The sequence below is a fragment of the Pelophylax lessonae genome, assembly GCF_965119305.1.
Source record: "Pelophylax lessonae genome assembly, chromosome: 10".
NCBI lineage: Eukaryota > Metazoa > Chordata > Amphibia > Anura > Ranidae > Pelophylax > Pelophylax lessonae.
In genome coordinates, this window is record NC_138777.1 from 80568980 (window position 1) to 80641068 (window position 72089).

Genomic DNA, 72089 nt, shown 5'->3' on the forward strand with positions numbered 1-72089 from the left:
AAATGTTTAGGCAAAGTTCTGACAGGCATATGACAGTGAATGAAAAATTATTTTTAAAATAAAGTTTTCCAGTATTTCTTACTATTATAACCTACTGCAAAAGTAACCCAAAATACATTCTTCTGCTCCTGGGGATCCCAGCAATACTACATATGTGTATTTTATTTGTTGTTTGTACCTGTAGTAAGGCCCAGAAAAAATTGAGAACAAAATGAGGCAGGGGGGGGGGGGGTTCAGCAGGGTTCCCTACTGACAGCTAAATGTAAAAAAAAAAAAAGATTGCACCCATTAAAATAAATTGAGACAAAAGTGGCGCGGGGTTCCCCCTCAATGCATACCAGGCCCTTCGGGTCTGATATGAATTTTGAGGGGAACCCTATGCCAATTTTTTTTAAATGGCATAGGGTCCCCCCCAAAATCCATACCAGATCCTTATCCAAGCATGCAGCCCAGCATGTCAGAAATGGGAGGGGACGAGCGAGTGCCCCCCCCAAACCATACCAGACTACATATGTCTTCAACATGTGGGGGTGATTTGGGGCCGGGGGTTCTGCCCCCTACCAAAGCACCTTGTTCCCATGTTGATGGGGACAAAGACGTCTTCCCCACAACCCTGGCCAGTGGTTGTGTGGGTCTGCGGGCTGGGGGCTTATTAGAATCTAGAAGCCCCCTTTAACAAGAGGGCACCCAGATTCTGCCCCCCATATTAATGAGTATGGCATACATGGCACCCCTAATCATTCAGCCAAAAAAAAGTGTGTAAAAAATGAGAGTAGGCAGTTTTTGACAATTCCTTTAGGATGAAAAGACCATTTAATGAATAAGATATAAGATTGCACTTACAAGATTCCGTATTAAAATCAGCACAGAATCAATCCGAACATGTGAAGAAAAAGTTTGCGGCGTTTCTCCGGGCTTTCCTCCAGGCACAAGTATACATTAACCATTCAGAGATGGATCATGTGATTGTTGGAGATACAACAACTTTAAAGCTCTTACCCTTTTACCTGCTGCAGTTCACAAATAGGACACTAGATGTCGATAATGCTCAGTGATATGCTATGCATTTTCTATGATGTGTTGTAATTTCCTGTACACTGTACTGTACTTGTTGGTTATCGCTTCCTGTCTGTGTTTTCTCACCATGAGAAGGTGACATCTTTGCTGTCTGTGGCTATTTTCCAATAAAGAAGCCAGTTCCTGTTACTCCACAATGTCTGATCTGAATAGACTTCGCTGCACCCAGTGATCGCACTCTGCAACAGTGATGACGTCAACATCATAGGCCCCACCCGTCATCACATGATCCATCTCTGATTGATTTTTTGGTATTATAATGAGTTGTGATGAATTTTCATGCTTTTAAGGGGTGCCTATTACCAATATTTGACACATTTTTTAATAAATTGTACGATAAAATTTACTTTTTAAATTTATGATTGTGTATAGAGAATTATTCTTAGAGGAGGTTTCAGCACTTGTAAAGTCCCAACTCTTTTTCTATTTTTGTATGTCTATATCTTGGGGAAGTGGTGCTGACTTTTTTAACTTCTTTAAGCTCATGTCTTTGTTCATAATCAATATAGGATAGTGTTACCCTAATTATCTGTTACAATAGTGCTGCACTTCTTTTTGTATTGTTTGTTTGGAGTGTGTATCTTGACTCTCAGTACGGGCAGCTCTTCTTTTGCTCAAGCGCAGTGTTTTTATATATTGTTTTGTTGTACGCTAATTGTTTTTTTTTTTTTAAAGACAACGGTTAAAATCACTTACAGTATTACAGAGTAAACAGGGTCATCAATTTCTTAAATCCTTTGGAAATGGTCTTCCTTGTCACTGTGGTGGATCGCAGCCACAGAAACCGAGGGTCTGGAGGAGCAAGATGGCTGCTGCACCTCCTGAAACCATGTGAAGCGTGTGATAATCAGTGCAACCCCGTCAGTGCCCCATCAGTGCAGCTTATTCATTTCCATCAGTACCGCCTATCAGTGCAGCTCCATCAGTGCCTCCTCATCAGTGCAAATTAGCAGTGCCCATCAATGCAGCCTCATCAGTCCCCGTCAGTGCAGCCTCATCAGTGCCCATCAGTAAAGCCTTATCAGATCAGTGCAGCCTAATAAGTGCCTATCAGTGAAGAAGAAAAATTACTTATTTGCAAAATTATATAACAGAAATTAACCTCCCTGGTGGTCTGATTATGTCAGAATTTATGTGCTGAAAGCGGTACATTGTTTTGAATGGAAATCTGTTGTTTTATATTTTAGGCCTGTAATTCTTAGGAATAACCCACTTAAATCTGCCCAAACGAGTCTAGTAGACATTCCAGGTATAATAAAGTTTGAAACATGAAATCATAAAATTATAATATAATAATACATTTTATTCAATTATATAATCAAACCAAAAACACTGAAATATGTACAAACAAGGAGTACGATATTACTAGTCACTGTAATAAAGGTTCAGTAAACATCTCGGGTATGAAATATTTTGAAACATGGGACTGCACAATGTCCGACGTCACAATCGGGACAATAGTATCTGATTTCTTTTCTTATTTTCCTTCCACTGTCATCTCTTTTCGAGCAACAAACCACGCACATTCTTGTAGGTGCCGACTTTTTCTCAGTTTGTGGAATGTAGTCCATGAAGTGACGACCAGTCAGGCATTCCCGGTTCACAACGCCAACAGCACGACGTCCAGATCTGTTTACAGCCATTGATGGTGTTTGGTGACTCCAAAAGATTTGTTCGGCAACTTTCCAAATAAAGTCCACATGAATCAAAGGCTTGTCACTCTTTTTTTTTAGCAGAATGTATGTATTCCACAAGCATTGCTCAAGAAGACGTCTGAAGATCTTTTTATAGTATTTTTTTTGCTGCTTCCTCATAGCTGGGTAGAATGTCATTGCTTGGTTGGCTCTGTCGACACCTCCCATGGTGTTGTTGTTTATCTATCACTACTTGTGGCTTCATGAATTCTTTCCCCCCTTTCATGCGTACCATAACAGTGGAGGTGTTAGGCACTGTACTCATCAGGCACACATCTTTCTTGTCCTTCCATCGCAGTGCCATCATTTTGCCTTTCTGCCAGGCAACCATTTCTCCTGTCTTCAGTTTCTTTTTGCCAAACATTGGCGGCATGTCGCGCCGTTTAGCCCTTATGGTTCCATAGGCATCAGTTTTGTTGTGCAGTAGAGCCTCATAAAGTCCAGGGGACGTATAAAAGTTGTCATTTGTTACACAATAGCCCTGATTGAGCAATGGCTCAATCAGTGAAAGAACAGAACATGTTGCCATTCCATAATTACTGTATATTTCATAAAATTTTGTTCATTTTCCAGTGTATATCACTGAATTCCAAATGTAGCCAGTTGATGATTCGCACAGCATGTAGGATTTTACGCCAAATTGTGCCCTCTTTGATGCAATGTATTGCACCCAGCTGAGCCTTCTCTTGTAGGCCATTAGACTTTCACCTATGCTGATGTCTCTTTCTGGCACATAGCTCCGTTGGAAATTCTGAATAATCATTTGATATACTTCCCACGTTTTTTTTAGTTTTGGTAGTTTCATCAAAATCTTCATTATTTTCAAAGTGCAGATATTTCATTATGAGGGAAAATTGGTATTCTGACATGACTGTGCCAAAGAATGGAGTGGCAAGTAAAGTATTGGTTGTCCAATACCACTTCTGCAGGGGTTTCCCCACCACTCCCTGAAGAATTATTAGGCCCAGAAATTTACAAAGGTCATCTTTGGTCACTGGTTCCCACTTTCTGCATCTTGCAAACCTCTGATGCGTAGCGCATTGTTGTTCTTTGTACCGGTTGGTCTCTGTAACAATTTTTTCAATAACCTCATCGGTCAAAAATAATTGGAGGTATGCCAAGGGGTTGTCATAGTCAACATCAACTTTTATACCTGGTGTTCCTTTAAATGGGAATCTTGGGGGTGCTGCCTGATCTGTACCGTAGTCATAGAGCACCAAGTCCACACATTTCTAAGCTCCGTCGCAGAATTGTTGCTGTCGTTGTCACTTTCCGTACCTGATGACGAATTTGCCCACGAATCGCTATCGCTCAATTCTTCAATTAACTCCATTTCACTGTTTTCCAGTTTGTCTAAAAGCACTTTTTGGACTCCATGGTCATTCTCAATTGTAAAGGCACAAAAACTGGAAAAGCACAGGCAGGGCACTGGGAAAGTCAGTAGGTGAATTTCTGTGGTAAATGACTTGATACAATGTAATCCGTTAGGATAACAACTTTGTATCAAGTCATTTATTTTATTTACTTTTTGAAATTGCCGCCGGTTCCACCCCTCTGCATCGCAACGCTCGCAGGGAAGGGAACCAGAAGACAGGTACCAGCATTTGCGGAGCACACAGCGGGGAGAGAGTGTGAGGATGGCTGGAGGATGGCGGGGGATCGCAGGGAAGGTGAGTAAGATTCTGGGGTAATCCCGAGTGTGACTCGGGGTTACTGCTATTGGTACACTGTATTAACCCCGAGCCACACTCGGGAATACCGCTAGGGAGGTTAACCACTTCCATACCGCGTCATGTAAAATGACGTCGGCAAAGTGGTTGTGAGGATCCGGGCCGCCGTGACGTCGCCCGGATCTCCCCTCTACTGCGCGCCCCCGGGGGCGCGCAGCGCGGCGATCGGGGGTGAGGCTCGTCCCTCGGACATAGCCCATCCCTGATCAAGGTAAACAGCCAATAGAAATTGGCTGTTTACCACGTGATCAGCTGTGTCAATCACAGCCGATCACATGAGCGGCTCCAGCACAAGCCGCTCATTCTCTCTGCAATGCGCGCCCCCTGGGGCGCGCAGAGCAGCGATCGGGGACGAGGCTCGTCCCTCGGACAGAGTCGATCCCCGATCTAGGTAAAGAGCCAATGAAATTGGCTCTTTACCACGTGACCGGCTGTGTCCAATCACAGCCGGTCACAAATGTCAACAGAGAACACGGTAACTAGCTGTCACCGTGTTCTCCTCCTCACACACTGATCCTGTGTGAGGAAGAGATTGTGGTAACAGCTAGTTACCAAGTACAGTGCACCCCAAACACACTGATTGCCCCCCCCAATAAAGAGCACCTGTCACTAGCCCATCAAAGTACCCGAGTACCTGTCACCAGCCCATCAGGTACTCAGATGACAGGTACTCGGGTACTCTGATGGGCTGGTGACAGGTATTCGGGTACTCTGATGACAGGTACTCGGGTACTCTGATGACAGGTACTCGGGTACTCTGATGACGGGTACTCGGGTACTCTGATGACAGGTACTCGGGTACTCTGATGACAGGTACTCGGGTACTCTGATGACGGGTACGCAGGTACTCTGATGACGGGTACTCGGGTACTCTGATGATGGGTACTCGGGTACTCTGATGACGGGTACTCGGGTACTCTGATGACGGGTACTCGGGTACTCTGATGACAGGTACTCGGGTACTCTGATGACGGGTACTCGGGCACTCTGATGACAGGTACTCGGGTACTCTGATGATGGGTACTCGGGTACTCTGATGACAGGTACTCGGGTACTCTGATGACAGGTACTCGGGTACTTTGAGTACCTGTCAACGGAGTACCCGTCATCAGAGTACCTGAGTACCTGTCACCTACCCATCAGAGTACCCGAGTACCTTCCACCTGCTCATCAGAGTACCTGACGCCTGAAGTACCCAAGTACTTGCCGCCTGCTCATCAGTACCCATCACTACTCATCAGTACTCATCAGTACCTATCACGTATCAGTACTGATCATCAGTACCCATCAGTACAGTATCACCTATCAGTATCAGTACTACTCATCAGTACTTATCACCTGCCTGTCACCTGCCCATCAGAGTATCCGAGTACCTGTCACCTGCCTATCGGAGTACTCGAGTACCTGCCACTTGCTCATCAGTACCAGAGTACCTGTCACCTGCCCAACAAAGTACCCGAGTACCTATCACCCTTCATACAGCCACCATGTCCAAGTCCAAAAAGGTTTATATACGTCCTCCATTTAAACCTAAATACCGGTGTTATGGCAGCAGATAGCTGCCATAACCCTGGTATTTTTTTAAACGGTGGACGGTTGGCTTTCCGATAAGGGTGGTCCCAGTGGCAGATTCGCCGTGGGATCACCCTTCCGGGATGGCGGAAGAGGCGCCCCCCCCCTCCCGCCACGTTCCGGTCCTTTTCCCCGCTTACCGGACCCGCCGACAGCGGGGAAAACGATCCGGTCCCAGATCCTCACAGACAGGATGTCGAGTGAGGGCAAGCTTGCCCTCACTTGACTCTATGGTCTTGGAGGACCGGAGCTACGGAAAATGTCGTTGCCTAGCAACCGGTTTAAAGGTCCTTTTTTTTTTTTTTCATTTTATATAATAATTTTTTTTTTTTTTCTATCTTTTAGTGTACTTGTGAGATCTGAGGACTTTTTGACCCCAGATCTCACAAAAAAGAGGTCCTGTCATGCCTATTTATATTACGAGGAATGTTTACATTCCTTTTAATAGAAATAAAAATGATCAATTTTTTAAACTGTGTAAAAATAAAAAATAATAAATAAAATAAGTAGTAAAAAAAGAAATAAAAAATTAAAGCGCCCTGTCCCTGTGAGCTCGCGCGCAGAAGCGAACGCATACAGAAACCCCGCCCACATATGTAAACGGTGTTCAAACCACACGTGAGGTATCGCCGCGATCGTTAGAGCAAGGGGAATAATTTGAGCCATAGACCTCCTCTGTAACTCAAAGATGGCAACCTGTAGAAATTTTTAAATTGTCGCCTATGGGGATTTTTAAGTACCAAAGTTTGTCGCCATTCCGTGAGCGTGCGCAATTTTGAAACATGACATGTTGGGTATCTATTTACTCGGCGTAACATTATCTTTCACATTATGGAAAAAAATTGGGCTAACTTTACTAGTTTCTTATTTTTTAATTAAAAAAAGTGAATTTTTTCCAAAAAAAATTGCGATTGGAAGACCGCTGCGCAAATACGGTGTGATAAAAAATATTGCAATAATCTCCATTTTATTCTCTAGGGTCTCTGCTAAAAAAAATATATAATGTTTGGGGGTTCTAAGCAGTTTTCTAGCAAAACAACTGATTTTAGCTTGTAAACACCAAATGTCAAAAATAGGCCTAGGCAAGTGGCTAGGATGCATGATGGTGCACCTTGGATGTTGGGCCCTTCTATATGGCTAGGCTGTGAAAAAGTCTCACACATGTGGTATTGCCATACTCAGGAGGAGTGGCAGAATGTATTTTGGGGTGTCATTTTTGCTGTGTACATGCTATGTGTTAGGAATATCCTATGAATTGACAACTTTGTGTAAAAAAAAAAAAGTTTTCATTTTTTTCCCACATTTTCCAAAAACCTGTGGAAAAAAATGATATGTTCAAACGACCCATAATGCCTCATAGAATATACGTTGGGGTGTTTGCTTTCTGAAATGGGGTCATTTTCTGGACTTTTCCATTGTATTGGTGCTCTAGGGCCTTGAAAAGTGTGATAGGTAGTAAAAAAGTTTTATGTGTATTTATGCTCCTAGAACGCCTGAAGGTGCTTCTTGGATGTGGAGTCTCTTTTTGTGGCCAGGCTGTGTAAAAGTCTCACACATGTGGTATCGCCATACTCGGAAGGAGTAGCAGAATGTATTTTTGGGTGTAATTTTTGCTGTGTACATGCTATGTGTTAGAAATAGCTTATAAATTGACAACTTTGTGGGAAAAAAAAGAAAAAAAAATTTTTTCTTCATTTTCCCAAGAATTGTGGGAAAAAATTACAACTTCAAAAAACCCACCATGCCTCTTACTAAATACCTTGGACTGTCTACTTTACAAAAAGGGGTCATTTGGGCGGTATTTGTACTGTCCTGACATTTCAGGGCCTCAAGAAAGGAGATAGGCCGTCAATACATCTGGTGTGATCAATTTTCAGTAATTTGTACCATAGCTTCTAGACTCAATAACTTTCACACAGACTAAATAATATACACTAATTTGGGTTAATTTTACCAGAGACATGTAGCAGTATACATTTTGGCCCAAATGTATGAAGAAAAAATAATTTTTTGCAAAATTTTATAATTGAAACTAAAAAAAGTGTTTTTTTTTCAAAATTTTTGCTCTTTTTTTGCATATATCACGAAAAAAAAACCCCAGTTGTGATCAAATACCACCAAAAGAAAGCTCTATTTGTGTGAAAAAAATGATAAAAATTTTGTTTGGTTACAGTGTAGCATGACTGAGCAATTGTCATTCAAAGTGTGAGAGTGCTGAAAGCTGAAAATTGGTCTGGGCAGGAAGGGTGTCTAACTGCTCTGTATGGAAGTGGTTAAGAAAAAACTTTTTTTTTTTTTTTTTTAAATTGTTGGCTTTTTCATTTATTAAGCAAAAAATTAAATCCAGTAGTGATTAAATACCACCAAAAAAAAGGTATATCTGAAAAAATATATATGTACAGTGTTGCATGACTGTGCAATTGTCATTTAAAGTGTGACAGTGCTGAAAGCTGAAAATTGGCCTGGGCAGGAAGGGGGTGAAAGTGCCCGTCATTGAAGTAGCTCATTTTTATTCACTTCGATTTTCATGCGCATGACTGGGTATGTTATAAACAATATAGCTTTATCCCATCCACTAGACACTCTGCAAAGCTAAAATGTTGCAATTTTACATTGAGTAACATTATTCTGAAATTGTTGCACTGTTCCAACTTTTTGGAGATGTGTTGCTATTTTTTTTTATTAAAATATAACATTTTTTCAGTTTAAACATTTGATATATTTTCTATTTTTATTGTGAATACATAATGGAGTTGATTTACTAAGAGCCGTTTCACATACAGGCGACCCAACTTGCCGGGGCGACCTGTGAAGTCGCGGAGCACAGCGCGCACCGCGACCTCGGAGCGACATGCACGGACTTCATATCATTCAAGTTAATGCAGGTCGCTCCAGGTCGCCCCAAAGTAGTACAGGACCCTTTTTCTAAGTCGGAGCGACTTGTGTCGCTCCTATTAGAACGGGTCCTGTGCTAATCTATGGCAGGCGACCCACGGCGACTTGTCAGGCGATCAAGTCGCCTGACAAGTCGCCCCAGTGTGAACTGGTTTTAAAACTAGGGAGTGCGAAACCTGGTGCAACTGTGTATGGTAGCCAATAAGCTTCTAACTCCAGCTTGTTCAGTTAACCTCTTAACGCCGGCGCCTCCCGGCTCTTTGGGTATATGAGACTTGCAAATCATTGCATTCTGTTTTATGTAGATTTTACACAGCGTCACAATTTTTGAAATTGGGGTCGTATTTCTTTAGTGAATCTATTCTAGTATATATATATATGGAGCTTGATATCTCATTACAGCTGTGCTTTATCGTGATGTATTTCAATACATATACACCTTACTACAACCACATTATCAGTGTATTTATTTTTGTTCCTGGAAAGTGTGAAGAGTTCTGATGAGATCTTTACTTTTTGGGCGTATTTGTGGATTGAGTAAAGAGGACTTGGAAAAATATGTGTGAATCAGTGCTGTAATTTACATCTGTAAAACATTTACCGATTACATAGAGGTGTGTCACCTTCCATTAAAATATAAAAGAAGGTGCAAATGTCAAGTCCTTACTGATTACTTTTGTTGTTAGAGATAAGAAAAACATATTGACAGACCAAATAAGAGGTCACGAAAAGTATACCCTGTATAGATGCCCATCAACATCTGAAGGTGGTTGGACTGCTCATAGATAACCACACTTATGCACAGCTCTCGGCTGCCCAGTGCACACACATTACAGTTGGGAACAGGAAAGTGAGACTAACAGATGCTTCCAGCACAACTAATAACTAATATCCAAGTACAAACACTTATTTACTGTGTACAGATAGATGAAGGTGGAATTGTATTGGTGGTAGTCAGACAGTGAACACACATTCCTTCCCCTTCCTGACCAAATTTTATTGAGGAAGTCAGAGAAGCATTCTGAGTGGCATAGGGCAGTGGTCCTCAACCCTGGCCTACAGGGCCCACTAGCAGGCCTAGCAGGCCAGATTTTAGGTATTACCTTGGGGAGATGCAGACTAGAGTACTGCAATCACTGAGCAGCAAATTATATCACCTGGGATGTAGTTCAGTTATCTTGCAAATCTGGCCTGTAAGTGGGCCCTGTAGGCCAGGGTTGAGGACCACTGGATAGGGTAGCCATATATGGATCGAAATTCAACCAATTCAGCAGGGATCAGATGAACTTTGATCCATGTATGGGCAGGCTGGGTTGTACACAAGTTGACCTATTGATCATGCCTATTAGACTTGGTGCTGTCCTTATAAATCATAGAGGTTATACAAAATACTAGATGTAGTTTTTGTTGTGGAGTGTATTCATTTTTGCATTAACTAATTTGAGTAAAACTGAAGATTTTGTATTCTAAGTTATATTAATAACTTTACTTTCATGTAATGAGCTAAACAAATGTTCTATAAAACGAAGTTTTGTCAAAATGTTGGAAATTGTTCTTGTGTTTATATTGCTTAAAACTTTACTTTTCAATATGGATGTACTCATTTATTCTGAGCACTGATATGTGCATCAAAGAATACCATATATATATATCACATCTTTTGATAGAGTCCTATACACATTCTGATTTCACTGTGAGACCAATCTAAATAAGAAATCGTGGAAGGTGCATCAGTATGAACATAAGTCTTCAGTCCAGTAATTAGGAACCATATACACTTCTATTATAATGTTTAAAAGAAAAAATTCAGCGCTGAACAGATAGATGTGCAAATAACGGACCAGCAGCTAGCACTCAAGGGCAATCCAAAACACCTTTGACAAATATATTAAACAATAGTGCAGCGCAATCCTATATATATCACCAATAAGGTATTGGAAACAAAATTGTCATAAAATCACAATGTAAATATAAATAGAAGTAAAATAGTCCCAAATGCAGAGTCATATACGTAATTGTGGAGGAGAGAAAGTCCTTTGTTGTAGATTATGGAAAAAAGAGCCCAAAACAGACTGGTGAACATTCAATACAGTGTGCCTTCTTAGTGCTCAAAGATCCCACCACCAGGCATTCTCTGCCTCTCACCTTTCCAGTTTAGGACCGGAGGATTTTCCTGCTTTACATCCAGGCCACTTTTTGCAACTTGGCACTGTGCGACTTTAACTGACAATTGCGCGGTCGTGCAATGCCGTACCCAAACAAAATTTACGTCCTTTTTTTCCCACAAACAGAGCTTTCTTTTGGTGGTATTTTATCACCTCTGCGCTTTTCATTTTTTGCAATATTAATAAAAAAAGAGCGACAATTTTGAAAAAATAACAATATTTTTCTACTTTGACAGTTAAAAAATATCCAATGTATTCAATTTTTGTCATATATTTAGGCCAAAATGTATTTAGCTACATGTCGTTGACAAAAAAATTCTCAATGAGCGTATTTTTAACCGCTTTAAGACCGGAAGATTTTACCCCATTCCTGACCAGGCCATATTTTGCGATTCGGCACTGCATTATTTTAACGGACAATTGCGCGGTCATATGACATTATACTCAAATTAAATTTATGTCCTCTTTTTCTCCCACAAATAGAGCTTTCTTTTGGTGGTATTTGATCACCTGTGCGATTTTTTACTTTTTGTGCTATAAACAAAAAAAGAGCGACAATTTTGAAAAAATAACAATATTTTTCACATTTTTTTTATATGAAATGCCCCCCCAAAAAAATGTAAAAATCAAAATTTTTTTAACATTTTAGGCCAATTTGTTTTCTGCTACATATGTTTGGTAAAAAAATTGCAATAAGCGTATTTTGATTGGTTTGCGCAAAAGTTATCGCAGCTACTAACTACGGGAAAGATTTACGTAATTTATGTCATTTTTATTTATTTTTTTTTAACGAGTAATGGTGGCGATCTGCAATTTTTTTTGTGAGACAGCGACATTGCGGCGGACAGATCGGACCATTGACTGACATTTTTGACACTTTTGGGGAGACCAGTGACATTACTACAGTAATCAGTGCTATAAATATGCACTGTTACTGTAATAATGACACTGGCAGGGAAGGGGTTAACTTTATTGGTGATCAAGGTGTTAAATATATGCCTGGTGCTTACTGACGTGTGTGGGGGGAGGGGACTGTATGACACAGGCACAGATCGCAGGTTCAGCTATGCTGAATCCTGTAATCTGTCCCTGCCTGTCACATAGGAGATCCGCCCGCTTTGTTTACACAAGCGGGCAGATTTCCTCACTCGATCCCTGACGATCGGGGAAGAGCGACGGTGATCACCGCCTCTCCTCCCCTGGCCCGACTCCCGCTGTGTCTGAATACAGCGGTAACGAGCCTCCGGCAGTGCACGCGCGCCGCCCACAAGGGGAGGAGTCCAGCGACATAGGTCTACGTCGCTGGATGGAATCGAGCCACTTTGCCGCAGTACGCTCCATGTGAGCGGTCGGCAAGTGGTTAATGAAAAGACCCTACAGAGTCAAAAAGCTTAACTCATCAGCTCTCAGGGTACACAGCTTTCCAGAGAAATCGGTATGCAAGCAAGGCAAAGCAAGATGTCACAACTTTTCTGTATACCATCTCAGGAACACCTGCTCAGCTCTGCTCCCCCCGGCTGCCATTTTCTCCCCCCTCACAATCTTTCATCCGACCTCCTCACATCCACATGACTGATAAGGCCCGTACACACGTACCGATCGTCAGCGAACGATCGGCCGTCTTTTGTCCCTGGGCTGTCGGTGTCTGTTGAAAAGTGCAAAGACAGCACAAGAATTTTGTCCGCCGACTACAGCCGACTGCAGAAGTGATGTCATGTAATGGTTAACTTTCCCTGTGTTTTTTCTTTTCTGAGCATGCCCAGTCTTGCAAATCTGCGGTCTGTCGTCCGAATTCTGTACTGACTGGCGAACAATCGGCCGCTCTGGTGTCAGCATACAAAAATTTTAATGCTTGCAAGACAGACTCTTGTCGGCAGAATGTGCGCTGACGGCTGTCGGAGGCACCATACTAACAAGCGTACAATCGGCAGATCTTTCGTCCGCCGACGTTTGTATGCCGACGATCGGTACGTGTGTACGGGCCTTTAGAAAAACACTGTATTGAATGTTCACCAGTCTGTTTTGGGCTCTTTTTTTCCATAATCTACAACAAAGGACTTTCTCTCCTCAACAATTATATGACTCTGCATTTGGAACTATTTTACTTCTATTTATATTTACATTGTGATTTTATGACAATTTTGTTTCCAATGCCTTATTTGTGATATATAAAGGATTGTGCTGCACTATTGTTTAATACACTTCTATTATAGTTTGATTCAGATCAAAATCTTCTCATATTTCAGAAACTCTTCAGCAAAAATCAAAACCACCCGCTTACCCACTACCGGAAACCCCTATGGGTCTATTCTCACCTGATCCTATGGACCCCACTATAAAAAAGGAGGTTTCAAGCTCTTCTGTTACATAATGGTGTCAGACAGCCTACTGGTATTTTAAACGCTTCCTCCACTCTCCAAGGGGTATTCACATGTGAAAGCACAAAAGAGACCCTAACAGTGTAGACCGCTAAAAGGTATTTACTGCATTTTTTAATTGTATTTTTAATCCAGAAAAAAATTATTGAACATAAACAAAACTTAGCACTTACAAATAGTATGCACAGAAAGAAGTATGTTCCAGAGCACGCCTCCCAACATAGAGTATACAAAGATCTGAGAAATATCAAATACACTTTTGAGTATTCATTCTGAACTACACAAATCAGCTTAAACAAACAAAACATAGAGGAATTAGGGTCATTTCGGTGAAGCCACCCAGCACACAGTGTTCAGTTGTAGCAAAGATTCCGTTGAGGGAAGTCAGTCTTCTGGGTGTCTTGAATGATTTGTACACCGTGTTCCTGCCCGGGCCCTGATCCGCATATTAATGTTTTATGCTAGAAAAGTTATTTTTTTGCATTGGAAAAGTGTGAACCGCCCACGGTACAGCAGTTCTATGTTATTGTACGAGGGGATGTACCACTGTATAAATTGATCTATAAGAGTAGAGGATGTCCTGGCAAATTCACTAAACTTTGGCAGCCCTGGCTTGATATTGAAGATTTGTTCTGGGCGGACACCCCTCTGCCTTCAAGTTGTCAGCTGAGTGAGACCGTGGTGATCCCCTGAGAGTCAGGGTCTATAGGGCCTGATTATGGTAGTCTCTAATTGGTGAACCATAGACACATGAATAAAAATGATATAAATATATAAAATTCTTCTTAAATCTTCTAAAATAGTATAAATATGTGTATAAAGTGCAACCGTGATCAATTAAGTGCTCATTATGTTGAATAAATATCAATGATAAAATTCCTATTTGGGTAATATAAAAAGTGCTCCCATGTTGAATAAATATTGATGCTGAAGGTGGAAGCTCTTATTTAAATAATAAAACAAGTGATGAGTAACAGGGAAAGGTGAAAAAAGAGAGAAAAGTGAAAATTGAGTTGGTGCCCTATGAAGAGTGAACCCCTACAACCAATAGGTTGCACAGTGGGTATATAAGATGAGGTAATAAAGAGGAGAGGAAGCTGCTAAGCTATGGTATTGCCTTTTACACTAGAAGATCGAGACTCAAAAGAAACTGCATGTGATCAGCACAGGGCCAATCAGCACTGTCCAGACAGAGGGTCAGGGGAGCATGAAAACTCCTCCTACAAGCTTTACTAGCAACTGATACAAGTCACAAGACTGCTATATACTGCTGATGAGAAAAGTATCCCAGGAATTATACAGCTATTTCCACATATCGGAGGTATTATAGAAGAAAACCACCTTATCCATCCAGTGCATCCATACATTTGAGGAGTACGACCGATTGGAAACTGATCTAGAGGGTCTGCAGATTGACCTTATATACCTGAAATGCTCATTTGAGTGTTAATGGAGGTGAGCGGCCATTACACTTAATTGTGGATTCCTAGCTCACCAAAGTCCGCACTGGGTTGTCACCGGAAGTGTCCTGTGTCACTACACTTTTATGAACTTTTAATAGAAAATAATATTTTTTGTCACTTTTTTAGCAATTTTTTCTGTGCACTATTTGCACTCCACTTCTTTTTTCTGTTGTGGGACTTTCTCATTGGATATTCATTTGTTGTTCACGGTGTTTTGTATTCACCGAGTATTTTGGAGATCAACTTATTGTCATTTGTTTGTTTTTTTCTTTGGCACATTTCTTTATTACCTCAACTTATATACCCACTGTGCAACCTATTGGTTGTAGGGGTTCACTCTTCATAGGGCACCAACTCAATTTTCGCTTTTCTCCTCTTTTTTCACCTTTCCCTGTTACCCATCACTTGTTTTATTATTTAAATAAGAGCTTCCACCTTTTAGGGCCGGTTCACACTTGTGCGATGCGGGAAGGCTGCGAATACGCAGCCTGTTCCCGCATCGCATCCGCACAAGAGGCAGTTCACACTGCCATATGCGATACGCAGGGGGTGTCAATTAAATGTTAACGACACCCCCAGTTTGATCGCATATCGCAGTGCGATCTGACAGTTCGCACAGGATCGGATCGCACAAGTGTGAACCACTGTGCGATCCGATCCTGATGCGGCTGAAAAAAAGGGTCATGTGCGTGTTTGGTGCGGATACAGTGCGAATTCAGCCATACAAAGTGTATGGCTGAATTCGCATCTGCACAGGAGATCGCATGTAATGAAGGAGCAGTGCGCTCTGAATTACATGCGATCTCCGCAGTGGCACATATGTGAACCGGCACTTAGCGTCAATATTTATTCAACATAGGAGCACTTTTTATATTACCCAAATAGGAATTTTATCATTGATATTTATTCAACACAATGAGCACTTAATTGATCATGGTTGCACTTTATACACATATTTATACTATTTTAGAAGATGTAAGAAGAATTTTATATATTTATATCAGTTTTATTCATGTATCTATGGTTCACATTAGAGACATCTTGCGCTGATTTTTCCTTTGAATACTTTGTATGTGGTGACACTACGGAATTAGCCGCAGAGTCCTGGTGCTCCATTATATCATTTAGCCTCCTCCTTATTTCCGTTTCCCTTATTTCTATTGGTAGTGCATAGGTTTATCTCTTTATATATCTCTTTTCTGATTATGGTAGTGTCCGTTCCCCCTCTAGAGCTGGAATATGGAGGGTAGGGGAAGGTGTGTGTGTTTAGGTATGTGTGGGAATGAGTGTGTGTTCATCTTTGTTAGTGTCAGCTGTACCCGACTGGCTGTCTTCCCTGTTTACTTTCAAGTTGGGACCACTTTTGATGCCCTGCTAGGCTTGTCCTGCGGCTGCCGTTACTGGCTCCTACGAAACCCTGTCATTGTGGTCCCCTCGTCCCTCCCTTCCCCCGTTGGCCACGTTGGCCTGATGTTGAACTTATTACGCTGCAATGTTTTCTATTGATTCGCTGTATATAACCTGATATGTTTTAGCCCCCGTTCACACTGGGGCGACCTGTGAGGCGACCTGGTCGCCTCACAGGTCGCCGCAGGTCGCCTCCCATAGGGAAGCTGCGGACCCGTTCTGATAGGAGCGACACAAGTCGCTCCGACTCAGAAAAAGGGTCCGGAGCTTCTTTGGGGCGACCAGGAGGCGACCGCCATAGACTTCAATGTTACGAAGGAGGTCGCGGTGTGAAGTAGCGTCGCCCCAGTGTGAATGGGGGCTTATTGACATTGCTTTGAGTCTTTGTTCTGTATTGTTATTGAAAATTTCTAAATAAACACCTTTCAAAAAAAAAAAAAAGATTCCGTGGAGCGAGAAGCACCAAGAGTCAACGTGGAATTCTGTCCATGACAAGGTCAATAGGAGACAGGCCAGAAATTGCCAACCAATCTCCCCATAGTTTATCAAATTTACCCTGACAGCCCCTGTGCTGAAAAATAATCTTTTTCAATCTGAGAGTATCTCACATATGGTTAATCCATTCTTTGTGTGTGGGAGCATTATCATCGCCATAAATCACCATAAATTAAATTTCAAATAATAAAAAAAAAAATGCCACTCACAAAAAGAGAAAATAAAAGCTCTTTTAGTTAATCATCTTCTGAGTACAATTTGTTTTATTATTTAAAAATAATTTTAGCTACACTATTAGTTTCTGTTGGTGGGCACACTGGTGGTCTTGATTTTTGTTGAAGAATTTCTGAAATTTGAGAAGATTTGGATCTGTTCAAACTATTCAAACATATATTTGTTATATGTGGTAACGTGCGGTAAAATATCACAACAGGAGTTAATACACTGGCATATTTAGATTACACTGCAGTGTAATCCCACATATACAGCACATGGCGCAATGCACATACAGTACACTATAGCACACTGTTGTTAAAAGAGAAGTAAGGCCAAAGCTTTTTTGGTCATACTTCTCACATGGATCACAGGGGGGCATTTGCTTTTGCACTCTTGGGACCCAGTTCTTGTGACCTAACAAAGTCCTTTGCTGGCTGATGTCACAGAGCTGATCCAGACTCTGAGAGGATCCCGACAACAATGTTGAAATTCACCCAGATGCCTGACCAGCAGCTGGCTCAGCCTCTGAGAGCCTAAGCTAGCCACTTCCACCCCCTCTCCTGGCTGGCGCTCTAATGAGTGCTGGAGAGGCAGTGCACAGAGCGATGACTGACAGTTGCCGCTCTCGCTTATAGCAGAACTGAGAGATAAGTAGTTGTGTGATCGCTCCGTTCTCGAGCTTAGAGGCGGCAGGAGACAGCTGCAGCATCGGACTGATACTGCAGGAATATAGGAGTGTATGTGCGTTTGTTTTTTTCACTTCCTGCACATTTCCTTTTATATTTAAGGCACCGTAGTTAGCTTTATTAATAAAAATTTGCGCAGGTGTTTTTTTTTTTTTTCACTCTCTCAAGTGTATTGACAGTTAATTTAAAATGTATGGGCTGCCTGGAAGCATACAGTATCTAAACATATTGCAGCGTGCTAGTTCCTGACGAAGGTAGCTGTTTTATTTTTATTTCTTTGTTTCCTATTTTAACCTGTAATCTTATGAATAGCGCACTTCCTTTCCAAAAAAAGCTACGCTCACTCCTCCACTGTATCTATGGATGGAACAACGATTGCCACCCAGGCTGAACTTTAAACATGTCTGCATTTGTTAATCTCCATTTTATGGGATTACAGAAGGAAAAGCACTTTCAGCTCACACAAAGGGCACTGCATTTCTGGCAAGTATACAAGTTTTTTTCTGTATCCACTGAAAATGTTCTTATATATTTTATTACACACACATATACAGTATGTACTGTATGTGTAAATATGTGTAAAAAATGCTTTTGTTCCTGGGTTTAGTCATACTCTAAAGTAAAGCATCTCAGTGCATGGAAGCATCTGTTTAAGTGGAACTTCACTCTCTCAATCTACATTGTAGGGTTGCACCAATACCGATAACGGTATCCGTGCCAATACTAAGCATTTGTACAAGTTTCAGTACTCGTGCAAATGCACCAATACCTAAAACTGATACTTTCAGGCTCGGTTCTTTCAGCTGTCAATAGGATTCCCCCACTAACAGCTGAAATGTAAAAAAAAAAAAAACGCTGGCAATTATCGGTTGTTAAGGAGTGTGGCTACCGCGTCCTTAACAACTGATGACCAATTCAGTGGGGTTCCCCTGTTGATAGCTGAAGTGATAAAGAAGTCCTGGCAATTGGAGCTGTCAAAAAAAAAAAAAAAAAAAACAGTCGAGCAATGTTTATCAACAACATTGCTCAGCTGCTAAAACACTAAGATAAAAAAAAAACATTGTTTCTTTTTGTATTTTTCTGTTTCTTCATCTACAAATCAAAGGGATGAGCTTCAATCTGCAGATGAAGCCAGTTTAAAGCAGCCTGTCAAGTAAACAACCTTTTTTTGTTGTGTTTTTTATTAAATGTTCCTCTGGTGGAGTAGTGCAAAAAAAGTACTCGTAAAAAAAAAAGTGCATCCCTACTACATTGACTATTTTTAATCCTCATGCTACTAGATAGGAAAGTATATCATATTAAACTTTTTTATTTTTATTTTTTTACATTTCTTCAGTTACTTCCTGGTTGCCAGACCTAGGCAAATTATGTCATACATCCCAGATGCCTTCAGGAGGGGAGGAGAGGTTTTCTCGGCTAAGCACACTCTCCTGGCTGCATGGCTTAGCTAGCGGCAGATGGACTCCAGGTAGTAAATGCTGCATGAATCATTTGCCCTTACTCACAATGGCCATGGCCAGAAATGCTAGGGGGTGTTTTTCAAAGCGATTTCTTAGCAACATTAAGCATGGATGCATAAATGAATGGATAAGTTTGCTTTGAATATTATAAATGATCTAAATTTTGGTTTGTGGTGGTCAGATATAGTGTAGTTCTGCTTTAACATGAGTGCATTAGCCTTACACTAGTGTTTATCGACCCTAAGTGTTGCAAGTGTGTTGCCTATATGTAAAATCACCATTATTAAAATAACCACAGTTAAAGTGGTTGTGACCCTAAAAAAAGAAATAAAAAATAGATCCTGTTCCCTCATAGCAGGTTAAACAACACAGTGCTTTTGCTGTCTAACCTGTCCCTCTTTAAGCTGTAAAAAACCTGGCTGATCCTGCCTGGTTCTGCCCTCCCCTCTGTAAACTGACCAAGGTTTATCATGGCTGCTGGGCCCTGACACCCTGGTCAGTTTAGGTTCCTCCGTCATCCGCTGTGTCTCCTCTCACCCCCTCACTCCCTGCCTGTCAGTTTCTGTATCTGTGTGAGCCATCTCTACCCACTCTCCCCCTCCTGCCGCTATTGGTCTTAAAAAAAAACTTTTAAAAATGTCACTGCCTGTCACTGTTTTATGCAGTGATAACACATAGTGTAAGTGTTTGTTTAAAATGAAGCCTCTAAATCTTTTTCAGAGATCTTTAGTCTGGCCATGTGACTCCCGGCTGCTCTCCTACTCTGATCCATGGGCTACAGCGGAAGTGGCTCAGCAGCCAGCACAGCGGTCATGTGGCATCCCTGGCAGACATCAGAGGGAGATCTCGGCCCCTCCCGCTGTAGCCCTGGATCAGAGTAGGAGATCGGTCAGGAGTCATGTGACTGAAGATCTCTGAAAAAAGGTATGTAGAGGCATAGATTTCAATAAAACCTATGCAGTATGTTATCGCTAGATGAAGGAGATGGGGCTGGAAGTGACATTATATGTTAAGGTTACAACCACTAAGGAATGAAGTTCTGGCATCAGTTTTTACAGAGAAAAAAACAAAAACAAGAAAATACTGATAAGATTTGGTCTCAACACCCATACCACTCATGGATATTAAATAATGAGCATGATGCCAATGAGTAACTTTAGGTCCGAGCAAACATTCCCATAAAAAAAAAAATTGTAATTCTCCAAGAATATTGTTTTTTTTTTAATATTGAGTTCCCAAAATGATGATGACATAGGAAAAGCCTATATGAAAAAAAACATGCAGACAGTTTTTTAGTATAACAATGCATACATTAAAAAATTGTCCACGCTGCTGCGACTTCAAAGTTGTGCAACTTCCTTGCGACTCTTGTGATTTAACATTGCAGTCTATGGCACTCAAATCATACCAAAGTCACAAAAGTGGCAAAGAAACCTTTTTTTTTTTTTTTTTGTCACTGCGACTTGAGTTGCATTGGTTAAGATGGCACCAATTGAAACAAATGTGTAATATTTTGTCATGCGACTTTGTGTGTTGCAAGCCATATGATAAGTTGCAGCAGTGAGAAACAGGGCTTAGATCATCTTCTGTATAACTACTACGGCTATAGGTGTATAAATAATTTTTTTGACTTAAAAATGTAAACTTGAGTGAACTGTTGCTGTGCCTTGTTACATTACCCCCCCCCCCCCCACCCCACCCCATTTGCTATAGTTCTATTATACTGAGCTTTTTTTGCATGTATTTACCCCAAGATCTTACTTTATATTTTAAAACATGTTCAAATGTGCTTTTCTTGCATCCTATTTTTTACATGCCCTGTGGACAGCTTTAGGCAGTTTTTTGACTGCATGCCTAAAACACATTTCTTTTTATAAATAGAAGTTCATACGGCTCTGCAGGTTCCTTGTTTGCTTAAAGCAAACACAAGAATAAGCCCATTATTGATAGACCTTTATCAAAGCAGAACAATGTCTTATGGACCAAATAATATGGCAAAGGTATGCCCACACATTTTAAGCTAAATAATTCCTTTAGTATGACCACCTAGCTTATCAGTTCAGGTCATAGAAAATTCAAATGCCTGACAGTAACCTTTCTAAATTGTTCAGGTGTAGCTGTTTTTCTTCAGGTATAGTATATTTACTAAATTACCTACTGGGGGTTTTGAAACTATGGCTTTTTCAGTTACCAAAAATAATGTTTTACCAAAGTGTGCAATGCCATCTGGCAGCCATACCTCATCATCCTCACAGGTGGGTGCTGTGCAGTGAAGGTACCAACGTCAGCATTACATAGAAAAGATAGCACACAAATGCACTTTCCTAAAGCCAGCCATAGATGCAGGGCCGTGCAGAGACCTTTGGAGGGGCAGGTGCTCAAAGTATAAAAGGGGTACATGGAACAGGGCTTTAAATAGGGCTGTGCTCAAAATATCAATACAGCAATGTATCATGATGCATTCCTTCCTGATATGCATATTGATACGGATGATTTTATATTGATAGGGCAGAAAAATGCTGTGATGCAGCTTTGAAAAAGAAACAGAACAGAAAAGAATATTTTAAGTTTTTAAGTTGAAAAATATTTTGTGTTCTTAAGTTGTGCCAACCTGAAGACTTTTTCTTCTCTGTTATACAGAATAATAAAGAAGGTACTGCTGGCTGGTACTGCTGGTGGGTACTGCTGGTGGGTATTGCTGGCGGGTATTGCTGGCTGATACTGTTCGTTCTCATTGCTTCGTCCATCCGCCTGTGTGTGAGAGTCTGAGCGCTGAGCATCCCTCCCTGAGTCTGGTTGATGAGCGCTATCAGGAGTGTTGTCCAGCGTCACTTTGAACCCCCGCTCATGTAATATCTGGAGCTGGTAAGAGTACCCATTCTCACTGGTGCCCTCTAGGTTCTATTATATGTCTATCTTCTAGTCCATCTGGTAAGCGGTTTATCTCACTACTTGTTTAAACTTCTTGGTACAGTCAATAAGGGAACCTACCCTCTTCGGTGGTGGCTGTCACTATTCACCAATATTGGATTTTTAGTTACCACTATTTGGGTGTTATCATCGTTTGTTTTATGGTTTTACGCTATGGCGTTTGCCTTTTTTTTCCTCATTTAAACGTATCCCTGGACATCTGCATTACCACGGTACGGGTTGCTGCCTTCTGAGGTCTGCGGATTCGGTTCCCATCATTTTGGCTACAGTATCTGCTACTTCTGGTAAGCGGTACCCGCACAAGTCATAACGCATATTTACCCATTTTGTTACTGGTTTACACTATGGTGTTGTTTTTCTCCTTCTATTCATATACCACTGAGGAGATTCACATTGGAGCCCTATGAAGCTTGCTGTGTTCCATATTTGAAGACTCTGCCTTTAATTTCTTGGCTCTTTAATGATTGGAATCTGGTAAGCGGTACCTGCACAAGGGTCATCATTTTTCCCTTTCATCTATGGACATTCACATGGACTGTTTCAATTGTTAGCGCAGCTTTATTTATATATGATACTGTTGGCTGGTACTGCTGGCGGGTACTGCGGATTGGTACTGCTGGCGGGAAATGCTAGCTCCCCTGAGACACATCAATGCCTGAGTATAAGGAGCAGTGTTGGAGGAAGCATAAAGAGCAGATGCATTTGATATCACTCTGCCTGTAACAGGACAGAGCTGGAACTATACAGAAAGTATCGGCTCCGTTCTGACTCGGGGATACGCTGGCAGCTGACAGCCAGGGAGCCGGAACTTTGTGCGGCACTTGTCAGGGAGCCGCAACCCAAATGCGGGAGACTCCTGCACCTCGCAGAAGACTCGAGATGTCTGCCTTGACAAGAGGCACTTTGGGCATCAAAGGGCAAAGGAGCAGGTGCTCAAATACCCTCGCCCCCCCCCCCCACCTCTGCACGTGCCTGCATAGATTGAGCAATTTCCTGCAACTGCGGGTGGCATGAAAGAAATACCTGAGCCTCATCTCAATCCAGTGATGTGCACGAGAGCCTTGGCTCTCCCGGGTTTCTCCATCCTCTTTGGCTGAGACAGCAGCAGTAGTCATTGGCTCCCACTACTGTCAATAACAGCCAGCCAATGAGGAGAGAGTGGGGGTGGGGCTGAATCATACTCTGTGTGTAAATGGACAAACAGAGCAGGCCCTCAGGAACGAACTTGCTCGGGTGCCTCCATTGCAATCTACTTGCTATGGGCTACAAGGGAGGAAAGGGGTCAGGAATGCCAGCGAGGGACCCAAGAAGAGGATGTTAGGGGCTACTCTGTGCAAAACCACTGCACAGAGAAAGTAAGTATAACATTTTTGTTATTTTCAAACGAAAAAAATCTTCCTTTAATATCACTTCTAGTTTGTTAGCATATCTAAATCTGCTAATATATCTAGCACCCCCCCCCCAGACTGGCAATGCTGCTGTTCAAAGGTGCCAATGTGCTCCTTCATCCAGAGTGGGGGCACTCTAATACAGAAAGTGTGTTACTGGCCAGATCACCAGGTAAAAACATATGGAAGAAAAGCATAAAGAAGGAAAGAAACCAACACAGCCACCATATCTAAGGATTGGTAAACTGCAGTATATCACATTATTGGTTTTGAGTTAGATACAACTTTAAACCCAAAAGCAAACATTTATGATATTGCAGCTTACCAATTCGTATATGAGATGGCTGCCTTTGTTTCTTTTAGGCTTTTTTTCTTTTATTTTCACCTAGCGATCGAGCCAGTAAGTCATTTTTTTTTCAAAGAACAAGCTCAACTGCAGATGTAGCAGTTATAGGGACGAGACAAACCATTTAACACTGACAATGGTGCTTATAATAAACAAGTTTTATTGGATTATGTAAAACCTTTGTCCCAAAAGGAAAAAGATGTTTGCTATAACTGCTTATAAAGTGTTAGCTGGAGTTCAGCTTCAATTTGTTAGTGTATTTAAATCTGCTAGTCCATCTAATACTACCTCCTCCTTGACTGACAATGCTGATGTCCAAAGGTGCCCCTCCATCCAAAGTATAGGCACTCTAATACAGGACATATGTTACTGGCCAGATCACCAAGTGGCAAAGGTGTGCGCAGGGGGTGTGCCAGGTGTCCCTAATCACTATGTGCATTGCCAGTTCCCCCCATTTTTTTCCTCCTGCCCTGCAGTGCTGCTGGCTTCCCTCCTCTGGAGAGCGGGGGGAATGGGCTAGTAAATATTTTTTTTCTAAATAAAGACAGTGAACACACTCACTACTGTGTTCATTCATAACTGAAGCATAGTAAACTGTGTTTACTATGCTTTGATTTGTGAATGAACAGGAAGCCCCTCAGCACAGCGTGCTTCCCATTCATTCACTGTCCCATGCAGCTGGGGCTGCAGAGAAAGGCATGTGTGTTTGAGCTTTGGGGTGTACCCCCTAATGCAATAGGCTGAACACACCTATGCCAGGTGAAAATAGCAGAGAAAAAGCCTAAAACAATTGGGGAAAGGAGATGCCTTCAGAGAACTATTATTATACTGAAGGATTGCTCCCATCCTACGAAAGCCTTGTTCACTGTGTTGCCCTCTGGCAGGCAATTTAGGAGTATTTTCTCTCATACCATCAGGCTGCAGAACCGCTTTTTTCCACAGTCCGTACATTTTTTGAATGCTAGAGGCTTTTTAAGGTTAAACTAAATATGCAGTATGTATTTTTTTACGTAATGTATGAGTTGTTTTTATGAAGATAAGGACCATGTGAGGTATATGATGTCTTTTATGTAAAGAGGCTGCATCTGCACTTCATTAAAATATTATTCTGGTTCTGATTCTGAAAAATATGAAAATTAATACAGCCAAAACATCTAATATATTACATTTTCGATTTTGTGTTTAGTACCACTTAAAAAGCAAACAAAATCTTGAACTACTTTACTTTCAAACAACATTGGAATGCTTGAGAATATTTGTACAAATTTCCATTTGAAATTCTACTAGTGTAAAGCCAGCTTTATTTGACATTAGAAAAAGAAAACAAATACAGCCATGACATATAACCACTCCAGCTCCGTAAGGTTTTACCCCCTTCATGACCAAGCCATTTTCTGCTATTTATCACTGCGCTACATTAACTAGTAATTGCACGGTCATGCAACACTGTACCCAAGCAAAATTGATATAATTTTTTCCAAACAAATAGAACTTTCTTTTTGTGGTATTTGATCACCACTGGGGTTTTTATTTTTTCCGATATAAATTAAAAAAGACTGAATAGTTTGAAAAAACAAAATAAAACCATATCCAATAAAATTGTAAGACGAACAGGGGGACAAAAATTGGGACTTTAAATGAGAATATGACATGGTAGGGTCAATACCTCCATCCCTAAAGTGATTGAATAAATATAAGGGAGTTTGGGACTTTAAATGAAACCGCAGGTGCAATCTGGGGAAATTGTACAAATGTATCTAGACATGTATATACTGGTATAAATTTGTATAAGATCATAGCATAATAAAACATAATATATATGAATTGACAACATTTTATTCACGTAAAGAATATGTGGTAGATAGTACAGTAATAATGGTAAACATGATCAAAACAGCTGATACCATAAAATACATATTAAAAAACATGGTTATACACGGAATAACATGATTGCACATATGAAATTGATACTGACCTAAATAGCTCTCTGATCACACAAAGAGGAAATACATAGTATAAAATTAATAAATAATTATTATTTGTAACTAATTCATAAAGATATAATGGTAATAGACTGTAGGATGGTATGGTGTAGCATCTAGAGTAGCTCTACGCGTTTCGTGAATATGTTCACTCATCAGGAGCAGATGCGAAGTGTACAGATGTATAATAGAGCTACCAAGGTATCCAAAGTAAGCTGTAAAAAGGAGGAAGTTTGAACATGAATGGTGCCTGGGGAACGTCTTTTCCGGGAGCTGTGGTAATAGGGTGCGTGGAAGTAGCCCAACTCTGGCAGCAAAGTGAATCATAGGGTAATGTGGTAGTCCCTTATGTAACATCGTATAAGCCATAGTGTAGGTAGTGCGATATACCAAGACAGTTTAAAACCATGGAATAGTGCAAGGATCCACCGTGGTGAGCTGGCAGTGAAGGAGAAACGACCAACAGACCCCCCAACGTCACGCTAGCATCCATAGGAATGGGGGAGAGACTGAAGGACTCCCATGCCGAACGGCAAATGGCTGTTGGTCGTTTCTCCTTCACTGCCAGCTCACCACGGTGGATCCTTGCACTATTCCCCTGAAGATTTTACACCCTTAATGACCAGGCCATTTTACCTGACAATTGCGCGGTCCTGCAATGTTGTACTTTAAAATTGTAATAAAATTGATGTCCTTTTTTCCCCATAAATAGAGCTTTCTTTTGATGGTATTTAATCACCTCTGCGCTTTTTATTTTTTGCGTTATACACAAAAAAAGAACAATATTTAAAAATAAAATAATAATATTTTTTACTTTCTGCTATAAAACATTTACAAAAATGTAAAAAATCGAATTTCTTTATCAGTTTAGGCCAGTTTGTATTCTGCTACAAATTTTTGGTAAATAAAATCCCAAAAGGCGTATATTAATTGGTTTGCGCAAATTTGATAGTGTTTACAAACTATGGGATAGATTTATGGACTTTTTTTATTTTTTTGTTTTTCTTAGTAATGGTGGCGATCAGAGATTTTTAGCGAGACTGCAACATTGCAGCGGACAAATCTGACACTAAGGAGTTGATTTACTAAAACTGGAGTGTGCAAAATCTGGTGCAGCTCTGTCTAGAAACCAATCAGCTTCAAAGTTTTATTGTCAAAGCTTAATTGAACAAGCTAAAGTTTGAAGCTGATTGGCTACGATTCACAGCTGCACCAGATTTTGCATGCTAAAGTTTTAGTAAATCAACCCCTAAGTGACAGTTTTTGGGGATCAGTGACACTGATAAAGTGATCAGTGCTAAAAAAAATATGCACTGTTACTGTATAAATGACACTGGCAGGGTAGGGGTTAACATCGGGGGCGATCAAGGGGTTAAGTGTGCTCCTAAGGAATGTTTTCCAACTGTGTGGGGGATGGACTGACTGCAGTAGAGAGAGATCAGTGTTCCTGATTACTAGGAACACACAATCTCTCCTTTCCTGTCTAAAAGAACAGCTGTCTGCCTTGTTTACATAGGTAGACGGCCGTTTTGTCAGTCTCCTTGACAAGTGCGGGAGGCCAGCGGCGATCCCGGCCGCCGGGCCCACGGACTAGTTCCCACTGTGCCTAATCACAGTGGGAGCATGGCTCCATTGGCACGTGCGCGCCCCCTAGAACCTTAAAGCAAAATCACATACGCGCCCCCTAGAGCCTTAAAGCAAAATCACGTACCTGTATGCGATTTTGCGCTTAAGGGCCGCCCTGATGCAGTATATGTATGGTGGGTGGTCCTTAAGTGGTTAAGGACTAGTAAGCTGTAATATATTATTTTTTTTTGTTTTTGTTTTTGGGTTTAGATATGCTTTAGGTAAACAGGCGTTATTTTTACAGTGTTGGCGTGATGTCTTCCTCTATGATATAAAGGGGTATGGGGACCATATAAAGGCACTGGCAGGAGCACCTCTACAGTAAATATATTTCTATCTGCAGTAGTCTATGTGGTGCTGATAACTAACAACAGCAACCGAGCCAGTTCGGAGCCAGTTCCACCACTGAAATGAAAATACTAATTTGGATGGTTTTTATTGATAGTAACCAAAGTCTTTTGCTCCAGGAATTTTGGGACAGTTTGTTTTGCTCTGTTTTTGACATCACATCTAACTGAGCAAGTTAATTTTTCTAAACTGAGATCTAACCTTAATAAGGCAAATATGCAAGTCCTTTTTCATATGCCTTGTGCACACCTGATATGAATCATATGACTAATTGGGATTGGATAGGGATCACGGTTTGGAGTGTACACGTGCTAGCCTTATAATTAAATAACTAAGTAAATATTGCGTCAAGGCAGATGGCTGTCATACTTCATGACTTTTCACAGTAAACCACAGTTGTATGTTCCGTCACAGCTAGGTGTGGCTATCTGTTGTACATACAGGATGTAAACTCATTAGTAGAGGGTTGCACAAATCCAGACCCCCACTATACTGACAATACATTTGTTGTTTCACATTGGTGCGGAAGGAAGATGGGCTCATGAGGGATGCTCAAAAAAGGCACCTCAGTCAAAGCAATGGGCACAATGCTGATGACTATCCAGATTTTTTTTTTTTTTCATCTCTAGTAGAGTGAAAAAGTAAATAAGTTGGTTTGGGGTAGCTTAAGAGGCACCCAGATAGTTAACTACATAAAGAACCCTGGGAACAAAGAACACGGAGGAAAAATGGGAGTGCTTCAAGAGCATACTTAACAAGGGAGTGGGCCAGTGCATTCCACAGGGAAATAAATTTAAAAGAGCAAAACTAAACCCTGGGTGGCTAAACTCCAACATTAAAATGTATATTAGAGCTAAAGAAAAGGCCTTCAAAAAATACAAGACTGAGGGGTCATTGGCAGCATTTAAGCACTACAAAGAGTGTAATAAGAAATGTAAAGATGAAATCAGGGCGGCTAAAATAGAACACGAGAGACATATAGCGGAGGAGAGCAAAAAGAACCCCAAGAAGTTCTTTAAGTATATAAACAGTAAGAAAGCCAGGCCAGAGCACATTGGCCCCATAAAAGATGATAAAGGAAAAATGGCCACTGAGGACAGAGAAAAGGCGGAAGTGTTAAATAATTTCTTTTCTTCAGTCTTCACAAAGGAATCGGGGGGCTACACGAAACCCGCTTGTAAGGCCGAACTAAATAATACACCTCAGGAAGTGCCGCCATGGCTAACAGAGGATAGACTTAGAGCTAAACTAGAGAAACTTAACATAAATAAATCCCCGGGACCGGATGGCTTGCACCCGAGGGTTCTTAATGAGCTCAGCCAGGTGATTGCCAGACCATTATTCTTGATCTTTAAGGATAGTTTACAGACGGGTATGGTGCCAGCTGATTGGAAAAAAGCCAACGTGGTACCAATATTTAAAAAGGGGCCGAGATATATCCCGGGTAACTATAGGCCGGTCAGCCTAACATCAGTAGTCTGCAAAATTTTGGAGGGGATGATAAGGGACCACATACAAGACTTTAGTAATGAAAATGGTATTATAAGTAGAAATCAGCATGGATTCATGAAAAATCGTTCGTGCCAAACCAATCTGTTAACCTTCTACGATGAAGTGAGCTGCCACCTAGATAAAGGTAAGCCTGTGGATGTGGTGTATCTGGACTTCGCAAAGGCCTTTGACACCGTTCCTCACAAACGCTTACTGTACAAACTAAGGAAGGTAGGTATGGATCATAAGGTGAGTACCTGGATAGAGACCTGGCTCCAGGGGAGAGTCCAGAGGGTGGTGATTAATGGGGAGTACTCGGATTGGGCGGGTGTGGAAAGTGGGGTCCCCCAGGGTTCTGTCCTGGGACCAATCCTGTTTAATTTATTCATAAATGATCTAGAGGAGGGGATATCTAGTACAATCTCAGTATTTGCAGATGATACTAAATTAGGCATGCCAATATCTTCTATGCAGGATGTGGAAATCTTGCAAGCAGACCTGAACAAAATAACGGGGTGGGCAACCACATGGCAGATGAGGTTTAATGTAGAAAAATGTAAAGTAATGCACTTGGGTGCCAGAAACCAGAAAGCAAGCTATTCACTAGGGGGTGAACCTCTGGGTGAGTCTAGGATGGAAAAGGACTTGGGGGTACTGGTAGACAACAGGCTTGGCAGTGGCATGCAATGCCAAGCCGCCGCAAGCAAAGCCAACAGAATACTGGGATGTATAAAAAGGGGGATTCACTCCAGAAATAAAGAGATTATTCTCCCGCTCTACAAGACTCTGGTCCGGCCACATCTGGAGTATGCTGTCCAGTTCTGGGCACCGGTCCGCAGGAAGGATGTGCTGGAACTGGAGAAAGTCCAGAGGAGGGCAACAAAAATAATTAGGGGAATGGAGGACATCGGCTATGAGGAAAGACTACAAGCACTGAACCTATTCTCTCTGGAGAAGAGACGATTGAGGGGGGATATGATATCAATGTACAAATACTGTACTGGCGACCCTAGCATAAGGAACAAACTATTCAGAGAAAGGGAATACAATAAGACACGTGGCCACTCACTAAAACTTGAGGAAAGGCGGTTTAACCTTAAAGTGCGTAAGGGGTTCTTCACTGTAAGAGCGGTAAGGATGTGGAATTCTCTTCCACAAGCAGTCGTATCAGCGGGGAGCATAGATAGTTTCAAAAAACTATTAGATGTACACCTTAAAGACCACAACATACAGGGGTACACAATGTACGGTTAAAAGCAAACACACACGCATCATGGGTTGAACTGGATGGACTTGTGTCTTTTTTCAACCTCACTAACTATGTAACTATGTAACTATGTAACAATGGGATGAGAACTTACAGTTTACTGTATATAGCTACTGTAGTATTAGTCACATTTAGCTGGATTTGTTACTTAAAAGCAGGGCTTTTTTTCAGTTGGAACTTGGTGGAACTTCACCGCCTCTGGCTCAGACCCTCTGCTCCTTGCTCACCACTATCACTTGAAAAAACAGAAGTCCATCTTCTATGTTTACAAGTGACAGCTTGTCTCCTAATGGCTCCACAATTTTGATCTCCTGAGTGACTCCCACTGGGTGTAGAATGGGGACAAGGGAGATGCAGGTGCCTCAGCTTAATACAGTAACAAAAGTAAGACAAGTAGAAGACGGTGGAGATTTTAAGGAATTGGGGAAAAGAAGGGAAGTGTGTGTGTGTGTGTGTGTGGGGGGGGGGGGGGGGGGTGTTGCATGCAGAGGTCAAAGCTGAGGAGGGGTATCCCGGTTTCCCTACTTAGTAAACACATACCAGGCATCCCTATATCTCTTCTTCACAAGTGGAATGCCCATACCCTGGACTGCTTTTATAATGAGGGCTCCCTGATCACAGCCAGTGATTTCATGCAAATACATGATATACCGCAGTCTTTCTTCTATAATCTCCTCCGAATTATACCCTTCCTGCAGCAGCACCCACTGCAGCACATAACAGTGGATGGCAAAGTGTGGGAACTGTTCACATCACCGACACCACTACCTGCAAAGCTCTCCCAATACTATCATATTCTACTTGACGACACCACGTTCCTTAAAACTGCAAACATGTTTAAGTGGGAGCGAGACCTCACAGAAACCTTCACCATCCTTCAGTGGAAGCAGGCGCTGTCCATAGTGAATAAATATTCACATTGTTTCAACCACTGGGAGATGAAGATGAAGATTACTAATAGATGGTACTACACACCGTATAGACTGGCGGGTTTCTCAACAAGCTATTCCCCTCTATGCTGGAGAGACTATTCACAAACTGGTACACTACTCCATGTACTGTGGACCTGCCCCTCCCTCACTGGTCTCTGGAACCAGGTGTTCCGCTACATAGCCTCACACTGGTTGTATTCTTACCCCTAACCCAGCACTAGCCATTCTCCACCTAGGTATAGGGAACATACCGCAACAATATAGACCCTGGATAACACATTTACTGCTAGCCACTAAAATACTCATCCTATGTAAATGGAAAACCACTACACCTCCTACTATGTCTGAGGTCATATCCCTGCTGAAAACGAATTACCAATTTGAAAGATCATTAGCTATAAACTCCCTAGCATTGAAGAAATGTAGTACCTACTGGGACTTTTGGGTTGCTAAGTGGTGAATCTTCTCCCCGTTTCTGATTGTAATGTGTCTATTATCCCCTTCCTTACATACCTACATATCGCCTTACTTTCTGTTTTCTTATGAGCCAAATTGGTAGTAAGGAGCAAAAAGTTGTTGTTGTTGTTATATTCATGCTCTGTTAGCTCTACTTTGATGTCACTTATTACGAGCTATGCATTTACTGTTATGCTTTGAAAATAATAAAAAATATTAAAAAAAAAAAAAAAACAAGTTGAGGAGGGGTGAAAGGGAAATGAGGATGAGGGGTACAGAGGTAAGCAGCTGTGGAAGAAGGCTGAACTCTGCACTCTGTGTGTAGCGCACCCCTGAAATCTTCAGTCTGTATGCGCTGTCTGTAGACAGCACACCCCCAAACCTTGCACTCTGTGTGTAACCCCCTCCTGAACTCTGCACTCTGTAGGTAATGCACTTCTGGTATTTATTGCCCCTTTAAGACCCTCCCACTATTAGTGAAATTTGACCACAACCACTATTTGAAGCGGTTTGAAGGGTTGAAGGGTGTATGTGTGTGTGTGTGTGTGTGTGTGTGTGTGTATGAGAGGAGGAGTGTGTGCGTGTGGGGGGGGTGGGGGGTCATGGCTGATTTCTTGATCTGTTCCTGTTCCTTGATCTATTTTCTGAGGAAAAGAGCCCTGCTTAAAAGTCTCCTGGATAGGTTAAGAATTGTCTTTAGTATTACAGGACACGTTCAGTTGAATGTAACCAGCCACTACTTACATAACATCTTTTAAGTAATGATAATGATAAGACAATCGCCAGATGTCTCAAAAAAAAAAGTTGGGTTTATTTACTAACATTGGAAAATGCAAAATCTGGAGCAGCTCTGCATAGAAACCAATCAACTTCCAGGTCTTTTTTGTCAAAGCTTGATTGAACAAGCTGAAGTTAGAAGCAAATTGGCAACAATGCAAAGCTGCACCAGATTTTTCACTCTCCAGTTTGAGTAAATCTACTCCAATGTACTGTATAACCATCATTTTTACATATAAAACATATTTTTTTTTTTTTTTTTTTTTAGCAAGGCCCCAATAGCATTTTCTGTACAAGAGAAAAAAAAATCTGAGAGCTCCCAAATAGTCCTAGTAATGCATAATATATGCACATAAATCCTCCAAAAGAAGCTGGCCCTTTTGCACCACTCATCTGAATGACTAATACCCCAGTAAGTAGTGGAGGTCTTTCATCATTTACCAAATACCATTATTCTTGGTGCATATCTGGTTAAGGCAATTTTATCTCAATCATTTATTTTAGCATAGGTAGGTTTTATTACATACACTCTTATCACATCCAAAGAGTAACGGTCACAATCTCCGCCATTGACCTTAACCTAACCCACCATGCATGCAACTTGAAACTTACCCTAGAATTTAACCTTTAAAGCCCAGCAGAACTTTTGCTTAAATCGCCTAATTATATTCTAGGTGCAACAAACAAAAGGTGTGTAAAATCTAACAGTTCATTTAGTAGAAAAGCATGCTCTGTAAGCATGCATAGCGTGCTGCAGTGCAGATTTTCTCAACCTTTTTACCATGGAGGAATCTTTGAAATAACTATCTGGTCTTAGGAAACCCCTTTTGATAATTACTGTTTCTACAACTCACTGTACATTGATGTGATGGTCAATGGGAATAATTCTTACACATGTGGCCATTGGGAAGAATACACCCCATACAGATAGCTTAAATGATCTTTGGTGTCAAATCAAAATTAACTTTTGCACGATTTCCTTACTGCAGAATGCCTTATAATTGGAGTAATCATGCGGAAGTCACAGATACTGTAGGTCTTAAAGTGGAACTTCACTCTCCCAATCAAAATTGATTTTTTTTAGTCCTCATGCTACTAGATGCTACTACTACATTAGTAAATAGATAGGGAAATATATCATATTTACTTGCTTTAAACATTTTTTTTTTTTACATTTCAGTTACTTCCTGGTTTCAGGCCTAGGCAAATGATGTCGTACATCCCAGGAGTCTTCAGGAGAGGAGAAGGGGTTTTCACAGCTCAGTACACTCTCCTCTATTCATACTTGAGCTAAGGGCAGGAAGTAAATGCTACGTAAATCATTTGCCTTTACTCAAGATGGCCATGACCTGAAATTTCAAAGTGATTTCTCACCAGAATAAAGTATAGATACATGAATGGATGGGGGAGTTTGCTTTGAATAATAAAAATAAAATAGTGATTTTGGTTTGTGGTGCTCAGATGCAGTGAAGATCCCCTTTAATCACCTAATGATAAAACACGTTCAGTAAGCAATAGGCCATGCTGATCTGGTGTCTTATTTGCAGGGAAACGTGCTATATTCCCATTGCGCACTGTACTGGGGTACACATTGCTGTGATGACAGACATTTGGCACTGTCAGTAAAACTCAGGGAAGATCCTCCAGTCATATTGGCAACGCATAAAAATAATTCTTACACAATGTAATGCGGTCCCTGCTGATGTTTGACCCTAAGCTATACTTTCTGGGTCTGTTTAAGCCTTCAGGGTTTGATAGATAAGCAGTTACTTTCCTGATGGAAACTGTTTACTGCTATTCGTTACAGGCTTTGGTGCCCACTTTGCACCAGTGGAAAATGGAAATGAATATCCCTCTCCCATATAAGATATTGTATTTAAGAACTTAGGGGATGTCCAGAGAAATATCAAAAAATTTGGGGTTCATGACAGGCTAACCCTGATACTTGCTGTCTTCTTGGAGAAGAGAATCAATCCTATAGATTGCATATTCCTATTTGGGTTGACAATGAACAGACTGTTCTTTTTTCTCATTTTGGGTTTATTCCAGAGGTTTGTTTCTAATTCCCCATGACTGTGCGTATCTTTCACTGCTTACAGAGTGAAGTAGCATGGTGTCATGTTTTGGTTCATTTGTAGGTGCTCTGGTGAAACAGACAAGCCATACAAAGTTTGGAATTCATTGAATGGTTGACAGTAGAAATGTACTATTAAACAATAAAGCATGCAATGTTTCTGAGTCAAACAGCACCACCATTAAAGATGAAGTTTAGCTTTTGATATTTTTGCATAGTTAAATTGGTTCAGCTTGGATCAGTATAAGTGTGTATGTGCCATGCCCAGCTGATACCTGCAGAAGCTGGAGATTACTGTAGTAGGCATCATGACTACATTGACCACCACTAGCTTCGGAGGCCAGTGCAAGGGGCTGCCCTGCTGCTTAGTGAACACAGAAGGTTTCTTGATTGGCATGGGCACCTTCCAGAGAACAAATTGGGGTTGATTTACTAAAACTGGAGAGTGCAACATCTGGTGCAGCTGTGCATAGTAGACGATCACCTTCTAATTTCAGCTTGTCAACGTTAAGCTTTGGCAGAAAAAAAACTGGAAGCTGATTGGTTTCTATGCAGAGCTGCACCAGATTATGCATTCTCCAGTTTTAGTAAATCAACCCCTTTGTATTTTCTCTGTAAATGCAATGTGTTCTCTGATTAGAGGTGATGGGGCAGGCTGGCCATTACTTGTGCAAAGTGCCATTTTTGTGCTAAGTGCATGGCACATTGAACACGGGAACATCTCATCATCCTCTAATCATGGCTTCCTCTGGGGGCACTCGGTGGGGAGGTGGGGGGGGGGAGAAGCCAGGAGCGCCAGTGGTGGACCCCTGAAGAGGAGGACCTGGGCTGCTCTGTACAAAACCATTGCACAGAGCAGGTAGGTAGGACATGTTTGTAATTTAAAAAAACATAAGGCTTCGCATTCACTTTAAACTTGCACAGTGCCTTGCCCTAGAAAATACTATTTTGACAATAGATTCCCTAGTACTGATCTTGTTGCATACCCACTACATATCTTTAAATAACTACTGGAGGTTGAGATGTATGACCTGTTTCCTTCGACATATGGCAAACAAACCCTATTAAGGCTTAACTAATTACATTTCTGGCAGGAATCCTTTGATAAGGAATTAGGTTAGCAAGTGATGAAGAACAAAATAACATGGTTAAGAGCCAAACTAGCAATTAATGAGATTATTGTATTTAGGGGCGTTAGAAGAAACGAAAGAAAAAGTGTGGTTTGTATAAGAGATGTTTTTTTTTGTTTTGTTTTGAAGATAGTGGAAAGGGATTAGAACCTCTGTCAGGTTTTTATTGTTGTGTGTCCCCCCACTAAACAGAATTTTTTATTTCTCTGTATGTTGCCCTGCCCAAGTTTGCCTTCAGCTTGCTAGCAGCATGGCTGACACTGCTTATTCCTTTGAGGCTACATTCACACCTGAGCGTAGCGTTTTTTACCGCGACTTTACCGCGATTTTTGCAGCGTTTTTTACCGCGATTTTTGTGCAGGCGTTTTTAGATTGAATAGAGATCAATGGAAAACGCCTGTAATCTGCCCAAAAAGAAGCTCATGTACTTTTTTGAGCGTTGGGCGTTTTGTATACAGCGCCAAAACGCTCAGATGTGAACAGGGGCCATTGAAATGAATAGGATTTGTCTTGTTGGGCGTTTTGAGAGCTGATCCTAGAGCAGAAAAACGCCCCAAAAACGCCCCAAAACGCCTAGATGTGAACGGAGCCTGAGGGTAGTGGTCAGCCATGCTGTTGGATTAATCACATGTTTTTTTATATGTGTTTAGTGTGTTTATTTGTTTTTGTTCGATGGCTCAATATTATAATTATTTTTAAATATACAAAAAAGAAAATTGTCAGTTGGAAAACCAACTGTACAAAATTAGTGGACTTTAAGGGCACATCATAAAATAGACGTACAACTGTCTTACGTCTATCTTATGATGTGCCCTTAACCTCCCTGGCGGTATGATTATGTCAGGAATTACATACCAAAAGCGGTACAATTGTTTTCATGGAAATTTGGCGTTATGTATTATAGGCCTACAATTCTTAGTAATTACTGACTTAAACCTGACCAAAACAAGAGTCTAGTAGACATCCCAGATGTGATAAATTTGAAACACAAACGCGTGAATTATAATCGAATCAATAATATTATTTTATTATTTAATTTATAATATATATAATAAAATTATATTATTGATTAGATTATAATTCATGCATTATATATTATATATAGATATATGTGTGTGTGTGTGTGTATATATATATATATATATATACATACACACACACATATATTTATATATATATATATATATAATGCATGAATTATAATTGAATCAATAATATAATTTTATATATATGTGTGTGTGTGCATATATATATATATATATATATATGCATATATATATATATATATATATATATATATATATATATATATATATATGCATATATATATATATATATATATATATATATATATATATATATATATATGCATATATATATATGTATATATATATATATATATATATATATATATGCATATATATATATATATATATATATATATATATATATATATATATATATAAGCATATATATATATAATATAAAATGTGTTTTGTGTTTTGTGCAACGTTTTTTTTTTTTTTTTTTTTTAATTTCCCTCCCTAGTTCCACTCCCATGCAGCATTGCTGCTGCAGGGAACGGAACTAGGAAGTGATCACACCGACGGAGGACGGAGGAGTGGCGGGACTCAAGGCTGGCGATCTCAGCAATGAGAGATCATCGCTGGATCGCCAGGAGAAGGTAAGAGAACACTGCTGCGCTCTCTGCACATCCACCCCGAGTCACGCTCGGGATTACCGCCTAGGTGGTTAAAGTCTACTAATTTGGTTTTCCAACTGACAATTTTATTTTCTGTTTGTTCTCCTGGATTATGGCACACTCTTTGTAGCTCACCCTTGTTTTCCTATTTTTTTTTTATATAATTTTAAATTTTATTTTATTATTATTTTTATCATCGTCATTACTTTTTACTATTATATGTATTCTTTTTTATAGCATATCTGGAATCTCTGCGTTTGCTGGAGGGACCCCCTTTTTGACTCGCCTCTCGACCCCACCAAAGTGAGCATGTATCCAATTTAGAAAATTGTGGTTTTTAAACTGTAATCACAGCCCACATCTCTATGTAAGACTTGCTGTCATTTTCCTCATTTTTGAGTGTTGTAAGTAGTTATTTCTATAGCTTGTACCAGTCACCAACTAGAACAGGCACCTGGCTCAGCACTTCTGGCTCCTATGCCTGTGGGCTTAGTATATGTTGCTACTGCAACAAACATATTATAGAACACACATTTGTTACCTCTAATGATAAAGGTAAAACATTTCCCATCAGAGATTTCATTAACGACTTAAGGACCGAAAGGTTTTACCCCCTTAATGACTAGGCCATTTTTTTGCAACTTGCAATGCTGCACCCAAACTAAATGTATGCCCTTTTTTCCCCCCACAAATAGAGCTTTCTTTTGGTGGTATTTGATCACCTCTGCGTTTTTAATTTTTTGAAATATAAACAAAAAAAGACTGGAAATTTTGAGAAAAAAATAACATTTTCTACATTTAAAAAAAAAAATAAAAATATCCAATAAACTAAATTGTTGTCATACATTTAGGCCAAAATGTATTTAGCTACATGTCATTGATAAAAAAATATCAATACATGTATATTTATTGGTTTGCACAAAAGTTGAAGCGTCTACAAAATATGGAATTTACGCAGCTTTTACTTTCTGACTGCCTATCTTATTTTTTGAAGTGCTAAAATGGCAGCGTACTGGTACTGGCACCCCCCCCCCCCCAAGTTAACACTTTTTGGAAAGTAGAAACCCCAAGGAATTTCCTGAAAGGCATGTTGAGCCCATTGAATATTTTGTTTTTTTGTCACAGGGGTTTGAAAAATTTAAAAAAAAATTATATATATATATATATATATATATATATATATATATATATATATATATATATATATATATATATATATATATATATATTTTTTTTTTTTTTTTTTACACAAAGTTGTCAATGCAATTATATATTGCTCACACATGCCATGGGTATATGTGGAATTACACTCCAAAATACATTCTGCTGCTTCTCCTGAGTATGAAGATACCCCATCTTTTTAGCCGACTTTTTAGCAGTCTAGCCGCGTACAGGACCCCGACAATCAATCACTGCCTTCAGGCTTTCCAAGGGCATAAATTGTTGATTTCACTCCTCACTACCTATTACAGTTTCTGAGGCATTGAAATGCTATTTGCTGAGAGGCATGTTTAGTCTATCCCTTTACACAAAGTTGTCATTTAAATTATATATTGCTCAAATATATCATGGGTATGTGTGAAATGACACCCAAAATACATTTTGCTACTTCTTTTGAGTAAGGAGATACCACATGTGTGAGATTTTTTGGCAGTCTAGCCACGTACACGACCCCGGAAACCAACCATTGCCTTCAGGCTTTCTAAGGGTGTAAATGGTCAATTTCACTCCACACTACCTATCACAGTTTTGGAGGCCATGAAATGCCAAGACAGCTCAAAACCCCTCCCAAAATGACACCTTTTCAGAAAGTAGACACCCTTACCTATTTGCTGAGAGGCAAAAATTGATCGATGTGGATGAAGAAATCTCTGCAAAAAAGTGTGGGGTTTGACCACCATTAGACCTCCCAGCATCCACCCACTTCTAATGATGGGCATGCATGCAATGTTCTTTTTTTCATTCAGCCCACGGGCTGAGCGAAAAAAAAAAGACATAACAGATTCCTCCATTCACATCGATCGATGTCTCTGCCAAGAAAAGTGTTAAAAAATATATATGGTGAAGCACAGCCCCATCCCCTATGCTTCGTCATATATGCTCTTTTTTTTTAACTGCGGTGGTGAAATCACCTCCTACAGCGCTGCAATCCTTTTTATTTTTCAAATTTATTTATTTTTTTTGTAAATTTTTTTACACTTTTTTTGTAACTGTAAAAAAAAAAAAAACTTTAAGCGTTTTTCAGGCTATGGTCTCTCAAAATGCAATAGCCATCTAACATCTTTCGAGACCCTGTGTTAAAGTGTGCCCTAGACTGTGCGATGCTGTACCCTATACTAATGCTCCACTAGTGTGTGGTAGTGACAGAAACAGTCCCTGATGCAGAATCCAGGTTGGCCAGGTCAGGAGGGACAAAAAAAAGCGGGTGTCATGCCTATATCCGTGTTTCCTACAGACGCAACATCTTCTTTGGGGTACTCTTTGGTTAGTGGTACCAGGGAGGACATCAGGAAAATTCCTCTCAGGCAGCCAGCTCCCTGCATCTGGATTGTGAATTTGGGCCACAGCAACTTCTGGATACAGAAGGACTGTAATGATCTCTTCCTGGAATTTTAGGAAGGATCCACTTCTTCCTGATACTTTGCATAGCACATAAGCATTCAGCAGAGCCAATTGGAATAAGTATACAGACACTTTCTTGTACCAGTGTCTGGCCTTGCATGCAATTAAGTACGGCGCCATCATCTGGTCATTGAAGTCCACGTTGAGGTTGTATTCGTGGACACAGAGAGGCTTCTCAACAACACCAGTCGCCGTTGCAATTTTATACTGTCGTATCTGCGTGAATGGAGGACAGAACAAAAACATTTTGTGTGTCCCTTCACTTCACTGCAAGCAATTTATTACACACCAAGCAGGCTCTCTCCCTCTGTCCAAGTCGGGTAACTTCAATCCGTTGGGGGAAGCCCCTGAGATTTGGTCGAATGGTGGCACATGTGTCAATTCCAGAATCAAAAAGGTGACTAAACAGTGGCAATAAATAATACAATTGTGTAATAATTGTCCACCTATAAATGGTACCCCTTTTCAAATAAGGGTGACACCAAGTTCCAAACAATCTTGCTGTTGCTCTCCATGTAGTCTTGGCAGTTGGGGGGCTCCACATTGCTATCTTTCCCTTCTAAATCCAGAAACTACATGTATAGCCTTTTGCCCTGTCACAGAACTTATACATCTTGACCCCATATCTGGCACGCTTGCTGGGGAGAAACTGTTTGAAAGCACAGCAGCCAGAAAATGTATTCAGGGACTCATCAATGCAGACAGCTTGTTGGGGCATATACAAGGCTGCAAAGTTCTGGTTATAGTGATTTATGAGGGGCCGAATTTTGTGGAGCCGGTCATATCCAGGGTCACGCCGAGGAGAACAGAGTTCATTGCCACTGAAGTGTATGAACTGCAAGATTTGCTTGTATCTAGTCCTGGTCATGGCAGTAGAGAACACGAACATATGATGAATTGAGGCAGTGGCCCAATATGGATGTATAACAAATGACCGCACCTAGGTGATAATTGCTTTTTATCTGATACTGCTGCTATCTTATTGAGAATATCTCAATCAAAAATATAGGCAAAATATGACAGCGCTGTTTATAAGTGTATCCAAATAAATACTTTTACAATCCTTCAAATCCTAAATCCTACTGTGTGAAAGAAAAATTATTACTAAATGTATATTGTATCAAAGAAAAAAATAAAAAAAATTTTGCTTATGTGAATATATGAAAAAGTGTTCTGGTGCTTTCATAAATACCCACATATGAATGTGTTAAACTAGTTCAGCAAAGATAAAACAAATGTAACAGAAATGTTACAATGTTTCAAAGAAATATCCACAAGTGCATACATCATTCATTAGTGTTCATAATCCACTGAAACAGTTCATTTGAAATAATGTGAATAAAGTGTCCAAAAATAGTGCCAAATGAATATCAAAATAAAACTAAAACTAAAAATAAAAGATTATTGTGTGTTCCTCTTGTCTTCTTATATTAATGCCACATCAAGAAAAAATGTAATCCACCACCTCTTATAATGAATTCACTCACCATGCGGAATGGCTGGTAATATGACAAACCAGCAGGCAGCTGAAGGCAGCTGAGAAGGTTGTGCCAGCCCACACATGATCCAATGCGGTTTACACTCGTGTCAGTGGAGACACCTTTAAATGTGAGTTTAAACTGTTGTTAAAACAGTAGGAATATTTTTAAAAGTTCTTTTCTCTTCCATTGATTTCCTCCTTGCCTGAGATATCCATCGAGAGTGAGAAATGAAAGTCTTAAAAGATTGATCCAGAGGGCTGCAGACTGCCACTCCTTACAAAAGAAAAAGCTTGAATGCTGGTTTATCAAATAACACTTTTTCACACATTCAAATAAGCAAAAAAAAAATGTCTCCATCATTCATTGACGGACGCAGTCCTCTGATGCATATCAGTAGGGTAATACCGCCCCCTACAGGAGTAGGACACTAGGCAGAAAGATTTTCTGGCTAAGACTATCGGCAGTCCCTGGGGGTATACCCTCTCTCTTCCTGCATAGGATGCCAGTTTTAATCTGCGTAGTCAGGAGTAAGGACCTAAATCCTTCCTGGGATCTTTGGTCCTGGCATAGAAGTATTTTTTTTATTTAGATTTTTTTTAGGTAGTCTTTTTTTCTCCGGATCGTTTTTCCTGTGAGATCTTCTAGTAATTATGCCGGGCTGGGCGACAGACTGGACCCCCATATCCATTGGTCACCTCAGTCTGGCCAGCGAGCGCATGCAGGCCTTGGTTCCATGCTGGGTCAGCCGCGACATAGTCCCGCTCGGCGGGGACTGGCCCCGCGAGTTAAACGCCTCACCAGGACGCACACGACAGGGTCTAGACTGATGTCACAACCGTTTCTATTTGGCTGACAGCCTCCCTACTCTGGTGGCGTGGGGTCCTGTCATGAGATGGCGCCCGCCTGTGTTCCCAGTATGGTGAGTAAACGTACCCCCCCCTTCCCTGGTGGATTTTGGGGTAGACATGGGCCCTCTCTCTGGGATGGTTGGACCCTCACACTCCAGGGTTCCCTCTGTCCTTTTGTGACCCCCTTCTTTCCCCCCCCACCTGACTGTTCAGGCCTACCTGAGGCTGGGGCCTAGGGTGCAGGCCGCATGGGGGGCCGGGGGGTGTGCTGTTCATGGCGCTCAACCGATGGGCAGGGGGGCCTCGATCGGGCCCTCCAGGGCTGGATGGTGCAGTGGGGCTGGCGGGGGGTCTCCCTGGGGGGTCCTGTGGTCATGCGGGGCCGCCATTTTGTTGTAGCCTTGTCTGCATTTGTGGCGGCGGCCATCTGTAATTTTTCTCAAAGTTTTGCTGGCGGGTCCCATGGACCCCTAAGACCATGTGTCCCCACCTGATCCCCTCACAGAGGCCGCAGGGCCCTCTGGGTCGCAACTGTCCACTGATGCAATTTCAACGGTCCTGGAAGCTTTTGTGTCCCGGGTGGAGGTGGCCTTTAGAGGACGGGGTGCGCAGAAACGACCCCCTCCTACCCCTGCCTCCTCTGATGTCTTGGACTCTGAGTCTGACCCAGCCACTGCAGATGCAGGTACCCTGGCCGGGTCAGGTACCCCGCACCTTGCCTCCTCTGATAGTGAGGATGAGCTTTCTGCCTCTTCTGCTGCGCAGGATAAGGTGCGGCTGGTTGTTTCGGTAAGCAAAAACCCTAAAATTGGAGGATGCGGCTGTCGTCGCTCCTGGGGTGCGGGTTGCCTTCGGCACCCATAAGCCTCCGAGGGTGGAAAAGTATTTTACCTTCCCCATTTATTTTGCTGGCCTGCTCGCCAAACAATGGGAGCAGCGGACACGTTCTCCTGGGGTGTCTAGGCGGTTTACCAGGCGCTACCCTTTTGAGGAGTCTCTGGTGAAGAAGTGGTCAGTGCAACCTAAAGTGGATCCCCCAGTCTCCAGACTTAACAAGGCTACCGTGATTCCAGTGGAAGATTACCCGTCTTTTAAGGACACAAAGGAAAGGAAGGCTGAGGCTGTGGCCCGCAACATGTATGCTATGGCGGGAACTGCGCTCCGGCCTGCCTTTGCTTTGACCCTTGTCATCCAAACAGTGACTGAATGGGCAAAGCTGCTATGCCATGACATGGAGGGCCAGCCTGTCCCTCCTGAATTTGGGCCTGAACTGTTGGACCAAATGGTGCAGGTGCTGCAGTATGCTTCCGATGCTGCGCTGGACATTGCTTCCCTTTTGGGTCGTCTGTCGTTTTCGGCGGTGGTCATGAGGTGTATGCTCTGGCTGAAGTGTTGGTCTGCGGATCAGGCTTCTAAGAAGGCCTTGACAGACCCCCCCTTTCAGGGGGACCGTCTGTTTGGGGCTACCCTGGATGACATTATTAAAGGTGTTACGGGGGGTAAGAGTACCTTTCTCCCTCAGGCTTCTAGGGGTAGTGACCCTTGTCGAAGGTGGGGTCCATCCTTTTCGGCTCACAGAAACTATTCTCGTTCCTCGGGGGCAGCCAATAAGGCTAAGCCCTTCAAGGCTCCCTCGGGTGCTTCCAAGCGTCCCTGGTCTGGGAAACAGAAGTCCGGTTCCACCAGACCTTCGGACAAGACCCTAAAGGTGCCCCCTCACCCGTGACTGGGGTGGGGGGACACCTTTGCCGGTTCTCAGACGTGTGGCTGGCCTGCATGCCAGACAGATGGGTCCGGGAGGTTGTGCGGTCTGGATACAAGATCGAGTTTCGATCTGTTCCTCCGGTCAGGTTTTTCCCTTCCAATGTCTGCCTATCCCCGGATCACTTGTGAGCGCTCTATGGGGCAGTGCAGGACTTGCTACAGCAAGGAGTGATAGTGTCTGTTCCGCACAGTTCCCAAGAAGGAGGGCAAGGTGCGGCCGATTTTGGACCTAAAGGCTCTGAATGTGTTCGTACACGCTCAAAAGTTCAAGATGGAAACTATTCACATGGTGGCGGCCTCCCTACATCAGACAGACTTCCTGGCCTCAATAGACATCAAGGATGCCTACCTTCACATTCCAATCTGTGCTGCTCACCAACAGTTTCTCCGTGGGAGAAGATCACTATCAGTTTGTGGCGTTACCCTTTGGTCTCACCTCCGCTCCTCGGGTCTTCACAAAGGTGTTGGCCCTGGTCCTGGCACTGTTGTATTAACAGGGGATATAAGTCCTGGGCTACCTGAAAGATCTGATTCTCCGTGCGGAGTACCCCACGTTGCTGACGGAAAATTTGGGGGTCACCATGACTACTCTGGAGGAGTTCGGTTGGGTCTCCTGAAGATCCAGTCAGCGGTTCGTTTGTTGATATCCAGCGACCGGCCATCCCTTCCGACCTGTATGAGAGTACTAGGACTGATGGTGTCCTCCTTTGAGGCGGTCCCATTCGCTAAGTTGCACACGAGGGTTCTTCAAAGGGAAATTCTTCTCAAGTGGAACAAACACCCGAATTCTCTGGATTCTCGGATTCGGTTAAACCACAGAACCAGAGAGTCCCTGGTCTGGTGGCTTCAGTCCCTGATGCTTCAGTCAGAAAAATTCTCTCTCCCTATATACTTGACAGTTGTCACCATGGATGCGGTACACATTCTGGGAGTGGAAAATTGGCAGGTGGATTACCTCAGCCGCCAGTCCTTGGATGCAGGGGAGTGGTCCCTGCATCCAGAGGTATTTTACCAGTTGTGCCTTTGCTGGGGCACTCCGGACGTGGATCTGTTGGCATCTCGAATTCTCAATTCAACAGGAAGGTACAGAGGATTGTGGCCCGCTCCGGGGACCCCCTGGCAGATGCAGCAGACGCACTGGTGGCCCCCCGGGGCCAGTACCGGCTGATGTATGCCTTTCCTCCTCTCAAGTTGCTGCCAAGACTTCTTCGCAGGATAGAGGCGGAGGGGATTCCGGTCATTCTTGTGGCTCTGGACTGGCCTTGTCGCGCTTGGTACGCCGACCTTGTCAGGCTTGTCGCAGACGCCACGTGGAGACTTCCTCTCAGGGAGGATCTGCTCTCTCAGGAGCCAATCTTCCATCCTGCTTTACAGATGCTGGCTTTGATGGCTTGGCTGTTGAAAGCCAGGTGCTGAAGGACAGGGGTTTATCTGCTTCAGTGATTCCCACTCTGCTAAAAGCGAGGAAGGCGACTTCCAGGAAGATTTATCATCATACGTGGAAGTCGTACATTGCGTGGTTTGAGTCCCTTGGGACCCACCCTCGCTCCTATTCGGTGGCTCGGATCTTGGCTTTCCTTGAGTTGGCCTTGGGTAATATCAAGGGTCCGGTGTCTTCCTTGGCTATTTTCTTCCAGAGGCCATTGGCCACCCATTCCCTGGTGCATCGTTTCATCAGGGGGTGCTACCTCTGCTACCGCCATGGGATCTTAATTTGACGCTGTTGGTTCTCCAGAGGGCTCCCTTTGAGAATATTCGGGCGTTCCCCCTGCTTACCTTGTTTTAGAAGGTAGCCTTCTTGGTGGCTATCACTTCTGTGCGCAGGGTGTCGGAACTGGTGGCGCTGTGCTGTCGTTCTCCCAATCTGGTGGTTCACAAGGACAAGGTGGTACTTCGGCTGGATCCCTCTTTCCTGCCGAAGGTGGTTTCCAGTTTTCACCTAAATAAGGACATCGTGTTACCTTCTATGTGCTCTAAGCCTAAACATCCTAAGGATTTTGCTCTGCATACCCTGGATGTTGTTCGGGCGACAGGGTGTATTTGGCGTATACCGAGTCTTTTGCTCACGGATGGCCCAAAGAAAGGGCTGCTTGCGTCTGCTGCGACTATTTCCAGATGGATCAGACAGACAGTGCTGCAGGCTTATTCCATTAAGGGTCAGGTTCTACCTTTCCCTGTCAAGGCGCACTCTACTCGGGCACTTAGTGCTTCCTGGGCCTTTCGCCATCAGATGTCTGTGCTTCAGGTGTGCAAGGCGGCGACTTGATCGTCTGTTCACACCTTTACCAAATTTTATAAGGTGGATGTGATGGCATCTGCGGATGCCTCCTTTGGCCGCAAGGTTTTGTAGGCCGCGGTTTAGGGGGCCCCTTGGCCTTCCTTGAGGGTGTTCTTCTGTTTGTTTTCAGGTGGACCTCATCTGGTTGTTCTGATAAGTCCTGTGTTGCCTGGTTGGCCATGTTGGCCTTGGGGACTGTTTTTTCTTTGTTCTGCTGTTCCCACCCCTTATTTTGGTACTGCTTTGGGATGTCCCTACGGATATGCATCAGAGGGCTGCATCTGTCAATGAACGATAGAGAAAACTGGATTTTTGACTTACCGTAAAATCCTTTTCTCTTAGGTTCATTGATGGACGCAGTACCCGCCCCCTCTAATTTTTTGAGTGGGTTGGTGTGCTTTTCTTTTGTGCTTCTCTGACACCGCTTTGATACAAAAACTGATATGCAGGAAGAGAGGGTATACCCCCAGGGACTACCCATAGGCGTAGCCAGAAATTCTTTCTGCCTAGTGTCCTACTCCTGTAGGGGGCGGTATTACCCTACTGATATGCATCAGAGGACTGCGTCCGTCAATGAACCTAAGAGTAAAGGATTTTATGGTAAGTCCAAAATCCAGTTTTTCTTTTTTCTTTGATACAATATTATTTTAGTAATAATTTCACACAGTAGGATTTATGATTTAAGCACTTTGAAGGATTATAAAAGTATTTATTTGGATACACCTTTATACAGTGGACCAATATGGCCACAACTCACTCTTTTTAGTAATGCCCATGATGAGGAATAGGCCCAAAAAAGGTTTTAAATTCGGAAACAATGATGCGATTCCATGCAAATTCTCTGGCAAGGGTCAAATTTGGATTAGCGCCGATAAATTGATTGGCATATAAATTGCTTTGATCCACAATAGATCTGTACAGATCTTCCATGAAAAACAGCTCAAAAATCGTAAAATCCACTGTTTCCACCTGAATTCTGGGTTGGCCAATGTATGGGAGCAGTACAGGCGCTGCAGAAGTGGTGGGCTCCCAATCAGGATTTGGAAGCGTATCAGGAATGACACTATGGGCCTGTCTTCGAATTCTTGGTGGCTGCGGGACACTACTTGTGCTAGCTACCACACCAGCTTGAACTGCACTTATGGAGTTGCCATGTCCCCAAGTGTTACTGCAGTGCTAGTTTGACTATGACCAGAATGTACTAGGCTGCTGGTGCTTGCCAGTTTATCAGAAGGTTGAGTGGCACTAGTACAGACACTCTGTTGCATACGAGAACCCTGCGATTGTTTCACCTCAGCATACGAGAACCCTGCGATTGTTGCATCTCAGCAACAGAAGAACGAGGTTGGGTACGCAGGGACCACTACTCTGTCATCAGGTCTATCTAACAGGGTGCCGCTGCGCTCTACAGGATCAAATACTGAGTCTGATTCTGACAGTGAGGCTTCCCCATTGCTCTCATCTGTCATGCTTAGCATCCTGTAGGCCTCTTCACTAGTGTACCTCTGTTTGGACATTTTGGCCAATAAATGTATAAGTACCTAGTGTGACTCACAGGTAAAAAAAGCACCTGGTTGTCAAGGACTATTGGAACAGCTACCAAAAATTTTAACTGCTAGTGATAGCAGAGATCAGGCCTGACTCTGCTAATGCTGCACTTCTTGGGGGGATGGGCGGAGGGACTAAACTCAGATGCCAGCAGGTGTTGGGCCTGATCCTGCTAACGCTGCAATTTGGGAACACTATTCCAAATTTTTTGGGGACGCTAGTATAATTCTGATCTGATTTAAAGATAGTGATCCATTCAGACACTATACTAATAATGGAGGTGTTTAGCGGGTGTGTTTCACTGGCAATCAAAGGGTTACATTTTATTACTAAATATACGGTGGGAAAACTGTCCTGGATTGATGCTAACGAACGTTAACGCTAACTGACATCAACAGTGATCAGAAAAAAGATCTGCACAGTATAATAGGGACAGGACAATGAAAAGGTTAACTGGGGGTGATCAGGGGGTTCAATTTTTATTAGGGAAAATATGGCGGGTACCCTAAAGCTATCTGGGACTGACGCTCACACTAACTGGCGTCACAAGTGATACTAATATAGTGATCAGTAAATTATCTGTATATTGTATATAGTGATACTGTGACCGGGAATGAAAGGGTTAACTGGGGGGTGATCAGGGGGTAAATATGTGTACTGGTGTCAGTGTAGTGCTTGTGTACTCACTGTTGATGCTCTCTCCTCTCACGCCGGAATCGAAAAGGGCTCCAGTAGAGGAGATTGCATAATTTCCTGTGCCTGTGTTCACATTACACAGGCACAGGACATTCTGCTTTTGGTTAGAACCAATCACCGGTCCAGGCATAAAATCATTGGCGTGGACCTGATGACTGATCAGTTCTGAACCGAATCAGCACATCGCGCGCACGCACCCTACCCCCATGCGCGACCGACATAAATTTACGTTGGTTCGCGCAGCCGAGCCACCTTGCTGCAGTAAAACTGCGGTGGATGGTCGGCAACTGGTTAATTGCAGTAACAGGAATGTGGTTTATGTGACTGAATTTAGCATCTGTAAGTTACAATATGTGGGCTTCACTACAAGAGCTCTATGTACTACGATTAATGAGCATTAAAACGGGGCAGCACACACTAATGAAAATAATTTGTAAATTGTATCTAAACATTTTAAAAGGATACATAATGGAAATATGAATTATTTTTCTTTCGGTGCAGTCCAGAGAGTAAAACAATCCATATGTGGAGGAGACTTGTGCCATAAATTACTGAAACATGAAGTCTGGTGGATGTTTTCCTTAGGGACTAGGATTCCAAGAGGCCTTAACTTTTAGTGGGAAATGGTCCTTTTCCCCAAATGATAAAGGACATAGTGCCACACCACCATATAAATTTATATATTTTTTTCTAATGATGCATTTTTTTAAATTTGGTATATTATTTCACTGTGTTTAAATATCTCTGCACAGACATTTTCCCCAGACGTATTCATTTATGCTGTATTGTTTACCCTAATGTCTTCATCAAACACTAGGGTATGCGCCTGAGAGATAATGAGGTAATTAGCCATCTTTATGCTTCAGAAGAGCATAGAGTTTTGTATCTGTTACTCTATAAATGTTTTTATAATTCCATTGTAAACTTGCTATGACTAAGGCTCACGCCGAAACACGTCAGTGTTTTCTTTTTAATGCTCAAATTTAGCCAATACATTTTTGCATCAAGGACTTTGAAGTTGCCAGCTTTTCTCTCTTATATCTTAGTTATTTCTATATGATTGTATCCCCTTTTTGTGTACACCTGTTTATTCTTAGCATCCAGGTCCTTTGGATTGTCCCTGAGGAAGAGAAAAAGGAAAAAGTCTTGAAATATGTTTGATATTTGGGCACTTCTCATTATGTATATGCAAAACGAATATTCCCCCTTTCCTTGTTAGGGGTTTTAGTTGATATGTATGTATATGAAAAGAGCATCGATTTTGCCCATCTTTGCAAATTTTAGGATATGTAATTTTCCAGGCCTGTCTGATTAAACGAAATAAAGCTTTGTTATACTGTTTAGACACGTGTTAATTTCTCTGGTGCTCTTTAAAATGCCTGCCACCTATAAGATTGCTTTTTTGATGATTATTTTAGGATGGGCACTGACATGGTCTCAAACCAATACTATCAATATATATTTATATATATGTATATATATATATATATATATATATATATATATTAGGGATTGACCGATTATCGGCAAGGCCGATATATCAAGGGGGCGATATGCACTTTCCTCGATATATCCGAATCGGCCCCGGAAGTTACCGATATTGCCAATATTGTGCGCGGCGCCCACATGACGTCATTGCGTGTGTTGTTTCACGTGTCTCCATGCGCTGGGCCTTTAATTTGACACGTTCTGCCTTCTATGACCCCCTCCCACACCTTGGACAGCCTCGAACAGTGTGTGCAGCAGCAGTCCGGTCATGGTGCCAGCCAGCCACCCACAGGCCCTGGCCTCAGCCACCCACCGCAGGGTGCCAGTTAGCCACAGTAGGGTGCCAGCCGCCAGCCATCGACCTACAATAGGGTGCCAGGCCAGCATCCAGCCACCCACCCCACAACAGGGTGCCAGCAGCCAGCCACCCACAGTGTTCCAGCAAGCCAGCCACTCACAACAAGCCAGGGTGAGTGACACCAAGCCAGCCACCCACCCACAACAGGGTGACACCAAGCCAGCCACCCACAACAGGGTAAAACCAAGCCAGCCACCCACCACTGTGTTCCAGCAAGCCAGCCACCCACAAAAGGGTGACACCAAGCCAGCCACCCACAACAGGGTGGCACCAAGCCAGCCACCCACCACAGGGTGACACCAAGCCACCCACACTGCCAGGCGTCAGCCACCGACCCACAACAGGGTGCCAGCCAGCCACCCACACTGCCAGGCATCAGCCACCGACCCACAACAGGGTGACAGCAGCCAGCCACCCACCCCACAACAGAGTGCCAGCAAGCCACCCACACTGCCAGGTGTCAGCCACCGACCCACAACAGGGTGACAGCAGCCAGCCACCCCAGAACAGGGTGCCAGCAAGCCACCCACACTGCCAGGCATCAGCCACCGACCCACAACAGGGTGCCAGCCACCCACCCCTCCCTCACTGCCAGGCGTCAGCCACCGACCCACAACAGGGTGCCAGCCAGCCACCCACACTGCCAGGCATCAGCCACTGACCCACAACAGGGTGCCAGCAAGCCACCCACACTGCCAGGCATCAGCCACCAACCCACAACAGAATGCCAGCAAGCCACCCACAGCAGGGCAGGGTGCCAGCAGCCAGCCAGCCATTTTTAACCTTATTGTCTCTTTCAAATTGCAATGGAGATGGATGAAGACAGAAAAAGTAAAAGTGTGGTCTGGGACTATTTCTCGTCTCAACCATCTCCAGGAAGAGCAGCAGTGTGTAACACATGCACAAACAATATAAGCATGGGATCAGTAACTGCAAAAAACAAAAATACGTCAAATCGTTGGGCCCATCTAAGAGTTCATCATATTAAATTATATCATGCAGCACAGAAAAAACAAAATGAATATTAATGTGATTTTTAAATAACTCCTCCACTATCCCAGGCAACAATACCAGATATGTTTCAGAAAAAAAAAAACAGGTGTCACAGTCTAGATTCAGTAATCGCAGAGATGATGGTCACTGATAACCAGCCATTTACAATGGTGTCTGACTCAGGATTTAAGCGGTTGATGTCCATACTTGAGCCAAGGTACACACTGAAGAGTGAGAAGTATTATCGAACCGAAATGCTGGGAAAGATTCACCAAAAGGTCGTTGAGAAAGTAAAGGCTATGCTACAACCAGAGAATGCTGGCAACTCACGACTGACTGATGGTCAAGAGGAGGACAAACAGAGTCACCAATGAATCTTACATGCCACTTCATTGACAGCGGATGGACAAAAAGGCAATTGGTCTTGAATATAAAAGCGATGCAAGGATCCCACACTGGGGATTACAGCAGAGAAATGTTTCTAGGCATGCTTGAAGAATGGGGAATCACCAAAGACCAAGTGATGCTTGTGCTCTTTTGAGACAGCGGAGCAAACATGTGGAAAGGAATGAGGCTTGCTGATATGTCAGACCTCAGTGTCATGGCACACCACACCCACCAACTTTCAAATGATGGTCTGTCAAGCCAGAGAGCTTTGATTGATATATGTTTTGAAAAGCATAAAGAGATTAAAAATGTTGTGCTGGCAAGTCTTTTGAATCCTCGATACAAGAACCATGCTTTCTCTTCTGATGATGTATTGGCCAAGGCAAAGCAATGGCTGACAGAAGATATTCAACAGGAGATGCAGAAGGTTCCTGCCGAAAAGACAAGTCCAGAACAGTATTTTTATAATCTGAAAGAGCAGCATGCTGCAAAAACAGAAAAATGTCCAAAAAGACAACAACGAACAGAAGAGAATCTTCTTTATCGTGGACGAATTGACCATGACATTTTCAGTTTTTTATTGGGGCCTCATATGGAGGATTCTTCTGAATCTGTAATAATGAGCCTGGATGATGAACTTCATCTCTATTTGAAGGAACCAGTAATTGACAGAAAAAGTAGCGATCCTCTTCAGTGGGGGAAAGAAAATGAGGCACACTACAAAAGACTTGATTCCCATGCTAGAAGATACCTCTCTCTCTCTGCTCCTCTGTCTTCCTCTCCTCCTGTACCAAGTGAGCATGTTAATGAAGTGGCAGCATTGTATGAAAAAAAAACAGAAGCCGTTTAACAGGTGAACATGAACATGCTGAAATGTTCTGCTTTCTGCAGTATAATATTGTTCTACTTAACTGTGAGTATTGAAAAGTGTAGTAGTACTAGTGTCAACTCCAATCCACTGTCTGGCTTTTGTCCTAGCAGTTTTGCACTGACTGCAGTAGTGATTAAAATCATTGCAGTGAGTGCACTACTGCAGCAGTAGTCCACTGACTCCAGTCCAATCCACTGTCTAGCTGTTGTCTAGATTTTTTTCTAGCAGTTTTTGTGCTGACTGCAGTAGTGATTTGAAATAATTGCAGTAGTAGCCCACTGACTCCAATCCACTTTATCTGTTGTCTAGCTTGTTTCTAGCAGTTTTGCTGCCACTGACTGCACTGCTGCAGTAGTGATTTAAAATGATTGCAGTGAGTGAGTGCACTTCTGCAGCAGTTTATGCATCATTCACAATCAGATGATGTGAAACTGATGTCCCTGCAAATGCAGCTTTCCTATCAGTTTTCATGCAGTTAAGGTTTGAACAACGAGCCCTTAATGTTAAAAAAAAGTTAATAAATAAACATTAACATGTTCAGTAAGAGGCGGCTCACACTATGGTGACACGACTCTGTACTACTTCGGGGGCGACTTGTGACGTCCCGTGCACCGCGACTTCAGCACGACTTGCACAAACTTCATATAATGAATGTCTATGCAAGTCGCTCCGAGGTCGCCCTGAAGCAGTACAGGACCCTTTTTCTAAGTCGGAGCAACTTGTATCGCTCCTATTAGAACGGGTCCTGTAGCAGTCAATGGACCGCGACTGGTCAGGCTGACAAGTCGCCTGACAAGTTGCGGCAGTGTGAATCAACTCTAACAGATTTGTGTTGAAATTTGTGTTTATTTTGCAAAACTTTAAATGTACAAAATATCAGCCCATATCGGCCGATATGCGATGGCCAAAATATCGGTATCGGCAATGAAAAACCGATATTGGTTTTATATATATATATACAGTATATATATATAAAATCAATATATCAATATTATTTTTTTTAGTACATGAACAGAAGCACAGGAATAAGCAGGACAGTAAGTACAAGTCACTTTCATGCACAGGCAACAGCAGTGCAGCTACTGACAATCCAATGTGAATAATTAATATTTATGAGCAATACTGCAGGTGATATGTGACTGACATTTACTTACCACTGAAAAATTCCTGAACTCATACAATCACTGACATTTAACAAGTAAAACCAATAATTTAAACTATATTTAAATTTATGTGGAAAAGCAAAGAATAGGGCGAAAATTGCTGCACCCAGTTGCAACAAATTATTATTTACTGATCTGACAGTGATTAGCTGAAAGTCTGACACAAAGGTACCCTTTTCTCTATCGTTCATTGACGGACTCAGTCTCTGATGCATATCAGTATGGTAATGCTACCCCCTACAGGAGGGTGAAAAAAAGTTCTGGCTATGCCTATGGGCAGTCCCAGGGGGTATACCCTCTCTCTTCCTGCATTGGATGTCAGTTTTATTCCGCCTAGTCAGGAGTAAGGACTTAGTTCCTTGCTGGGATCTCTGGTCCTGGCAAAGTTTTTTTCTAAAAAATTTTTTTTTTAGTTAGCTTTTTTCCTGTGAGATCTACAATCAACTGGGCGACGGGCTGGATGTATAGATCCAGTGGTCACCACCCCAGCTGGCCAACGAGCGCACGCAGGCCTTAGCTCTGCACTGGGTCAGCCGCGACATAGTCGCACTGGACAGGGACTGGCCCCGCGAGTTAAACGTCTCGCCAGGTCACATACGACGGGGTCTAGGCCCGAGTCGCAGCCTTCCTATTTGGCCGACAGCCCCCCCACTTTGATGGAGAGGGGTTCTGTCAGGAGATGGCACCCGCCTGTTCCGGTATGGTGAGTAAATGTACCCTCCTCTTCCCCTGGTGGATTTTGGGGGGGATGCAGGCTCCTCCCTGGGACAGTCAGACCCTCACAATCCTGGGTTCCCCTCTGTCCTGTCACACACCTCCCACCTACCCCCCCATACACTGCTGGGGGCTATTGGGCCCACTCCTGGGGGCTGGGGCCACGTTTCAGGCCGCATGTGGGGGTGGGGGGTGCGCCGCTGGCGATGGGCGAACGATTGTGGGTGGGGGGTCTCTACCTGTCACTTCAGGGCCAACCTTCCAATCTATCCCGCTCTGTAGTCTGGGGGGTCCCTTATAAAGAAGTGGACCCTCCAGTCTCAAGACTGGATAAAGCAATGGCCCGCAATATGTACTCCCTGGCGGAGTCTATGGTTGACCTTGTCTCGCAAACATTGACTGAATGGGCTAAGTTGCTATGCCGCGACCTGGAGGGGAAAGAACTTTCCCCTGCCTTTGCAAAGCTGTTGGACCAGCTGATGCTGGGGTTGCAATTTGTTGGCGACGCCGCACTGGATACTGCTCCCATATTGGGCCGACTGTCGGTTTTGGCAGTCGTCCTCCGGCGTATACTTTGGCTGAAGTGCTGGTCTGTGGATCAGACATCAAAGAAGGCCTTGACTGATCTACCTTTTCAAGGTGATCGCCTGTTTGGGGCTTCTCTGGATGACATCATAAAAAGTCTCAAAAGGGGTAAGAGTACCTCCCTCCCGCAGGCTAACAAAGATAAGGACCCTCGTCGCAGACGGGGTTCCTCCTTCTCAGCCTCAGGGTTAGTCGATAAGGCGAAGCCCTTCAAGACTCCCTAGGGTGGTTCCAAACTACCCTGGTCTGGCAAACAAAAATCTAGTTTCTCCAGACCGGAGGACAAGGCCACCTTGGCCTGAAGGTGTGCCCTCACCTGTATCTGGGGTGGGGGGACATCTTGCCGGTTTCCAGACCTGTGGTTGTCCCGGATACAAGACAAATGGGTTTAGGAGGTCATACGGTCCGGTAACAAGATCGAGCTTCCATCTGTCCTGCCGGTAAGGTTTTTCCCTTCCAATGTGTGACTGTCCCCGGATCGCTTACAGGCTCTCTTTGGGGCAGTTCAGGACCTGGTACAACAGGGTGTAATAATTCCGGTTCCGAGGCACTGAATTGCTTCATGCGAGTTCAAAAATTCAAGATGGAATCAGTTCGCTCGGTGGTGACTTCCCTATATCAGGGGGATTTCCTGGCCTCCATAGACATCAAAGATGCCTTCCTTCACATTCCAATATGTGCGGGACACCAACGGTTTCTCCTTTTTGCCGTGGTAGTGGATTACTATCAGTTTGTGGCATTACCCTTTGGTCTCACCTCTGCTCCTCGGGTCTTCACAAAAGTGTTGGCTCCGGTACTGGCGCTGTTGCGGCAGTGGGGGATATCGGTCCTGGGTTACCTGGACGATCTGCTTCTACGTGCGGAGTCTCCTACGGTGCTGGAAGTAAGATTGGAGATCACCATGAGAACTCTGGAGGAGTTCGGGTGGATTCTGAACCTTCAGAAGTCATCCTCGGTCCCTTCCATGAGCCTGGACTATCTGGGCCTAACTTTGGACTTGTCCTCAGCCAGGGTGTTTCTTTCTCTGGAAAAACTTCAAAAACTCCAGACCGCGGTTCAGCTGTTGCTGTCCAGCAAATGGACAAGTCAAAAATCCAGTCGTTTCTTCATCGTTCATTGAGGGAAACAGGAATTCAAAAACAGGCAGTTTGTACTGCTGCCTACAGGAGTTTGGAAAACTTACAAACAGAAAAAATGTAAGGCATGCTAGCACTAGCTAGCTAGTTTTTTTAGTGACTTTGGCGGTTGGATTCTGCTAAAAACATTCTTTTGGCATTTTTTTTTTCCTAGGAGATTTTGATCAAGATTTACCAGTGATTTTTTTTTTTTAAGATTTCAATCAAGGGTCCCACATTGCTGCTTGAGCTGGTCTCTACATACCAGCTATCCAGATCAGCATATTCTTAGCAACAGCGTTAGAATCTGTACCTAGATTGCAGGGCTAGCCTGGTATCTAACTTTTATGAACTGGGTTCTGCATTGTGGTTTCAGACCTTTGTGTACTGTCAGTTAGCCACAGAGTGTTTTCTGGGTTCAGAACTGTGGCACAATCACAGGACCCTGTCTCTGAAGACTCAGTGAGTGAACAAAAAGGAAGAAACCCCCCTTAGTGGTACTTTATTGGCCTGTAATGATACATAAATCATGATAGAAAGTAATTTGTCAAGGAAGTATTAAAAATCCAATACAAGTGCTGTTGTACAACAGGGACGACAAAATGCATAGGTGTGAACAGTTCTATAAATTCCACGGGCTACCGTCATGAATGACATCATGGCAGGACAACCATGGAGAGCCATCCAACACGTTTCAGAAATATCTTTTCTTTCCTCAGGGATGTATATTTATTAGAACGGAGCACTTATAAACAAATGACCCAGATAAACATCTGCCAGATGAATAAAAGAACCGTAATTATATCCATCATCTTGTCTATAAGGATGGTTGTAATATGAAATGAAATGCCCACAGATAGGATCCAGTAAGACCTGCCAGGATGCACTCCATAGATGGAGAATAAGTGGAGGAGATACGAGACAGTCTGGTTGGTATAGAGATGTTAAAATCGCATTGGGTTCTATCAGGATATTTCATACACTGTCCCATAGGTACAAGAGATGGAGCAACAGCAATGAGTAAGGCCAGTCAGGACAGTCAGGCTGAAGCACCGGGAGATACTATATCACTGCGTCATTGGGCACATTTTTAAATTTCATGTCACTGCTAGGTTTACCATGGTAAGGGTTAAGGCTGAGGTACTGAGCACTGACTTCATCTACTAGGTTAAGTTCTGAGCATGCACACTTAAAGCCCTATTTCCTATTCAGCCTAGAGGAAGCACCATCCTGCTTCTGCTTCTGCAGCATCGCATTGATCGTCCAGTTTCTGGTCTCTTTTCACTGACCACATACAGTAACTTGGCCACCTCCAGGCACCTGAAACCTCATCAATGCCAGCCGCCTGGATTCATGAGCACTCAAAGCCTTGCTTCAAACTGGGCCTAGTTGCTTTCTGCTACGGGGCACATGTCTTGTCAAGAGCCCAAAAAAGACACTCTCGTTGCTACATGTGACCTCAAGCCATGCTCTCTTAGTAGTTTTGAGAGAGTTTACTCAGTATCCCTAGAAGGAACCAATGTCTGTAATTTAGAACCTGGCACCTCTGTTTTTAGGGTCATCCTCATCAGAGACTTCTTCATCACCATCGATATGAAACACGAGTTTGATAATCTGTGCTCTTCTCTTAGTGGTGGCAGTCCCCCTGTTTTCAAGGGCTTTACCTTATCCATCCTTGATTTAGACTGGTCCTTCAGATGCCCCAAATTTGTTTGGGCCTGTCAGTTGCTGCTATCCACACCTTAGTTGTGCTGCTTTTGGATATCCCAACTGTTTCTGAATTCCTCTTTTCCACAATGGACAAAATAATATTTTGCAGTTACCCCAAAATGTTTTTCTATTGAGAGACACCTCCATGCATTTGTTTGACCCCATGAATGGCTTACAGAACAGACATGCTAGATAGGGGAGAGGTTATCTTTGGACTGGCTTACAGCTTTTTCTGATTGCTTTTTCTGATTGCCAGTGTCCCAACCACCTGTATCCGGCAGTATAATCCAAATTTTTCTGAATTCCGGTGTCAATCAATGGACAATAGAAAACAAGATTTTAAGGTAAAGAACAAAATTCTTAGCTTTCAGATTACAGACACAGTCCCCTCGCCTAGACCTACGGTACTTTACACTGACTGTGCCTTCAAGAAGATTTTCTGAATGCAAACAATTTACAGTACTGTAGGATTCCATTTATAAGCATGCTTTTTGCAGGATATGTACACTCATTTGCAGCACATGAACTCAGATTGCTGTTTCCTACCAACCTGCCTATTTATGCCACTTCCTTTGGTCAGCCAGAAACTCCACTTGCTTAGTCCAACATCAACTTCTTGTCAGGTCAACAGGACATTGTAATCATGCAGTAGAGTTTTTTTTTTTGCATGTGCATACTACAAAAACCCTTTAGGACAGAAAAGTCCTTTTTATAAAATAGACAGCACTGGTCATTCCTCACGCACCTCACTGATTGGTAGTAGTGGCAGTAGAGAAAAAAAAGTATTTCTGTGGGAGATCTTGACACCCTCAGCCCAAAAATATATTTTTATGGGATCTTCCCATAAGCAGAAAACTAAAGGACTCACTCGCCTTTATATTATTAGCTAGAAAGTAAACAGCAGACAAATGGTAAAAGTGTCTAACTTAATTACTTAAGTGATTTTTAAAACCATATATTTTTTTTAACCACTTCAGCTCTAGAACATATGCCCCCTTCCTGAACAGGCCATTCTTGGCAATACTGCACTGCGTGGTTTTAACTGAAACTTAAGCGGTAATGCGACGCTGTACCCAAATAAAAATTATGTCCCTTTTTTTCCCTACAAATAGAGCTTTATTTTGGTGGTATTTGATCACCTCTGTGGTTTTTTTTTTTTGGTAAAAAAAAATCCCAATAATTGTATATTGATTGGTTTGCGCAAAAGTTATAGCGTTTACAAACTATGGGATATATTTATGGGATTTTTTAAATTTTCTTTTTATTTCTAATAGTAGCGATCAGCGATCTTTAGTGGGACTGTGACATTGTGGCAAACAAATCTGACACTAAGTGACACTTTTTGGGTACCAGCGACACATACAGTGATCAGTGCTTAAAAAAATGCACTGTCACTGTACTAATCACACTGACAGGGAAGAGGTTAACATCAGGGGCGACCAAAAGGTTAATTGTGTTCCCTGGGAGTGCTTTCTTACTGTGTGGGGGATAGTTTAACTGTAGAAAGACAGTGATCCGTGTTCCTGCTTAGCAGAAACACAAGATCTCTGTCCTCCTTACAAGTAGAACGATAATCTGCCTTCTTTACATAGGCAGACCACCGCTCTACCTCTCTTGGTACCTGCTGCGTCCATTTACAGTGCGCACCCCAGAGTCAAAGAAAAAAAATCATGTACAGGTACGTGATTTTGCGAATAAGGGCCCCTTTGCCACAGTATATGTACGGGGGGCGGTCCTTAAGTGATGAAATAACAAACATTTCATGCTTACCTGCTCTCTACAATGCTTTGCACAGAGCAGCCCAGATCCTCCTATTATCGTGGTTCCCACCATAGCAAGCCACTTGCTACAGTAAAAGTGAGTACACCCCTCACATTTGTGTATATATTTTATTATATCTTTTCATGTGACAACACTGAAGAAATGACACTTTGCTACAATGTAAAGTAGTGAGTTTACAGCTTGTATAATAGTGTAAATTTGCTGTTCCCTCAAAATAACTCGACACACATCTATTAATGTCTAAACTGCTGGCAACAAAAGTGAGTACACCCCTAAGTGCAAATGTCCAAATTGGGCCCAAAGTATCAATATTTTGCGTGGCCACCATTATTTTCCAGCACTGCCTTAACCCTCTTGGGCATGGAGTTCATCAGAGCTTCACAGGTTGCCACTGGAGTCCTCTTCCACTCCTCCATGACGACATCACGAAACTGGTGGATGTTAGAGACCTTGCGCTCCTCCACCTTCCATTTGAGGATGCCCCGATACTCAATAGGGTTTAGGTCTGGAGACATGCATGGCCAGTCCATCACCTTTACTCTCAGCTTCTTCCCTCAATGAACTGTAGTTCCCCAGTGCTGGCAGCACTCATGTAACCCAAGACCATGACACTCCCTCCACCATGCTTGACTGTAGGCAAGACACACTTGTCTTTGTACTTCTCATCTGGAGTACACACACGCTTGACACCATCTGAACCAAATGTCCTGTGGTCTTGTTCGCATCAGACCACAGGACATGGTTCCAGTAGTCCACGTCCTTAGTCTGCTTGTCTTCAGCAAATTGTTTGCGGGCTTTTTTGTGCATCATCTTTAGAAGAGGCTTTCTTCTGGGATGACAGCCATGCAGACCAATTTAATGCAGTGTGCGGCGTATGGTCTGAGCACTGACAGGCTGACCCCCACCCCTTTAATCTCTGCAGCAACGCTGGCAGCACTCATACGTCTATTTCCAAAAGTGAACCTCTGGATAAGACGCTAAACACGTGCACTCAACCTCTTTGGTCGACCATGGCGAGGCCTGTTCTGAGTGAAACCTGTCCTGTTTAACCACTGTATGGTCTTTTCCACCGTGATGCAACTCAGTTTCAGGATCTTGGCAATCTTCCTATAGCCTAGGCCATCTTTATGTAGAGCAACAATTCTTTTTTTCAGATCCTCAGAGAGTTCTTTGCCATGAGTTGCCATGTTGAACTTCCAGTGACCAGTATGAGAGAGTGATAACACCAAATTTAACACACCTGCTCCCCATTTACACCTGAGACCTTGTAACACTAATGAGTCACATGACACAGGGGAGGGAAAATGGCTAATTGGGCCTAATTTGGACTTTTTTAAAAATTAAGGGGTGTACTCACTTTTGTTGCGGGCCTCCCTCCGGCTCCCTCCTCACTGGCTGCTGTATTTGAGCCTACAAGAAGGGAGAGATAGCCGCTGCTCTCATGCACAGAGCTGGATGGAGGTCGGGCTCTCTTAGTTTAAGGGTCCATGCACACTAGGCTTAAAAATAAAGAATAAATCATAAATTGCATTTTTGTACACATGTTTATGCTCCTTTTTTTTTTTCTGCCAGAAAACTCCTCTCAAAAACAAAAAACACAAGCCAGACGGGTGAGCTTAATATATACCTCTAAATGACCTAATATGCATGGATACCTAGGATAACATTGAAATAGTTCTGCAGGCAGAAAAATAATGCAAAACCCTTGTAGAAGCAGCGTTTGTTAAGCCCGGCATGCATGAACCCTAATGCAGAGAATGCATTAGTGTAAAAAAAAAAAAAAAAAAACCTTCAGCCTTTAGAACCACTTTAACCGGTTGCCGACTGCGCACAGTATATTTACTGCGGCAGTCAGCCCCGGCCAGGCAGAGTGACGTAGATCTACGTCGCTCGCCTGTCACTCCTTTTAGAGCCAATAGCGGGCGAGCGCCCGCCTCGGCTCGTTCACAGAGGAGTGCGGGCGTGTGACCGGCGGACCCGATGTCCGCCGGTCACACTACGAGCGCCGGTACAGCGGGAGAAAGACAGAGCGGCTTATGTAAACAAGCCGCCTGTCATTCTCCCCTGTGTAAAAATGAAGATCAGATGGTTCTACTATGTAGAACCGTTGATCTTTGTTTTTACACTAGGAGACCTGTCCCACTACAGTAAGAATCACGCCCCTAGGACACACTTAACCCCTCCCTGTCCAATACAGTTAACCCCTTCCCTGCCAGTGTCATTTTTGCAGTAACAGTGCATATATATAGCATTGATTACTGTAGTAATGTCACTGGTACCCCCAAAAGTGTCAAAAATGTCAGTCAAGGGTCCGATCGGTCCGCCGCAATGTCGCAGTACCGCAAAAAAATCGCAGATCGCCGCCATTACTCGTTAAAAAAAAAAAACACCAAAAATGACAAAAATCTTTCCCTTTGTTAGTAAACGCGATAACTTTTGTGCAAATAAATCAAAATAAGCTTTTTGCGATTTTTTTTACCAAACATATGTAGCGTAAAACAATTTGGCCGAAAATGTTAAAAAATTTAGATTTTTACATTTTTTTGGGGGGGGGGGAATTTCATATAAAAAAAAGTGAAAAATATTGTTATTTTTGCAAAAATTACGCTCTTTTTTTGTTTATAGCGCATGATCAAAAAATCGCACAGGTGATCAAATACCACCAAAAGAAAGCTCTGTTTGTGGGAAAAAAAGGACGTGAAATTCGTTTAGGTACAGCGTCGCACGACCGCGCAATTGTCCGTTAAAACCACGCAGTAAAAAATCGCAAAAAAAACCCTGGTCAGGAAGGGGGTAAAATCTTCCGGGGCTTAAGTGGTTAATATTTAGGGGGAGATTTACTAAAACTGGTGCACACAGGATCAGGTGTAGCTGTGCATAGTAACCAATCAGCTTATAACTTTACCTTGTTTAGGCCCCTTTCACACGGACTTTCCGATCTGGTCCACCTGTCAGTTTTTCAGGAGGACCTGATCAGATTGATAATAAAGGTATATACTCCAATGGGGTCAACCCCTACTGAGGAAGTCAACGCCTGTGGTTGGGCTTCAACGTCACGCGTATAGGGGACAGAGCCTGCGTGCTGGAAGCTGTCTCTTCCTAGATACCGTTTATGCTGATTGCTATGCGCTTTGGAAGCGCCACCTTTGTGAGTACCATTCCTTTACTCAATAAAGCGGTTTACTGCAACCATACAGAGAGCACTAGATCTCTTCCTTTGTTCCCCTTTTATGTCTATCGGTGAGAATTCCTCTGGAGGTGATAGGCTATCCATAGCCTTTACTATCTGAAGGTCCCTGTGTATATACAACGCTGTGATTGACCCAGCAGTGGGTCTATAGTGGAGGTGAGAGACCAATTCACCTGGTGGTGGGATTGCACTAATCACAAAAGCACTAATTAAGTTTTGCACAAGATTCTTTTGGACACGTGGATTCACGGTTTATTTGATTGATTGTATGGACATTGGAACATGTATGGACACTGATTTTGAGTTTTATTACACTATGTGTGCACATGACTAGCGCAACATTACTTTTTGGTTTATTTAGTTTACATTGTGTGGTTTAGACACTTTTAGTGTGTGCAGCTGGTCTTTTTATCATTTGTTTATTGCACCATTCATTATTGATATTTTTTTTTCCGCTGATAGTTTTTGTTATATATAATATCACGTTTATAGTTGTTCTTTTAGCAAATGACACATTACATCGGCAAAGGTTATTCATTCACAATGGTTTAAAATGTATACATGTATTATGATTACTTATGAAGAACATATTATTGTTTGCAATGTTTATATATATAGCCATGTAGACAGCCGTTCTCATTTAAAACCCATCACAGAAGTTCTGCAATGTTATCCGACGCTACTACGTTGATTAGAGACTGAGGACACTTTACGAGCAGACTTCCTGATTGGGAGGAGTAGAGGGCACGACTACCGCATTTAATGCCCCAAGCTAGCGTACGTCTCCACCTCTGAAGACGTCATACGCTCTGACGAAACACTCGTCAGGTGGAACGCACGCCACACGCCCTGAAGCCTGGTGGAACGCAAATCGGTAGTCACCGCTCTCCACGCTACAGGCAGTAATACAGCAGGCAGGATCCTTGGAAATGTTATCTTTTTTGTACTGTGCAATTAGCTACATTTATTAAAATCCTTTTTAATGGTACTGCACTATTTGGAGCATTTATTTTCCACCCCAACCGGACCCTGAGGATATAACTGATTCAGGAAGGGGGCCGTGGCCGGTAGGGGACTACAAAGCCCAGCAGTCACCATTTCTTTGGCCGAGGAGGCCTCAAGGCTCTATAGGTCTTTTTACTATATGGTAACTAAGACCCACAACAACCTCTGGTGAGTTTATATCCCCACTATTCCCTAAAGCTACTCCACAAGTACCTTGGACTACTGGACGATCCAGCACAGGCACTTGCACTTTTCTCCCCCTTCTGGCACTGAAGTTTATTTTATGCACCTAAGTCACATATGAACTCTGATTGGACTTATTTTGGCACTTATTTGCACTTTAAGGCACTTATGTGATGGGTTTTTTTTATATGATTTTTATTTGATATCATATGACCATATATTGATTTTACACTGCATTATTGTTTGATATATCACCATTCAGTTTATGGTATTTATTAAGTCTTAAAGTCATCACTTAATTTTATTCATCATTTATATATTTATATTGACCTCACACACGTTATCTATGCTACTGACAAGTAATTGTCCATCCTGATCCCCAAAAGCAAGCGCTATACTAATCCCAACTACGGACCTGATCAGATGCTCCATGCACCTCTATGAAGCGGCGTATGTCAGCGGAGACATCTCTGCTGACACCCCATGCTATCCGATCAGATCCTGTCTGTGAAATCCAGATGGATGGAAACCCTATTTTCTATCCGTCTGGAAGATCAGATCAGATAGGATCGGATGAAAACAAACAGGCGGTCCGTTTTCATTTGATCTCCCATAGAGGAGAGCGGGGATCTGACAGCTCCGTCTCTGCAAAATACGTAGAGACAGAGCTGTCATCCGCCTGCTCAGCGGGGATCGTATGAGAGGACCCTTAAGCTTTGTAATAAAACCTAGCAGCTGATTGGTTACTATTCACAGCTGCACCAGATTCTGTGTGCACCAGTTTTAGTAAGACACCTAAAGCCTGTTACACTGAAAGAATGATCATCCATTTTCTTTTTTTTTTTTTTGGCTTGCTAGTCTCAAAAATTAAAAATGAGGAGGTTACTGAAGTTTCGAAAATTCTCGTACGACAGAATAAAAATTCGGAAGTGATGTAACATAATGTATTGTATTTATATAGTATTTTTAAACAAAATCTGTACAGATTAACCACTTACTACCCGCCCACTGTCAAATGACGGCGGAGCATTGTAGCTATTATCCTGGGACGCCGTCATATGACGGCGCACCAGAACAGCCTCTCTCGCGCGCCCCCGGGGGCAAACGGATCGGCGATCGTGACCACGCCGTGTTGCTAAGACACGGCGCGATCCCAATCTCGGTAAAGAGTCATTGACATGACTCTTTACCCATGGGATCGGCTGTGTCCAATCACAGCCGGTCACGTGTAAATGAGGAAGTGCCGTTATTTGGCTCTCCTCGGCTCACACTGTCAGTGTGTGAGGCGAGGAGAGCCGATCAGTGGCTCCTCCTCATAGGGGACACAGGGAAATGTAATCAGGACACTGATCACCAGTGCCCTGATTACACAAGAGTGAAATAAAATGCCATAACTGCCCACCATCAGTGCCCAGAGTGCCCACAATCAGTGCCCATAGTGCCCTGCTCATCTAAGCACTGATGAGCACTGACTGGCAGCACTATGGGCACTGAGTGTGGGCACTGATGGTGCTGTCCATCAGTGCTCATCAGTGCTGCCCATCAGTGCCACCCGTCAGTGTCCATCAGTGCCACCCCTCAGTGTCCATCAGTGCCGCCTCTCAGTGCCCATCAGTGACACCTCTCAGTGCCCATCAGTGCCACCTCTCAGTGCCCATCAGTGCCACCTATCAGTGCTTATCAGTGCCGCCTATCAGTGCCACCTATCAGTGCTCATCAGTGAGGCATATTAGTACCTCCTCATTAGTGCCACCTCATCAGTGTCCATAAGTGCCACCTCATCAGTACCCATAAGTGCCACCTCATCAGTGCAGCCTATCAGTGCCCAGCAGTGCAGCCTCATCAGCGCACATCAGTGAAGGAGAAAAATGTATTTATTTTCAAAATTTACTCACACAAAATTAGAAAAACTTTTCTTTTTCAAACTTTTCTGTCTTTTTTCTTTTTTTTTTTGAACGAAATAAAAAAAACCCAGAGGTGATTAAATACCACTAAAAGAAAGCTCTATTTGTGTGAAAAAAACTGATAAAAATGTAATATGGGTACAGTGTAGCATGACCGCACAATTGTCATTCAAAGTGTGAGAGCGCTGAAAGCTGAAAATTGGCCTGGGCAGGAATTGGGTGAAAGTGCACTGTAGGCAAGTGGTTAAACAAAAATTGTACGATCTGGACTCATACGAGAAAAATTTTCCCATTGTCCCATCAAATAATTTCACATGATTTGTCCTGATTGGCTCTCGAAAGCTGTGTACTAACAACCAGATTTTATAGGATTGCTTCAAAAGCGGTATTTTCTTTATGATTTTCTGATCATGTATACTAGGCTTTATATGCTATGAACATTTGTTAAGATCATCATTACTCAATCCACTAAATTTATTGTTACACAACGAAAATGTTCATATCGTGACATTATTCTTCGGGTAGTGTTACAGCTAGATAGCAGATATCTTAATGCTATCTCTACTGAATAAAAAATATATTTTTGTAGTAGGGCATGCTTTGGAGTAGTTGTTGAAATGATTTTAATATATATTTATATAAAGGTTGCTATGCTAAAATCCATATGACGATACAGTCAGCTTTTACCTCCTGTGTTATGACCTCAAATTAATATTTATTTGTACTTGATCCGTGTCTGATATGTTTGCTTTGCCTGTTACGAGTTTGTTCCTGTGACCAGAGAACATTATATTAACCCAGTGTAAACAGTGCTGGGCTTAGCAACACCCTGATCTGAGCCAGCACTTCCCTAGGGAAAGTTTTACAGTTCAGGAGAATAGACTAAAAAGTTACTTGACACAACAGTGTAGCTTTAAACATATACTATGGAAATTCATGATTTATAATTTTTCTTTCCTAATTTATAATTTAGTTTAAAAATATATATTTTAAGAACAACTTAATTTAGTGGCAAAAGATGAAACTGGAAAAAAGAAAATAAGGCTGTAATAACAGCCATTATATAGTGATATAATATAATATAATATGATATGATATGATATGATATAATATAATATGATATGATATGATATGATATGATATAATATAATATGATATGATATGATATGATATAATATAATATGATATAATATGATATAATATAATAATAAGGATATAATTACAGCCATAACAGCCACTCACAATTTGTAATTAATGAAAGATGAAGATTGATTGGCTACCACTTCACTTTTGACACATTTTTCACTTTTCACACATCTACTCTTCCTCATTTTTTAATTTTATTTAACAAAGAAGCGTATTCTCTGCAAGGGGCAGAAGACGCAGCATTTAATGTCCCCCAGTCACTCTAGAATTCGCTCGCATGATTTGTGCATTCAAGAAAACTGTCACAACGGTAATATGTGAGTTTTAAAAGTAAAAACTTAGTGCCACAGACTATTAATGGTGTATAAAAAATGAAATAGAAACTGTGAATACTAACATAGTGATTAGCCAGCTGTGTTGTTAACGTAAGCTCAATAGCAAAACTAAAGATATATGTGTAAATTTATACCGCACTAGGTATTTAACATTATACAACCATTAATCCATAGTTTAAATAAATTGATAAATAAGGTGATAAATTGATAAAAATAGGCACATATACAAACTGTTGTAATTCCTACACCTTTCACCTGATTTGGATGTAAATACCCTCAAATTAAAGCTGAAAGTCTGCAAAGCACGTCTTGTTTGTTTCATTTCAAATCCATTGTGGTGTTGTATAGAGCCAAAAACATTCAAATTATGTCAATGTCACAATATTTATGAACCTGACTGTAAGGCTGCATTCACACTTGAGCGTAGCGTTTTTTACCGCAATTTTACCGAGATTTTTACCGCGATTTTACTGCGATTTTTTCAGGCGTTTTTCATTGACATCTATCAAAAACGCTGGTAATCAGCCCAAAAAGAAGCTCATGTACTTTTTTCAGCTACAGGCGTTTTGCAAAACGCTCAGATGTGAACAGGGGCCATTTAAATGAATGGGGTTTTACTTGTTGGGCGTTTTGGAAGCGTTTCTTTTGAGCGTTTTTGGAGCTGAAAACGCCCAGGTGTGAATGGAGCCTATGTGTTTGTTTTATGATACTATTTTTAGTCAGTATTTTACATTTAAAAACATTTTTGTATTAACTTAGCTGTTTTTGATACACCACTTGTGCGCTGTGAAAGCAGCTTCCCTTTGGCTGGTATTCTAGTCACCTTTTTTCTTCTATAAAATTTGTTGAATTTTAAATATTGTTTGTGAAGTAATTTTTGTGATAGCACCTTAAAAACCCTAAAAATACAAACCATTTTTTTTTTTTCTGTATTAATACATATGCTGCAGGGACTGCACTGACTTAGTGAGTTGTCATATTTATATGGTTCAAACCATTTTATCTCTTTATTGGCCCTAAAACTGACAGGGGTTCTAATCCTTCTCCACTGTATCTATCCCACTGGATATGACGTCATGAGATAAAATACTGAATGGTTTCATGAGTAAAATACCTCACATTTTGAGGAAATATATCTTTATTTTAGTAGCTTTTTTTGTGAATTGAAAAAAAATGTTTGAAAAAAGCTGTGAGTTAGGGCCCTTTCACACGGGCTTTCCGATCAGGTCCGCCTGTCAGTTTTTCAGGCGGATCTGATCGGATGCTCCATGCACCCCTATGGAGCAGCGGATGTCAGCGGTGACATGTCCGCTGACACCCACTGCTCTCCAAATTCGATTTGATTCCGTCCATGAAATCCAGACGAATGGAAACCCAATTTTCCATCCCTCTGGAGGATCGGATCGGATGAAAACAGACAGGCGGTCAATTTTCATTCGATCTCCCATAGAGGAGAGCAAAGTAAGCGGAGACGTGTCATCCGGCTGCTCAACGGGGATTGGCGGATCGATCCCCGCTGAGCAAAACCGAGTCCCCTGGGCGGTAAGCCAGTGTGAACAGACCCTTATTTTTTATCTCAGATAAGAAGAAAATAACTCTTTATGAATTGAGCCCTCAGACACTACCCTTTGCCACCCTCTCCCTCCCCACATAAAGCATGAAATGTACAGTACCTGGGTGCTATGCTTTTATATAGTAGAAGTATATAACAATAATGCACATTAAACAGATTACGAATGACCCAAAAGGGCTAACTTATGGGAATAGGTTCACTTTAGCCTAGTCAGAAATATATCTGAGGAATAAAGTGTGGAGTTATTGGGGGCAAAGCATAGTTACAGTGATTTTATTCTTAGGTTGATGGAAACCTGTATGGAAATTTGTAGAGAGGGGCAGCAAAAGAGTAGTCAGGAGTCTTGCCACAGCATACATTGGAGAGGAGAGGGTCTTGTGAGTAAGCTGCTACATATGGAGATATTGAAGTGGTCAAGGCAAGATGGCATGTAGGCATGAACCAGGAGCTTATTATCCTGACATGTTTGTAAGGGGTGTATTTTGTTGAGGGTGCCAAGTAGAGGTGGCAGGACTTTGAAATGTCCTGGTTAGGAGCAATAAGGGGAAACGACTAAATTAAGGGGAGGGGGGGGGGGGCAAAGCAACCATTTTGTGTTGAATTATGACACAACCACTGACAGCAAGAGCTATCAGGGACTGATCTAAATCATGAAGATAATTTGTTTAGTGTAATGTAGGTTTATTTTTTTGGATTCTCCCAGACATCCATAACAAATGACTAATATACAATGTGAAATGATTTTAGGATTTGAGGTAGAAACACTGGTAGCGGATAGGTTGACAGCTGCATAAAGGTATTATTGGAGACTGCAGGAAGAGATACAGAGATACACTTGTCAGGAGAGATGGTTTAAGGCACAGAGCTCAGGGCTGAGCTTTGAGGAACTAAGAAAATAGACACCACAGAAAGAGATCTATTATACAGTGTATTGTATGTAGGGTACCAAGAGACAACAATATCTTCAAAAGGCAAGAACTCAGGGAGAGAGGTCAATCTTAACAAACTCAAAATACAGCACTGCAACATATAAAGCAGAAAATCTTCTTTAACAAAAAAGTCCTATGATTATAGCACAGTCCAATGAAATCTAATCTTGTTCTCCAACGTCACTCTTTTACTGTAAATCACCTCATGTTCCATACACCTCCACCATATTCTGCTCACCTGATGTGTTGACCCATAAAACGGGTCAGGGTGTGCCTTCCCCTGTAAAGGAATATTTTAAGCTGGATTGGCCTTAACCACGGTTAGATCTTTATTGCTGTGGCAAATAAAGATGTATTAAAGTAAAAAACATTTCTGTTTTATACTTACCTGAGCTGATCTCGATCCAGCGCTGTGCATGAGAGCAGCGGCTCTCCCGGCTTAGTCCTTCCTCACTAGGCAGATTGATAGCAGGACTAATGGCAAAATCTCTGACGAGGAGGCAGGGCCGAACCACCCTGTCTGTGTCAATGGACGCAGCCAAGGCGTATATGGGGTGAGCCTGCACAAGTGCCCCAATGGGAAGCAGCTTCCTGTGGGGGCAATCCCAGAAGAAAAGGAGCAAGGAGCTTTGAAGATGACCTGAAGGTTTATTATCACTTTAACATACAAGTGATTTAGAGCAGCAACTCACCCCCTCAGTCTTCTTTCGTCTGTATGGCTCTGTCCAGGGTTTCACTTAGGCTCTGTTCACAGGATGCATTTTGAACCACATCTCATTCGTGAACCAAAACATCATGGGGTCCCCCCAAATCCATACTAGACCCTTAGGTCTGGTATGGATATTTAGGGGAATCCCACGCCAAAATTATAAACAAAAATGGTGTGCTTCCCCCCCAAAATCCATACTAGACCCTTTTCTGAGGATGCAGCCTGGCAGGCCAGGAAAGGGGGAACGAGCGAGTGCCCCCCCCCGTCTCTTGAACCATAACAGGCCACATTTCCTCTACATGGGGGGATGTTTTGATAGGGGCAAGGGCCTCCTCCCCACAACCCTGGCTGGTGGTTGTGGGGGTCTGCAGGCTTAGCCCCTCTGTCCAAAAGCACCCCCCATGTTAAGGGCATGTGGTCATGCATGGTTCAGGGGGGCGAGCATGCAGCCTGGCAGGCCAGGAAAAGGGGGAGAGATGAGTGAGCGCCTCCCTTCTGAACCATACCAGGCCACACGCCCTCAACATGGGGGGTTGTCCCCCTAACATCAAGGGGATTACGGCCCCCCCAATCCATCCGGGTCTGGTATGGATTTTAGGGGAAACCCACACTGTTTTTTTCCCTGAAATTTTCATTGCCGGCATTCTTTTGTTTACATTTCAATTTTTGCTGTCAGTGGGGAAGCAAAAAAAAAAAACAGTAGTGGTACCCCCTAAAACCCCCCTCCTGAACCATACCAGGCCACATGCCCTTAACATGGGGGGGTGCTTTGGGGCGGGGGTAGGGGGGGCATGCATCGGTTGTTAAAGTGTTTGTTACCCTAAAAAAAGAAAAAATGTATCCTGTTCCCTTAAAGCATGTTATACAGAACAGTGCTTTTGCTATGTAATTTGCATCCCTGTATCACCTAAAAAACCTGGGTGATCCTGCCTGGTTCTGCCCTCCCCTCTGTAAACTGACCACGGTAAAGCATGGCTTCTGAACCCTGACACCGTGGTCAGTTTGCCTGCCTGCGTCATCCACA